Source organism: Schistocerca piceifrons, chromosome 5, assembly GCF_021461385.2.
Source record: "Schistocerca piceifrons isolate TAMUIC-IGC-003096 chromosome 5, iqSchPice1.1, whole genome shotgun sequence".
NCBI classification, from domain to species: domain Eukaryota; kingdom Metazoa; phylum Arthropoda; class Insecta; order Orthoptera; family Acrididae; genus Schistocerca; species Schistocerca piceifrons.
Genome location: NC_060142.1, coordinates 466,445,446 through 466,517,534, shown reverse-complemented (window position 1 = coordinate 466,517,534; position 72,089 = coordinate 466,445,446). Strand labels below are relative to the sequence as shown.

Sequence of the window (72,089 nt, the reverse complement as noted above, 5' to 3'; positions counted from 1 at the left end):
TGAACCAGTAAATAAATAACGAAGGTCTAATGAAGTTGAAAGATAACTTTAATATTGATATAGTAATGAAGTTTAATTATTTTGAGACTGATATAAAGGTATTTAAATGAGCAGTAAATAAGATGAAAAGAGTAGTAACTTACATACTGGAAATCTTGAACGCATAATAAATTCAGTAATCAATTTTTTAATACAGTGATCATAACAGTTTCAGGGTCCCCCCCTTTTTTATTCATTTGAATTCTGAAGTGTTCCACATTAGTTCGACCAGCAAAAGTTAAAGTCAATATATAAGTCAAAATTTATCAGTGTTTTATCTTTGTCAAAATTGACATTTTGTGTGTGGCACGAAAGTGATATTTCTAGGGTAACCTATGTCCGATTTTAATCAGATTGATAGATAGTATAAAGTTTTGTAGTATACATTATAGTGTAGTGTTATGTATTCATGGTTTTTGCATATCAGTACAGAACGTGAAACTATCAGATCAATAGATTTTCTGGTTCTAAAATTCTACTATATTATGCAGTGTTACTACTTGTTGTTTTGCATGAATATACACCAACTTGTACAGTGAAGAAACTCAGGCTGGCGACCGTATTATTATCAAATTGGTAACATCTTCAGTGTTGCTTTTGGTCTATCCTGACATGTCATTGCATTTCGAACTTGCTTGATGGATCATTGTTGTTACAGAGTGGGTGTAAGTCTGATTTGCCACCATTCAGGTACACGCGGTCGATATCTATACAAAAATCCTTTCTCATAAGGTGAACCCCGCTCACTTACCATAGTACAGGCTTTAACGAATATTGTGTGCCCCACGCGTGCTTTACAAGTGGCGACCGTGACAGGACATCCAGTTGTTGTCGGTCACAAATTAACGTGAATACCGAACAGTGAATGTTCAGTGGCACGAATTGCAATAATATTCAGTAAAGTAAATAGCAGTGAACGTCAAGTACGGTAGTGAGGTGTAATTTGCGTTCGGTATGGACAAGAACGTAAACACAGTAGATGGGCTGAGCGTAATGGAAGGTGCGGCTGGCAATGACAGGAGTTTACGCGGCCAGATAACAGATGGCGTTAGTGGTAGACAATTGGTGTACATACAATACCACGAACATGTTAACGAACAGATTGAAATGTCGAGATCGCCTCGAATACAGCAAGGAATAAAACAGGAAGTAGAGGATGACTTTGTAGATGATAGTGGGTACGTGAACAAATCCACTGACATGTTTGATTCACCACAGATAAAGAAAGAACCGACAGAAAATTTTGATGTAGGATCGGAATACACCGATTCAGTAAAACAAAACAGTGTGAAAATTTTAAGCATGAATGACTTATTTGAACGATTAACCAAACAAATTGCAGGACAGAATGAGCAGCTTAAAACACACGTTGACAAGCAGCTTAAAACACAAGTTGGTCAGCATAAAGCACAGGTCGAAGAACAAGGAATTAAAATTAGTAAACAAATCGAACAGGTAGAAGAAAAAGTGGGTAATTTAAGTTCTGCAATAAATACTATGAAATATGAAATTGACACAATTAATAAAAATATGAATACTATGCAGGGGGAAATTGACGACATTAACAGTAGGTTTGATGTTGAAATTCTCAACATCCAAGAGAAAGTAGAGCCTCTAGTAGAAACAAAAGTAGACGAAAAAGTTTTCGGTCTTAAAACAGAGATCGTAAACGAATGCCAACATGGAATATCACAGTTGAGAAAGGCAGTTTCATATACTGAAAGAGATTTAGGCGAAAAAGTTACTGAATGTGTACAAAAGTGTGAACAAAATACATCGAAAATTCAAGGCAAAATTTTCGATCTCGAGAGTAAAATCAAAGATAGGCCTGGTGTTGTCTGTAATGGCAAGCCACTTACGAAGCTGTTTTAAGGTGAGGAGCGCTTCGATCCCGCCAAGAAACATAACGGATGGCATCCGTCGGATTTCATCAAAAATTGCGAGAGGATGTTTCCTGAACGCTTGTCTGGTCAGGAGAAGATAAACGTAGTAATTAGCGCCTTATCAGGTGACGCTAAGCGCTGGGGAATTAACTTGAATACCGAACTAATGACGATCGAAGAGTTTAAACAAAAATTTACGGAAGAATACTGGTCCGAACAAAAACAGGATCATTTGTGGTGCGAATTTATCATGGCCAAACTTCATGATAACAGGGGCAGGAATTCTTTGAGAGATTTCTGCGAATATTGGTACCGAAAGTTGACACACTTAAGAAGGAGAAGATCCGATTCTGAAATCGTATGGGAGCTACATAAAAAGCTTCCAGAAGTTTCGAAGAGATATGTGGGAAGCAATCATCGCAGCTTCCAAGCATTTCTCGAAAGGGTCGTAGACGAAGACCACTGGCCCAAAAGCCGTGCCAATTATCAGAATTATAGTAACAGGAGTAACCGCAATAATGACGAGAGGAACGACGGCGATGGGTTTCGCGTCAACATGATACAGAGAGGTAGAGGCAGAGGAAGAGGAAGAGGGGGTTATCCAGGTCGTGGTAGAGGATACACCACGCAAAATAATAACGATGCGGGAAACTGATTTCTGCAGACATTGTGGGCCAAACGGAAGCGGACAGAACATACCGGCCCCGATTTAAGAAACATCACCGGACTGACACTAAAGTTATGAGACAGCTTAGAGACAGGCGTGGAACGACGCAGTGTGTTGTTGCGAAACAAGCATCAGGTGCGTGCGCAAATGATTCATCTTCACCGCGCAGTGCGCTACATCTTAACAGGCGAGTGGAGCAACAGAGTGCAACGGCCCAGCCTAGCAGATCAGCTGTTCAGAGAGAAGCCACTAGCAAGGCGGCAGAATTAGGTACGAACATTGCCATAAGAGCTGGCGAATACATTACGAGTGGTAATTCCATGGCGAAGGAAATAGTAGATGGAACAGTGGATACACAGAGAGGTGCGGTTGGCAGTGTTAACAATGAAGTAAATGGCAAGAATAAATTAACAGAAGTAACTGATTGGCGTGTGCAGATCGACGATCTGTACAAGGGCCTCAATCAATGTGAGTGGGAGGATTTTAAGAAGGAATATGAGCCAAGGAGGTTAATTAGTGAAAATGGAAATAGTAGGGACATCGATAAGGTGACGTGGCCCGAATTTGAAGAGGAGAGAGTAAATAGCGCCGCGCAAAGTACGCGTGCTTCCGATAGGACGATGGTTAAAGATAGGAAGGAATTGGAGGATGAAATCCTAAACATTGACGAGGAAGGAACTTCTGCTAACGATCCGCCAACTGTACTAGCTGTTACAGAAAGGCACCGTGGGGAAGGGGCAGGTAATTACCTAAGAGTAATTGAAGTCCACGAGGATTACACTAAATATGAAGTAACAGTGGATGTGAGTAAAGCTGATAATGAGGCCGTTTTGCCAAAAGAGGATATTGAGTTAAAATCAAAACCTGACGAAAATGCAGAGGAAGAGCTTAGTGCCTGTCTCAGAAAAGCTTTTAAGTTAGAACCTGAAAACGATCCAGAATGGTCGGATTCTGATGATAGTTCAGATGACGAGTATATCGGTACTAGTGAAAATAATGGGAATACAGCTACATGCGATATTGTACCTACTGATGACGAAGTTTAAAAACAAAACCCAGATATTGAGTCTGAACACAGAAAGAAAGAGCCATCTGACGACTCAGTGTCTATTTTGCAAAGAGTTCAAGTAAGAAAAGACTTTGAACTCCAGAAACCGAAAAAGCCACCAGATATAAATGGTTCACAGGTCAGGAACGTATCTTGGGACGATGTCATAGTCGACCAAGGTGCGTTGTGGAAAAAACAGGAAGGGGCATGATTTAGAGTCTGGGGCAGATTTATATTGGACTTTGAGAATGTCATGAACACCTTACATCATGAAACTGCTGGGTTCTCACCGGAAGAAATTTTGTTAGGCAGCAGAAGTAAAAGTGTAATTGAGGAAAAACTAGAGTTTCCACCTTGTACAAGCTTGGGGTTGAGTCAAAAGGAAGAATTAGTCAGAAAAAGGGCAAAGCAAAAAGCTGAATCTAGATCTAAAAGACATGATAAAAACCTGAAAGTTTCAAAATTTAAAATTGGGAATTATGTTCTCTTAAAAACCCACGAAAAGTTTAGTGAACTGATCCATGAAATTTTCAAATTCAAATATATTTATAATGGACCATATATAAAACAGAACATTCCACACAATAATGCTTACTACATGATCTACCCAAAATCGAAGAGACCTTTAGGTATAAGAAACGTTGTGGGCCTGAAACTGTATGTTCCTAGGAGTGAGTACACTCAGAAAGCAATCTGCAGTAAATGTGCTGTATCTTACGATGAAACTATTTTATTCTAAATGTAACATATCTTTGAAAATATATGTATACTAATGTCAGTGTGCAAATGTACTTATGTAAGTTTCAGATTACCAAATGTACTATAAATATAAAGGTGTATGGAAAACAGGGCTGAAAAGAAAAAGCAAATGCTGCAAGCCAGATAAAAGATGGGACTGCCAAACACCAAAGAGGGCAAATAAATAGTCAGAGGAGAATTGTAAGGTGGTACAGGTGATGTGATAAAATGATGCGAAATGGACTGCCCAAATCTGAATAATAGGCAGGAAATATATATAGTGATTTTCCTAAATAGTATTTTGTGTTTATTAGTAAATAAGAAAATGGACTGCCATTCAATGCAAACAGCAACAAATTGTTTTATAGTGTATATAGGTATTTGTATATGCTTTGTAGTTAAGTGTTTGTGTTCCTAATTTTGATTTTTATTTATCTGAGAAATTTAATAATAATGGGTAATTTGCTACTTAAATCATGTTGTGATAGTAGGTTGGACTGTGCCAAAGCCACTTAATTAAATGATAAGTAAATGTTCTCGGTATATTAAAAAGTATAGACCTATACAATATGAATGAAAGGAAGTTTAGTGATACAAAATTTTATGATGGTACATTCACGCAAAGATTCAGAACCCCTGTATAAATAGTGTTCCCATCAAATTTGCACTTAGTGAAATTTACTGGAAACAGGGGCATGTGTAACAACAACAACAACACTGTACTATTGTATATATAAGTAAATTTTTTTCCATCTGATTTTTCGATAAACTAGTGTAATTGATGTTCTGATTTCATTTCTTTTTTGTTTCATGTCACTGTGTTAAGAAAACTGTAAACAAGTTTCAATGTGAATATTAATGTTTATGTCAAATGTCAAGCAATATTGTAATAGAATTGAAATGTAATAAAGATAGAGACTGTTGTAAGATGTTAAAAATTGTAACTGTGCTTCTGTTCCATACGTAGGCAATGTGTTAGGATATGTAGAACGCAAAACCTCGGATGAATACCCTGTCTGTAAGGGAGCGGTAAAAGGTGGATGGCAGGCGAGCGCGGGAAAATGCGCACGGGCACTGCACGGCACAACGGGCTCAGCAGCAGTTAGTTGGAGTTTGGCATTGGTCTGAGCAACACCTTCTGGAGCGAGGAGGCTCTCCTGGAAGACGTAGTTTCACTGAACCTCGGGTATGCTGTTCCAGCGCCCATACAGCATGGCAAAAGTCCAGAGGCACTAATTGGAAAAGTATTGCGACGCAAAGAAGAATTAAAGTGCCGATACGTCAAGAGCCATAGCTGTGGTTGTATGTGTGCTCTGTGCCTCGCCATCTCGCCGCCCTCCAACCACCGCATCGATACAAGAAGGTTGAAACTTTTAGTACTGTATTCGTATGGACCATAGAGTGAACTGTTCAATAATAACCTAAATTTTACCAGAACTTTCGCATCATTTAATTACCCTCACGACTAACCTAGACAGGGTCCTTTCCAAATGTTGTGCAATCCGAGTGTCCCGAAATGAAAAATTAAATTTTGTGTTAACAATAATTACTTGCAGACCTAGCTATGTTAGAATGGTGTTTAAAGAACTGTTTTGTTAATGAACCAGTAAATGAATAACGAAGGTCTAACGAAGTTGAAAGATAACTTTAATATTGATATAGTAATGAAGTTTAATTATTTTGAGACTGATATAAAGGTATTTAAATGAGCAGTAAATAAGATGAAAAGAGTAGTAACTAATATACTGGAAATTTTGAACGCATAATAAATTCAGTAATCAATTTTTTTAATACAGTGATCATAACAGTTTCAGGGTCCCCCCCCCCTTTTTTATTCATTTGAATTCTGTAGTGTTCCACATTGGTTTGACCAGCAAAAGTTAAAGTCAATATATAAGTCAAAATTTATCAGTGTTTTATCTTTATCAAAATTGACATTTTGTGTGTGGCACGAAAGTGATATTTCTAGGGTAACCTATGCCCGATTTTAATCAGATTGATAGACTGTATAAAGATTTGTAGTATACATTATAGTGTAGTGTTATGTATTCATGGTTTTTGCATATCAGTACAGAATGTGAAACTATCAGATCAATAGATTTTCTGGTTCTAAAATTCTACTATATTATGCAGTGTTACTACTTGTTGTTTTGCATGAATATACACCAACTTGTACAGGGAAGAAACTCAGGCTGACGACCGTATTATTATCAAATTGGTAGCATCTTCCGTGTTGCTTTTGGTCCATCCTGACATGTCATTGCATTTCGAACTTGCTTGACGGATCATTGTTATTACAGAGTGGGTGTAAGTCTGATTTGCCACCATTCAGGTACACGCGGTCGATATCTATACAAAAATCCTTTCTCATAAGGTACACCCCGCTCACTTACCATAGTACAGGCTTTAACGAGTATTGTGTGCCCCACGCGCGCGTTACAGACTCACAAAAAAATTAATTATTTCAGCGGAAATTAAAATGGATTCTTCTCTTTCAACTGCTTGTCCGTACCAAGAAATTGCGTCATGGTCTGTAATTTCACTGTCTCATGAGATATGTGACGTAATAATAATTATACAACATGAACTACGCAAATTGCCGCATCGCATGTGAGATAGCACAGCTTTATGAAGCAGTTCCCTCAATTCCTATTGCTGATGAGCTCGCCGTTGAGCGCCCATAAGTGCCAACTATCAATTCCTATTATGTTATCATGAGAGTTCGTGTGAGAATCGAAAATGTATATTCGATTCACCGACACATATTCACACGTTCATCAAACGTGTTTATTGCGTTGATTGTGAAATCTATTAACAAAAATTTTTCCTTATTTTTATTTCTTTATGAATTTATTTGGTGAGACTAGGTTAGGGCCTTCAAAGCCTCTCCTACACATAACCACCGATCCTGAGAGCGTTTACAATGCTATCTACATGATCAGTATATACAACAATAATGATAATGTCTTTATTATAGAAGGACGCACCTAACGGAACGATATTCTGAACGTACACGCCAATAACATGTGTACCCACCATGTTCAAGTTGCTGGGAGCTATTATAGCGTACATAATTCAAGACTTATTGGGAGAAAACGACATTGCACCAGTAAAACAAAAAAGTGATAAAGTGAAGGAACGGTGGCATAATAGACCATCCCGTGATCGACTAAATAAGGTTGGAGAACTGCAAAAGCCAGAAATAAATCTACACCAGACCTACACTGAATACAAAAATACCCTTCGACTCATTCTAACATACTTTGCTCATATACCATCTGCAAGACATAGGGGTAAAAAAAAAAAGGTAAAACATGAGGAAATTCACAGGCCGGCCGTCGTGGCCGAGCGGTTCTATTCGCTTAAGTCTGGAGCCGCACTGCTGCTAAGGTCGCATGTTCGAATCCTGCCTCGGGCATGGATGTGTGTGATCTCCTTAGGTTAGTTAGGTTTAAATAGTTCTACGTCTAGGGGACTGATGACCCCAGTCCCATAGTGCTTAGAGCCACTTGAACCACGTGAAATTCACAGAGAATGTGATGGTGGACTTGATAACAGAACTACTTGTCAGAAATGAGAGTCCAAGGGGAGTCGTGGTCCCTGCTGCCGTTCATAATTACCCTGATCGCACTATCAACCATGTTACAGGAAACAAACCTGGGGGTTGCGAGTACTTTTCCATCCTGGACATGGATGATCTGAAACACTGTAGTTAATCAAACTGAAATCCAGTCTCTAAAGAATACAATCCGAATCTTCAACAATGGCATAAGCAAGGGATTCAGTTTAGACCAGGGTTCCACACTGGCACTAAAAAAGGGCAAAATTTCGAAAAGTGAAGGGATCGAAATGTCAAATAGACAAGCCATCAAGTGACGTAAGTAGAAAAGTTTGGTACTTTGCTCTCACCGTCCTAACAGGCCTCGAAAGGGCCAACGGGACAGACCGACCGCCGTGTCATCCTCACTGCAGCGCATCACTGGATACTGAAATGGAGGGGTATGTGGTCAGCACACCACTTTCCCAGTCATTGTCAGTTTTCTTGACTGGAGCCGCCACTTATTAATCAAGAAGCTCCTCAATTGGCCTCCCAACGCCTGGATGTAACCCACTTGCCAACAGTGCTCTACAGATGCAGACGGTCACACGTCCAACTGCTAGCATAGCACGACAGTGCTTAACTTTGCTGATCTTACGAGAACCGGTGGTACCACTGCGGCAAAGCCATTGCCGTAGGGTACATCAAAGGGTTACAAGATTTTTTAAAAGGCAGCCTCTATGAAACTTCCTGGCAGATTAAAACTGTGTGCCGGACCGAGACTCGAACTCGGGACCTTTGCCATTCGCAGGCAAGTGCTCTACCAACTGAGCTACCCAAGCACGACTCACGCCCCGTCCTCACAGCTTTACTGATGCCAGTATCTTGTCTCCTACCTTCCAAACTTTACAGAAGCTCTCCTGCACATTACTAGATATGTCAGACTCATTGGTGGCAGCAGTAGATATGGTACCCAATGAGAACTCAGTCAATTACATGTTAAGTGCTGCCTAGTACAGTCGTGAGTGCAATGAATGGTGCCATTACAGCTCTCTCATTTGTAGTGTATTATCTTCGACGTCAGTAACCTTGCTTATATTTAAATTGTTGCAGACAAGTAAAAAATTGTATGTTTCACAACCATCTCAGTAGATAAGGTAGGGAAGGACAATAGCATTTATTGAGAATGGGATTTAAAGAGGCATTAAATGCTTTTAAGAAAGCAAATATCACAGTAGTGGATATTCATAAAAAATCTTAACGTCATGCAGGTAAAACTCCATTATTTATGCAATGCCATCAATGTATAAATGAGAAATTATGTTCCCAGTTCATTACCTAACAATATGGTGCACAGGGTATGTTTTACACTCATAGTTAATCTATTACAGTCGTAATCTAGTGATAAATAAATTTACTGGTAGTGACTGTCCGCAGAACAGTAGTGGTTACATATAGAATGACAGTGACTGTGCCAGTAAGTAGACTGGAAAACTTAATGTATACAGGTAATAATTCTAGAGAATAGTACATGAAGATTGACAGTAATAAACGACAAATATGTAGTTCATAATAATCAGTCTATACTCTGTCAGAGCTCATAAGAAAGATCAGTGTAGTAGAATTTCTCTATGGTACATCAGTTTGAAGAAGATACTTGTTGCAGATATTTACTACATATAAGGATTATATCTCATAGAGAGAAGTGAAAATAAAATAATACTGGCAGGTGTAAGGAATGTGCAAAACTACTGGGATAAGTGGGAATAAGGCAAAGGAAAATGCACTTTCGCAGCAAAAGAAAATCATTATCGTCCATACTCGTCAAATTGGTCAGTCAAAATAAAGCAAGATTAAAATGTGTGATCACAAGACTATTCTAAGCTTAGATATGAAACTGTTAAAGAAATGACTTAACGACTAGAAGCATATAGTATAAGCATAGACTGCAAAGCACACAGAAGAAAAAAAAGGGTGATGAGAAATAACTCTTTTGAACCTTTAAAGCAAGAGGAAATTATTATGCTGGAATTGTTAATGACATAGATAATGTGAGCAAAAGTAATATCAGCAGGTGTTTAATGTTAGTGTACATACCATATAAAACAATCATTGTTTCAGAAAAATGCAGTATATCAACTAGAACATGCGTGCCTACTCTACCATTCAAAAGCATCAACATCTACATCTACATGATTACTCTGCAATTCACATTTAAGTGCTTGGCAGAGGGTTCATCGAACCACAATCATACTATCTCTCTACCATTCCACTCCCGAACAGCGCGCGGGAAAAATGAACACCTAAACCTTTCCGTTCGAGCTCTGATTTCTCTTATTTTATTTTGATGATCATTCCTACCTATGTAGGTTGGGCTCAACAAAATATTTTCGCATTCGAAAGAGAAAGTTGGTGACTTTAATTTCGTAAATAGATCTCGCCGTGACGAAAAACGTCTTTGCTTTAATGACTTCCATCCCAACTCGCGTATCGTATCTGCCACACTCTCTCCCCTATTATGTGATAATACAAAACGAGCTGCCCTTTTTTGCACCCTTTCGATGTCCTCCGTCAATCCTACCTGGTAAGGATCCCACAACGCGCAGCAATATTCTAACAGGGGACGAACGAGTGTAGTGTAAGCTGTCTCTTTAGTGGACTTGTTGCATCTTTTGAGTGTACTGCCAATGAAACGCAACCTTTGGCTCGTCTTCCCCACAAAATTATCTATGTAGTCTTTCCAACTGAAGTTGTTCGTAATTTTAACACCCAGGTACTTAGTTGAATTGACAGCCTTGAGAATTGTACTATTTATCTAGTAATCGAATTCTAACGGATTTCTTTTGGAACTCATGTGGATCACCTCACACTTTTCGTTATTTAGCGTTAACTGCCACCTGCCACACCACACAGCAATCTTTTCTAAATCGCTTTGCAAATGATACTGGTCTTCGGATGACCTTACTAGACGGTAAATTACATCATCTGCGAACAACCTAAGAGAACTGCTCAGATTGTCACCCATGTCATTTATATAGATCAGGAACAGCAGAGGTCCCAGGACGCTTCCCTGGGGAACACCTGATATCACTTCAGTTTTACTCGTTGATTTGCCGTCTGTTACTATGTTTTGTTTGTAATAAGAGGAATAACATATGGGTGTATCAAGTAATGTCATGTTCTACAAAGTTAATAAATACCTCCAACAATCCATTGTTGTGTTTTCATTAACTTCAAATGATCAGAAAACATTTCTCATTGTAACAGTGTGACATCTGTGTCATCACTTGTCTTTACCTTATCATTCACACATAATCAATATTATCATTAGTAGAACATCATTGTGTCTTCCTATTTATCACTTCATAAAATATTATCATAATCAAATTGAAACTTATATCCAGCACACACAGAAAAATCGTTAGCACTTATCATTCTTGGTACTGCTACAATACACATGTAGCACACTGAAAAAGGATTGATTAGTTTGTAGTATACAGATGTTAGCGTTAAGTCTATACTTCGTTGTTTCCTGCAAAACCTGCAAGAGAAAAAATTTGTTGGTATATGATGAAGGATGATCTATGTTGCACTTGCTACGTTCATTTTCCTTTAACGTGTTGCATACCCTTGATGCTTCAAAAAGTATATACGTTCACTTCTTTTTATTTTACCTTACATAGCAACAACTTGTTCTGAAACAGTATATGAGCCTGATGAGTAAATAGTACTGACAATATAGAGTAAACATGTGAAATCTAATCTCTGCCTAAAAGGTGGCTATCTATAAAAATATAGCAGTGCATAAAATCGTACTAAGTTACTAGACACATAACAAATGCATAGTACATAGTGGAAATAAAAGTTCTAAAATTAGAGAAAAATCAAAAAGGAATTATTATGTCATGCTGTGACAGTGTAATATCAAATATTGTCTCAAACAGAGAAAAAAATGTTTTCATTCAATAAAACGTTTAACGTTACTGATATGATGGTTCCCTCATGACTTCTTCGTACACAAAGTTTCTACATGAACAGCATTTGGATGCGGAATACGTCTTACTCTTTACGGACTACTCCACAGCAACTTGAACTTGTTGCACCTATTTTTGGCTCTGTCGTAAAGATGGTGACTACATACTAATACTTTTTGACCGATTTTAAATTCACGGAGATGACTTACCTGTTTCTGTTGTATCTTTCTTCGTTCAGCTGCACGCTTAATATTGTTGGCTGCAATGTCGATGATTTCATGGTGACGTAGTCGTCGTGAAGCAGGAAATGCAACTAATTCCGTAATTTTGTTCCGCAATTCAACGTTCTTCAATACCATGTATGTAGACAAAAATGTATTCATTTGGAATGGAGTTAATAATTTCTTAAAATGTGTAGATATATTTATCCCAATCGGTGTATTTCTTACGACAGTATGGACGACACAGCTTACGAATCTCTTTGATAATGCGTTCAGATGGATTTGATGAAGCATGGTAACTGGATATGTATACAGACGTAATCTTCCTTGCTTTCATAGTACGCGTCCATATAGCTGATCTGAATTGTGGTCCATTATCAAAAATAATTTTTTGTAAATGACCAACAATCGGTAGGAGATGTTTTGTAAAAGCTGCTGAAAAAGTTTTGGCTGTAGCATTATGTAAGGGTGTGAATGTTACTTATTTATAAGTTAGTTCTACTGCTACGAAAATGTAAGAAAATCCTCTTTTGCTTCTGGGAATTGGCCCATAGATATCCACGGTGACCATGTGACGTAATTTGATTGGTATAATTGGATGTAATGGAGTGAGATGAGAAGCTGTCGATGATATCGCTTGCTGACAAAGTTTGCATGATGCTAGTACATGTCGTATGGATCGCCAGGTTAGCCGTGCGGTCTAACGCACTGCTTTCCGGGCGAGAAGGCGTGCCGGTCCCCGCAACGAATCCGTACGGGGCATTAGCGTCGAGACCCATCGCGCCGGCCGGTCTATGGATGGTTTTTAAGGCGTTTTTACATCTGCCTCGGCGAATGCGGTCTGTTTCCCCTTATTCCGCCTCAGGTACACTATGTCGGCGATTGCTGCGCAAACACTTTCTCCACGTACGCATGCACCATAATTATTCTACCACGCAAAGACTGAGGTTACACTCGTCTGGTGTGACACGTTGCCGGGGCGTCCCTGGGTTCGGTGTGTGGCGACGGTGTGGTGAGTGGACTGCTGTAGCCTGTTGTGGGGTTGTGTACCACTGCGGGCTACGGCGGGGACGAAGCCTCTCCGTCGTTTCTAGGTCACCAGTTCCATACAATACAATACATGTCGTATACGTTTTTCCATATTTGCAATGTAACAAATCTGTCTGAGAATGAGGAAACACTCGTGAACCAGAATGTGCATAGCTTAAGTGTGTGTACCAAATTAATTTCTTGACTGAATCTTCAGGTATACACAAGTTGTCGCTGTGTGGTGTGTACATCGAAAGAGAATACTATTATGTACTAAGTAGTGATGTCTGATTGTCGAATTGCTCTTCTCATGCCAAAGCTGCTTGATATTTTTTCCAGATACTGTCCTTATCCTGTTCTTTGGAAATGTCCCTAAGAGATGAAGAAATAAAGTGTTAAACTGCTACTTGCTGTAAGTACAAAATACTGTTATTAGTTTGGCAAAAATATGTGGTAATGTCTTGTTGCCTGGTAGTAAGAGAATGGGATAAACCATCGGCTACAACGTTTCGAGTACCAGGAATATGAATTACAGTACATACTTCCATCGTCCAAGGCAGTCGTGAGAAAATTTTTCGGAAAGCAGACATTGAATAGCACGGCGGTCAGTACAAACAGTGGTATGTCTTCCATACAGAATGCGTCTAAATTCAGTAAACGCTCAAATGACAGATAAGGTTTCCAACTCTGTAATCGAATAGTTGCGTTCTGCAGCAGACAGAATACATTTTGCAAAGGCAGTGCTTTTATTAACAATGATGCCATCTTCTTCTATATCTGGGAAAATGTATATGCCGATGGCTGTTTTGTAACTGTCAGCGGTGATCGAAAAGTTTTTAGTGGGGTGAGGGTGAGATAGTATTGGGGCATTCAAGAGCGCATGCTTGAGGTTCGAGAATTCGGTAAGAGCTTGTTCATCCCATGTCCAGATAGTATTTTTTCCCGTTAATTGGTATAATCTCGTGGTATCCAGCATATAATAATGAATGAGTTGACGAAAAATGTTGACCAGTCCTAGGAATCTACGAAGTTGCTCTTTTGAATTAGGAATCGTAATATCTCGAATTGCTTGAAGTTTTTCAAGATCGGGCACTATGCCAATGGCAGAAATGACATGACCTAGAAATTTAATAGGGGCTACACCAAATGGGATTTACTCAGATTAATTGTGAGGTCTTGCCGAAGAAATGTCTGAAGTAAAACTTGAAGATTATTGTTCTGGTCAGACCAAGAGGGTTCTGCAATTAAAATGTCATCAACATATGTGGTTATTCTGTCATTCAGTTCAGCCAGTATTACTGTGTTTATACCTCTTGTGAATGCAGCAGAAGTTATTGTCAAAGCAAATGGTAGTTTACAGAACTGATAGCAATTGCCAAAACAGAAAAATGTCGTGTATTTTCTACAGTTGGGATGTAGTTCAATCTGCCAAAATCCCAATTTTAGACGTAGTGTTGAATAAACAGATGTACCATGAAATCTCTGCAAAAATTCGTCTATAGTGTGTATTCCACCATTTTCCATTACTATAATGTCGTTCATCTAGCGTGAATCGAGAACAAGGCATAATCATCCGTTCTTTTTAATAACAATGTGTAGCGGACTTACGTACTAACAGCTGGTTATGTAATTCTTTGGTCGAGCATGACTTGAAGTTCCTGTTTGCCCCGTTATCTATAAATAATTGAAGTGGAATAATGTTTGGATTTGAAAGAATCGTGAGATATGATCTGAAATTAATATAAAAAACCTGCCATAGTACCTGGAATGTTATCAAAGACTCGTGAATACTGTAGCTAAATGTCATGAAACTGTCGCCGCTCGTCATCAGTTGTTGCTTAGCTCTCACTTACCGTGTTGATAATTGTTTGTTGAACGTCATATTCCATACCGTCTCATACATTATTGGATTGAAAATATGAGTCAGTGTATGTATGGAAATGCGTATTTTCGGTAACAGAAATAAAGTCAATTCTATTGTCGTTTTGTTCCTCAGATGGTAAAATTTGGTGAAATTCCAAAGCAACCACGTTGTCGTTTTCTTTTACTATGAGCTACGAGTTTCTGAAGTCCTAAACAGCTTTATATTCGATTAGAAAGTCCACACCTAACATTATGTTGAGGCGAGTAAGGAAACAATCCAAAAATTAGAATAAAATTCGAGACCAGGTATACAGAAAGGTAAATGTGTTTGAAGTTTTATGTCGACTCCTTTGCTGGAAACTGCGCCACGTGCTTGTGTTTTGCTCAGTGGAAAAGTCGGACAGGACTTATCGTGGTTACACTTATTAAATATAGAATCACAGTAACAGGGAAACCTGAATCTTTCACAGCAGTAAATTTATGTTTACGTATTTGTATTTAAATGATGGGGTGTGACGCTGTCAAATGTCGTTGAAAGTGATTACATTTTCAGTTACTGTTTTGTGTGGTTCTAACTGCTGATCGTCGTTGCAGGTTAAAGCTACGAGGTTGTCCTCTAATAATCTAGTATTCGGAATTTGGTTACTTGTCGAAGTTTGTTGTGGCATCTCAGTAATTTGTACAGTTCCGCTATTGTTGTCATTAGGGTCTTGAGGTGGATGTAAATGTATGTTCATTCAAATAAGTGGAGGTTGTTGTTTAAACTGACCTTGATTTGTCCTTGCTGAGAATATTGTTGTCCAGAAATTCCACCTTGCTGGTTTTGTTGGTGAAATTGTTGTTGAAAATTCTAGTTGTTGCTACCAAACTGTTGGTACTGTTGTTGGTTTTGTGAATACTGATTATTAAAATTTTGTTATTTCTGAAAACTATTCGGAAAATTGTTGCCATTCCTAAACCTCTTATTACGTCTGACATTAAAATTTCCTGATTCGTTTTGAAATCCAAATATACGTGTTATTAATGTTGCTGTTTTGGGAGACATTTTTATTGACAAAGGATAGTCTGAATGTTATACTTCCAAAAGTTGCAAAAGATCACGAAACGCAGGAATGCTTTCTGTTTGTAATGAATGTGGGAATTTAAAGAAGCGAAGCTGTATTAACGCTGATTGACTATAGGCTCGGTAAGGTGCTCACATTGTTGAACCATGTGTTCAAAAAAATTGTATAATCGCTGGGAAGCTTGAATTTTCAAATGACGGTAAACAGATTAACTGATCCTTAATTCTTCATTGTGTAGTTTCCGACCAATAAGCTGACAAAAACGCAGGTTGAAATTCTTCTTATCAGTAGCATTGTCTTGCGATGGGGCGCATCCTGGTGACGGGCCCCCCCTCCAAAAAGCTGCAAACGAATTCCAATTTATGGGTAATAGGCCAGCTTGGTGGTAATGAGAATGAAAACTGTTGTACCCAATCCAAGGGATGGAGATCTGTTTTGTTATTGCATGATACTTTGAACTTACGTACTGACAAAAAATTCTTGTAATCGAAACCATAGTGCCGAAAATTTTGTGTAGGGTCATTACTGTTAAAAATCTGTTTTGTGGACCTCGTTCTGCGTCTAATTTTCTCACACGTCGTACTTTACCAAGATTGTGCTCTAGCGGTGCAGGGTCAAATTGTTGTGCCTGATTATATTGGAGGTAACTGTGTAATTGACTGCCCGATGTTTGATCTTTTAACGTGGAAGTTTCACGGTGCAAACTGTTAACGTTACGACTCAGTGCATTGCTATGTGAGCTCAGCTCATTAATTGCACGGTTCATAAAGTGAAACTGTTCAGACTGAATGAAAGGAGAAGGCACTGGGTCTTCAGATTAAATATCAATATTACTTTCTAAAATTTTTACTCTGTTCGAAAGGTCATCAAGTTTTTCTGTAAGTGATGGAATTTGAACAGTATTGCTGGTGTCATTTTCGTTGATCTGTTTCTGCAGTTTCTATGTACATTTGTTAAGTTTGTGTGTGTCGGATTTTACTACGGCAGAATCAGTATCAAGTCCTAATTGTTCATGTCTACTGGTGACAGTTTGTATGTCTTCTTGACGTTTTTCGTGTTGTTGACTCAAACGAGTTTTTACTTGTGTTTTGTGCTCTGTAAAATCATTTTGAAACAGTGTGTTCGTATCTTGTACGGTATTATGATCACCGAGAACTTTACTGTAGCAATTGTCTACGTATTTTTCTAGGTGAGCTACTACGACAGTTTGTGTGTCTTCTGATGTTTTTCGTGTTGCTGACTCAAACGAGTTTTTACTTGTGTTTTATGCTCTGTAAAATCGCTTTGAAGTAGCGTGTTCGTGTCTTGTACTGTTTTAAGATCACCGAAAACTTTACTGTAGCAATTTACTATTTTTCTACGTGAGCTACTACATTTTTGCTGATTTCATGTTGCACGTCAACGAGAGTTTCGCGTATCTGTTCGATCTTTTTGTTTCGTTGGTCAATGGTTCATTTTGCGCTTGGACTGCAAGGCTAGCTTGCTCTTGAAATTGATTACCTGCCTCTATGTTCTGACTGAAGCGTTCATTAAGTCGCGTTTCTTATTGTTCAAAACATTCGTCAAATTTCTTGTTGTATACTGTGTGTCAGTTCCTCTTGTTTTGTGGGATTTCATTAACTTGGCCACTGGGTTTTTGTGTCTGCTGGTTCGTCGCGCCACTAATTTGAGTGAAACATTTGTCTTTTTTCTGCTGTGACTCATTATTGCCGTCCATGATTCGTTAAAACGTCATCATAATACCTTTATTCGATAATTCACCTCAGTGTTTAAAGTGCTTTGCGTAAACTGTTCAATTGTATCAGCATTTGACATGTGTGTTGATGTTCGGATATTGTCAGTTTGATTGGATTCTAAAGGAAAATGATCAGAGTGCATATTCTGTACATGGGAATTACGTGTGTGAGCGATTTCCATATTTCTAGAATGTGTCGTCTGATTTGCGACATCGGTAGGTAAAGCAAAATTCAAGTTAGTTTGACTGTTTCGCTTTGAAGATGCACTTTCATTGACTGCCATGTGATGCACTGTCGTCAATGCAGTACTGTCAGAATTAGCGCTCACTGAAACAGAGTTATTTGGCAAATAAGTATTTTCGGCATTGTCCTTGACTGAGTTACGCGTAGTACTATTAATCGTTCTACGCTGCATGGTGCACAAATACAATCAAAGAACAAGCAAATAGACAATAAATAGATATCAATTTACCCTTGATCTGTTAGGAATAATGGACACAATGTAGTGTATCTCCTGGAGTGGTCATGAATTTGAAATTTATAAATTCCATGTAGTGATAATTATTGTATGAATAACTGGCGATTATGTTAACGATTAAACAAATGCATTGTGTTGCAATATATTCCATGGACATCCGAGATTCTGTGACTGAACTTTTTTTTTTTGTGTTCTTCTGTTCTTGGACCGGAAGAGGAAAGAACGATTGTCTGAGGTTTATCTTGTTGTAGCAGTCTACGTAAGTTGTAAATGAAACTAAAATATAGTTGTTCATGACTTTAACTTTGTGTACAGTACGCATTGATTTGTAAACCTAAACCTTGCTAGTCCTGAGTAGACGCAGCCTTAACGACACATTGAGCATTGTTAGGCGCCGTACTAGAAAATAATTAGTAATTTTCTTTCAGCTCATCTTACACACGTGCCGCCGGTTAGGACAGTAAACTTTGTTTCAGATTTCACGAACTGAGTTATGCAGCCGCTATGAATAATTTAATATATTTCACTTTCAGATTTTTTAAAGGTTGTGAGATAACATCCCAGGCAGAAAGGCCTGGTCACAGGATTCTAGTTCTAGTATAAGATTTCATCAGCCAAATATTATGATTGTTATCTTAAATTGGTATTCGAGACGAAATCACGATCTGAAGTTACGCGTTTTTTTACTTCACAATGAACCGACCTACGAAATATTATCTGATGCTATAAGCATATGTGTTTTTTAACAATACTTTTGATATATATTGAAGAATATCTGTGATGATTCAAGAGAGAGACAATTAATTATTTATAATCCCGTAACCACACTGAGTACTAAGCTAGTCTGCTGATTGCTGACCTGCGTCAGGCTAAATAAAATTTCATTACACTGTTCATAGTATTATCAGAGTAATTTCTTTTTTGTTTTGACGTCACTTTATTAAAAGCTATCAAAGCACATATAAATTAAATTACATTACAACAGTTTAGTAAATGCGCACGAAAAAATGATAACTACACTTACTACTTAACAAAGCGTAGAGCGTATGCCTGGCTGTATTATTTCAAAAGATTACAAAAAGAATTTCCACCTGCAGAATGTTGTTGCCAAGTGAAACATGTAAGTTTGAAAAATGATTGTAATTACGTAACTGACAGTAATCTGAACACAACCGTTAGAATGGGAATGGCAGGCGAACGTGTATTTTATCTCGTCGCTTATGCGCTCTGCTCTGTACTGAACTTCTCTGACTGCGAGAATGGAATTTTAATTTAGCTAAGAGAATGTAAACTGTCATAAAATAAACCAATACCACATGAATTTACGTAACACAAAAACTGAATGTAGTGCAACACTATTGATTTGACGTTGGCCCTGGCAATAAAACAAAATTTTATCAGTTTGAAAATAATGGTGCCTGTGCTTAACGAATGTTTTCCCTGAAATAATAAAAAATTCTCACCTCTATCTGCGCAAAGGTAACGCTCTTCGCACTGCTCTCTGTTAGCACTTCAAATTGTACACTGGCAAATAGCTATTGTGTACGGATGTTGCTTAGCATACATTTTAGTTAAATTGGATATGACTCAGACAATAACTTCTTGTGAAAAATAGTAAATCAAAAATGACACGGATCTGGGAACTAATATTGATTTGGGGTAAGTAACAATACAGCACTAACTCTTAATCTTGTATTCTGACTCTTTGAAAATTAATAATGCTCACAGTTAACACACTCAGTAAACTGATTACACATTAACAATTAGCACTACAAAATCATTGGATGTGAGTGCTGTACATTGGCTCAATAATCTCTTATGAACACGCAAATTGCATTAATAATAAAACATCTTTCTTCATCTTCATTATTTCCAACGTCTGTTGAAACTTTCTTTACAGTTAGCAAACATCATAATATCTTGCAAATAAAAAAATTATTATTGTCTGTAGCGAGTAAGTATGTGTCCAGCACACACCAGATACATCACATCTTTACACTTGAGAGTCCTCCATACATCACTCGCTCTAAAATTACTCCAACACATTACCCCTAACACCTTCAATGAGCAATCGCTGTTGAGCAGCGACGCTACGATTTGATCAGCTGTGGTTCAATACCATATTTTCTTACAAACTTTTATTAATGTGCCCTATGTATACCTTTCAATATAGTACAAACAACTGTTCGTTATTTTACCAGGGGCACATGTTGCTGATCCTCTTACTCGATAAACGTACTTGGCGAAATTCAATAACCAGACACTTATTTGACTTAATTAATGTTAAAATATTTTTCAGCCTTTCATTTACTGCTAGCGGGCTTAATCATTTATGTGTATGTTAAGTGCATTTTGGATTCTATATCTATCATGTAGTTTTTTAAGATTCTCATTCCTTTGTTATGCACATATCGCATATACTACCACATACATTAGTGTATAGTTTCGTTGTAGGATTCACCACGTGGCCTAAATGCATTTGATTACAAGCTAATCAAATACGTAGTCTTATCTTCATGTCATTTAACTAATGATTTATTTTTCTTGTAGCTGTTACTAACTTTGTTCATTTGTTGCATCATGCTGGAAATTTTATTTCATAGATGTTATTTTATTAACTACTTAGCCTCACATACATTATTTCCCACGCTGCAAAACGTCCTCTAAAAATATCTAATATCATTCAAGTCAATATTTATGTACCAATCACTACAGACATACTTTTCTAGTGCAGCACGTGTTTCTGGATCAGTAACGTATAAATAAACTTCACTGAGATCTCTGTTCTTCCCTCCCCCCCCCCCTCAATCTCTCTCTCTCTCTCTCTCTCTCTCTCACACACACACACACACACACACACACACACACACACACACACACACACTGAAACACACTCACATACACATATACGACAATAATGATTTAGATTTGAGTCTGGGACAATACGACATTGTCCCAAGAATACGATGGGCGTTCAACAAGTAATGCAGAGCCTTTTTTTAATGAAAGCTGACTGGTTTCATGCCGCATTCCGATACGCCATATTATTCGCCATTCTTTTGGCTATAAAACCCTATTTTGGAACATCATCTCCGGTCAATGCGACGGCCTTACGCTATCTTACTGGGAGGGCCTGTACGACAGCATGGTACAATTACAGTGGTCGACGCCAGAGCCAACGTTTTGCTGCAGCAGTAACATTCCCATAAACCACGCAAGGCTACCCACTGCGTTTATCCTTCATTGGACCAAATAGACGAAAGTGGGAAGCTGCTGTAGGATGGATGAGGAAAAACAGTCCAATGAAGTTTTGTGATCTCCCTTTGGATGCATAAACAGCGCTGAAGTCACGAATTTCTGGACATGTATTCAATCTTGAAAAATTATCAGTTAAAAGACCTGCTCACTGTACTAAGCTTTCGACAGTCATAGTAATGCGATCATTTTGCAGTAATGGCTAGTGGTTCGCATCAGTGATCAGGAGACAAAAACAATGTGATGAAACACTGATGACACTGTTCTCAGGTGTTGATTCCCAGATCGCCGATACTATTCAGTTCTGGACAGAGGTTTGTTCTTAAGAAGTGAACACGTTACAACCTACACAATATACGATCGCCGTCAATGTTTCTCTGTTACGCCCTATGTATAAACTCCGTAAATTTGTTAACACAAGTATGCCTTTGCCAAGCTATATGACTAAAAGTGGAATTACACGAAAATAATAGTTACTTTTGTCAACATATATGTTGTGGGGTACATCTGGAAAACACGGAAGGAAATGAGATATATACAATGTAAGATGTATAACTGATTATCTGTTTATTCAAATCACTATGTACAAAAATATATATGTATTTACATCACTCTCACACAGGTATTTCTTCAGATATATAAAAAAGTATTAGACATTACTCACAGAGATACATACTGTAACATATACAATAGATGTACCTGTTCATAGAACATTAGATTCGTCACGGTTGTACAGTGTAAAAATATCCTCAGTAGTGGTATCCCCCATTTCCAGCTCTAGTTCCAGCTCCATCGCGCCCCCTGCCATAGCCGTATCCGCCAGCAGAGTAGGCGGTGAGTCCAGTGTCCTCGTACTCTATGGTGGGCCTGTAGCCGCCGTCGTCGGCCTGGTAGGAGACGATCTGCTTCCGGCCGTCAGGCAGCAGCACGCGGTACTGGCCCTGGGCGCTCTCCCCCTGCCTGGACTCCTCTTGTCCAAAGTCACTCAGCGTCTCGCCGTCCTGCACCGAGTAGCTGAACTCGTAGTTGGCCGGCTCCTGGAACAGACATGTATAAATATCCTAACTGTTGATTGGAACATTTTAATGAAACTGAAATTATGCATAAATATCTGAATCTGTCAAAGAAACTATGCTAAAACAGCATTTTGTATGTGCAGTCAGTTTTGAAACATTAATTGCCTATTTAAAAGTGAATCATAAGCTATGTACAACAAATTAAGGTCAATCAAAACTTAGAACTACATGTGGAAACACGGTGCTCAGTTGGATCAATTCGAATCAGATCTGGATAATATCATGCTATTCAGTACCGATTCGATTTGAGCTAACTGATCATTCAGTTCTATACCTGGAATCACACTCCAGTGTTATCACATAATCCTCTAATATTATAATTATGAGTCACCATAAACTATTTCCTTAATGTGAAAATTCTCATTTACCCCTATTCTATTTGTATTATTTACATGCATCACTCTTCAGTTAATTGTTAAAAAATATAAAACTAATCTGTAAAATTAATTTTATGGTTCTCTTTATTAAGCACATGTAACGAACGTTGAGAGTTCTTTATTCAGATTTCCTAACAGGTATGTGATGTGCACAGTACTCCTACATATCTAAGGATTCAAAATAGTGAGCACTGAGTCTATCTCAACAAATGCCGTTGATTAGAAATAACAGCTTTCACAGGTAATTGACATTGTGCAACACAATTACGCTCAAAGGCCTTAAAAAGAAATGTTATATCTGACACACTTCTTATGCATTGGGTCAAAGCACTATACCCTCAGAGAGAGGAATGGCCAAAACGATCACTGCCAATAAACACCTTAGAACCAAGAGCAGGGGTACTATAATAACACTATATAATGGTGGAGAGCGAGAGAAATGCTTTGTAAGGAATGCCGCTTACCACATTAGCATCTTGTAGAGCATGTGTGTCTGTTTTACATCTTATGAAAACGAAATTCATTCGATTTTGATATTATTGACTTTGAAAAAAGTAATTTCACTAAAGTAATAGTAATTATGCCGAAAATACTTAGTGACAAATGAAAAACAGACAGGACTACTCTTTAAGCTACTAGCACATACCCAGTTTTGAGGCCAGATTGAGAGCACCACAATATACATTTTAAGCGAATGAAAAATATTTTTAGCACATGCAGGGCAACGTGGTATCATAAAAATATCTAAAAAGTAAGGGAAGTTAATCCAAAGTCTTACGGCAAGTGGATCCTCCTGGGCTCCAGCGCGACCGTAGCCATATCTGGGCACTCCATACACAGGAGAAAGGCCACCAGCGTTACCAGAGGGCGCACCGTACTGAGTGGAGAGCGCGTCACCAGAGTAGGACGGGGCGCCGTACTGTGTGGACAGACCGAGTCCGCCAAAGCCAGTGGCGCGACCAGCTGCTGAAGGGGCGCCATATCGAGTGGAGAGTCCACCGCCGATTCCCCTACCAGCTCCAAACCTCCTGGAGGAGGCCCTTCCAAAGCTGGAGGAGACACGAACCGCTGGACCCTGGCTGGAAGCGCCTGAGAGGCCAAAAGCAGCGCCTGTCAGCGCAGGAGCTCCGTACTGAGTGCTGACGCTATTGCCTGCTGGGGCGCCGTACTGAGAGCTGAGGGAGGAGGCGGAGGGAGGTCCGTACTCAGAGCTGGGAGGCAGGTACGAGCGGTCGATCGGCGCTTCAGCGACGACCGACAATACAAACGTACTCAGGAGGACATAAACCTGTTGATAGAGAAATACATGAATGAGTTCAGAAATCTTTTTTCGAAGGAGTCTGAAACATTAACACAGAAATCTACTAAGAACACTGGATCTGGCCTCCTATACTACACAGGTAGAAATGGTAGTGTCGTATGGCACTACAATAAGCTTATGTGTTGATATTGTGATCTTCAATCCAAAGACTGACTTGATGAAGCGCTCTGCGCTAGTCTCTGTTAATAAACTTCTTGATCTCCTAGTAACTAATGCAGACTATAACCATTTCACCATGCTTACTGCATTCTCCCCATGCAGTGATTATCCCTCACAACCTTCATCCCCTACCAAACGGAATATTCCATAGGATGTGTTGCATCAACCAAATTCTCCTTTTAGTCAGACTGCGTCATAAATTTCTTCTTGCCACAATTCGGGTTTGTATCATCTCCTCTAATCCACAATATTCTTATATAGCATCACATTTCAAAAGCTTCTATTCTCTTCTAGTCTGAACGTCTTATTGTCCACATTGCACTTCCATAGAAGATTCCTTTTTTTAGATTCAATTCCATTGCGCCAAAGCCTCCAATATAATGAGAACGTGGACCTCCTCGGAAGGGACGCAATTCACAGTGGGCAGTCACCGATCATTGATTCCATTGCATCTGATCACACCCCTAATTTTAAAATCTGTTCCTGCATCACACGGTAAGAATCCTTGGGAAAAAAATGCTATGGAAGACCACTAGTGCTATAATGTACAATCTGCGCTCCCCCCTTACACCCTGGAGACATTCGTGTAGAGATTGCAGATGACTCAGGCGCAGCTAACAAGAAAGCTAAGGATGTGTTTCCAACGTGGAAGCTCCCACAATCATCTCCATAGAACGGATGTTACAGACTTTAAAAGGCTATAATCTACATATCAATTATCAGTTACAATGCACTCTCTGCATGTTGTTGATGTTGTGGTCTTCAGTCCTGAGACTGGTTTGATGCAGCTCTCCATGCTAATCTATCCTGTGCAAGCTCCTTCATCTCCCAGTACCTACTGCAACCTACATTCTTCTGAATCTGCTTAGTGTATTCATCTCTTGGTCTTCCTCTACGATTTTTACCTTCTACGCTGCCCTCCAATGCTAAATTGGTGATCCCTTGATGCCTCAGGACATGTCCTACCAACCGATCCCTTCTTCTAGTCAAGTTGTGCCACAAACTTCTCTTCTCCCCAATCCTATTCAATACCTCCTCATTAGTTACGTAATCTACCCACCTAATCTTCAACATTCTTCTGTAGCACCACATTTCGAAAGCTTCTATTCTCTTCTTGTCCAAACTATTTATTGTCCATGTTTCACTTCCATACATGGCTACACTCCATACAAATACTTTCAGGAACGACTTCCTGACATTTAAATCTATACTCGATGTTAACAAATTTCTCTTCTTCAGAAACGCTTTCCTTGCCATTGCCAGTCTACATTTTATATCCTCTCTACTTCGACCATCATCAGTTATTTTGCTCCCCAAATAGCAAAACTCCTTTACTACTTTAAGTGTCTCATTTCCTAATCTAATTCCCTCAGCATCACCCGACTTAATTCGACTACATTCCATTATCCTCGTTTTGCTTTTGGTGATATTCATCTTATACCCTCCTTTCAAGACACTGTCCATTCCGTTCAACTGCTCTTCCAAGTCCTTTGCTGTCTCTGACAGAATTACAATGTCATCGGCGAACCTCAAAGTATTTATTTCTTCTCCCTGGATTTTTATACCTACTCCAAATTTTTCTTTTGTTTACTTTACTGCTTGTTCAATATACAGATTGAATAACATCGGGGAGAGGCTACGCCCCTGTCTCACTCCCTTCCCAACCACTGCTTCCCTTTCATGCCCCTCGACTCTTATAACTGCCATCTGGTTTATGTACAAATTGTAAATAGCCTTTCGCTCCCTGTATTTTACCCCTGCCACCTTTAGAATTCGAAAGAGAGTATTCCAGTCAACATTGTCAAAAGCTTTCTTTAAGTCTACAAATGCTAGAAACGTAGGTTTGCCTTTCCTTGATCTTTCTTCTAAGATAAGTCGTAAGGTCCGTATTGCCTCACGTGTTCCAACATTTCTACGGAATCCAAACTGATCTTCCCCGAGGTCGGCTTCTACCAGTTTTTCCATTCGTCTGTAAGTAATTCGCGTTAGTATTTTGCAGCTGTGACTTATTAAACTGATAGTTCGGTAATTTTCACATCTGTTAACACCTGCTTTCTTTGGGTTTGGAATTATTATATTCTTCTTGAAGTCTGAGGGTATTTCGCCTGTCTCGTACATCTTGCTCACCAGATGGTAGAGTTTTGTCAGGACTGGCTCTCCCAAGGCCGTCAGTAGTTGTAATGGAATGTTGTCTACACCCGGGGCCTTGTTTCGACTCAGGTCTTTCAGTGCTCTGTCAAACTCTTCACGGAGTATCGTATCTCCCATTTCATCTTCACCTACATCCTCTTCCATTTCCATAATATTTTCCTCAAGTACATCGTCCTTGTATAGACCCTCTATATACTCCTTCCACCTTTCTGCTTTCCCCTCTTTGCTTAGAACTGGGTTTCCATCTGAGCCCTTAATATTCATACAAGTGGCTCTCTTTTCTCCAAAGGTCTCTTTAATTTTCCTGTAGGCTGTATCCATCTTACCCCTAGTGAGATAAGCCTCTACATCCTTACATTTGTCCTCTAGCCATGCCTGCTTAGCCATTTTGCACTTCCTGTCGATCTCAATTTTGAGACGTTTGTATTCCTTTTTGCCTGCTTTATTTACTTCATTTTTATATTTTCTCCTTTCATCAATTAAATTCAATATTTCTTCTGTTACCCAAGGATTTCTACTAGCCCTCCTCTTTTTACCTACTTGATCCTCTGATGCCTTCACTACTTCATTCCTCAGAGCTACCCATTCTTCTTCTACTGTATTTCTTTCCTCCATTCCTGTCAATTGTTCCCTTATGCTCTCCTTGAAATTCTGTACAACCTCTGGTTCTTTCAGTTTATCCAGGTCGCATCTCCTTAAATTCCCACTGTTTTGCAATTTCTTCAGTTTTAATCTATAGTTCATAACCAATAGATTGTGGTCAGAGTCCACATCTGCCCCTGGAAATGTCTTACAATTTAAAACCTGGTTCCTAAATCTCTGTCTTACCATTATATAATCTATCTGATACCTTTTAGTATCTCCAGGATTCTTCCATGTATACAACCTTCTTTTATGATTCTTGAACCAAGTGTTAGCTATGATTAAGTTATGCTCTGTGCAAAATTCTAACAGACGGCTTCCTCTTTCATTTCTTAGCCCCAATCCATATTCAACTACTATGTTTCCTTCTCTCCCTTTTCCTACTGTCGAACTCCAGTCACCCATGACTATTAAATTTTCGTCTCCATTTACTGCCTGAATAATTTCTTTTATCTCATCATACATTTCTTCAATTTTTTCGTCATCTGCAGAGCTAGTTGGCATATGAACTTGTACTACTGTAGTAAGCATGGGCTTCGTGTCTTGTACTACTGTAGTAGGCATGGGCTTCGTGTCTATCTTGGCCACTATAATACGTTCACTATGCTGTTTGTAGTAGCTTACCCGCACTCCTATTTTTTTATTCATTATTAAACCTACTCCGGCATTACCCCTATTTGATTTTGTATTTTTAACCCTGTATTCACCTGACCAAAAGTCTTGTTCCTCCAGCCACCGAACTTCACTAATTCCCACTATATCTAACTTTAACCTATCCATTTCCCTTTTTAAATTTTGTAACCTACCTGCCCGATTAAGGGATCTGACATTCCACGCTGCGATCCGTAGAATGCCAGTTTTCTTTCTCTGATAATGACGTCCTCTTGAGTAGTCCCCGCCCGGAGATCCGAATGGGGGACTATTTTACCTCCGGAATATTTTACCCAAGAAGACGTCATCATCATTTGACCATACAGTAAAGCTGCATGCCCTCGGGAAAAATTACGGCTGTAGTTTCCCCTTGCTTTCAGCCGTTCGCAGTACCACAGCAGCAAAGCCGTTTTGGTTAGCGTTACAAGGCCAGATCAGTCAATCATCCAGACTGTTGCCCCTGCAACTACTGAAAAGGCTGCTGCCCGTCTTCATCTTCTCTGCATACTCACAGAAATTCGTTGTAGTCATTAGATGTAGCATGTAACAAGTTGCTGACTCCATGGCATAAACATCAAAGATTGAATGCAGTACAGTCCAGTGAGATATAGAAGATAATTGGATTCCACTGAACGAAAAGAATAAGTAATTTAAAACTTACGTAAATGTGTTCCAAAGTTTACTCAAAGCAAATTTTTTAACTGATGAAATATTAAATACATTATTACAGCGTACACATTTCCACCTGATCACCGGATCACCCACTTCCAGTCGGAAGTGGCCTGCTTAATATCTACTAGGGGCACCAAAAATTTATTTTCGTATTTCACGCAATTATTGACGGAATTTAAAAATTTAAAATGCTGTCATAATCTACTCATTAACAAATATTACTATGTCCGAACTTCCTCTGAAGGCCTAACGGTACCGATCCTCAGCCGAAGATGTCTCTGGATGTGGATGTGGAAGAACATGCGGTCGTTGTCATTTTTCGTGACCGAAGCCTATACTTCTCATTCAAATAGCTTCTCAATTGGCCTTACAAGGGCTAAGTGCCGCCAGCTTGCCAACAGTTCTCCGCATACCTGAAAGGTCACCCATCCAAGTGCTAGCCAAGTCGGACAAAGCACAACTGAGGTGATCTGACGGTAACCAATGTTACCACTGTTGTTTAACACAAGAACTCAAACATTGAAGTTAGAATATGTGTATAGCTCTTGAAGAAGCTGTGTAACTCAGAGCACGGAAACTACCCTGTGTTTATGTAGTATCCGAAGATACGAGCGCTTAGTGACTTCCAACAAACTTTACATACAATTTCAAGTCTTTTCGAAACATTTTCTGGCTGACACCACCACAAGATAGTAAGTGTGGAAAAGTTTACAGCTTACGACACTTTCGCTGTTCAAACGGTAAAATTTCAGCATCGGGCATGACGTTTTAATTTATTACTTCCTTACTGCTAACTGTGTTAGCAACACATTTTTCCGGCGATTTACCATTGAATATATCTACAAAATTATAACATCACAAGATACATAATTCAGAAGATACGGCGGCTGGCGTGGCATAGCGGTTCTAGGCGCTACAGTCTGGAACCGCGCCACCGGTTCGAATCCTGCTTCGGGCATGGATGTGTGTGATGTTGTTAGGTTAGTTAGGTTTAAGTAGTTCTAACTTCTAGGAGACTGATGATCTCAGAAGTTAAGTCCCATAGTGCTCAGAGACATTCTTTTTTCAGAAGATACGGCATCATAAACATTGAGATGCCTGAAAAATTAGCGTAATATAAAACACGTTAACTCATTTGCTGAGTAATCGGTCATTTGATGCTGTTTTATACATGGGAAATTGATTCTTTAAGGAATCAGGGGTGGGCAGTTTGTGGTTGCGTTCTATTACATGCACGAATAGCTTTAGCATGATTCAAGATTATGAAGTTACCACACAAACATCGGGCTTGGGCTATAAGCAATTAGAGAAAGCAGTTTCATTAATGCCCTAGGTTACTAAATGAATTGAATAACAATGACGTATAAAGTTAAACACGCTACGTTTACAATGTATCATTTTTATCACTATTATTACTGATATGTTTGTTTATTAGTTCGTCAGGCGCCATGTACACGGATCTAACAAGAGGAGGCCGCCAATTGTGAAATTCAGATGCGATTCATACTGCGCATAATAAAAGCTCATGGCCAGAGGTGTAATGTGGCAAAGCACCAAGATGCACTTCTCAGCCGTTGTCGAGAAAATCAACAGTTAAAAGAAACCGTTGCGGTGAAATACTCTCTACGATTTATAATTTCCTACAGCGTCGTGGCGCAGCGGTAAGCGCTCGGGTTCGTAATCCAAAGGTCCCCGGATCGAATCTCGCATCATGCAACTTTTTTTTAGTGTTTATTTTTTGTAATTCAAATATATATATATATATATATATATATATATATATATTTGAATTACAATATATATATATATATATATATATATATATATATATATATATATAAAATTCCCGGCCATCGGTTGCAACAATTATACATATAATGAGTTGTTGAAAGTCGTCTGTCGTGGAAAAACTGGCGACTTCGAACATGATTATGTTTTCCGCAAACAAAGTTGTATTTCACAAATGTTATTAATTATCTTCATAATGTTTACACGTGTAGTTAACGGAAGACGTAGAAACGATATTCCGAAACGAATACGTATAGTGTAAGTCAAACGTTCGAATTAGAGACCCCACGATATATATATATATATATATATATATATATATATATATATATATATTAATTACAAAAAACAAATACTAAAAAATAAAGGTTGCATGGCGCGAGATTCGATCCGGTGACCTTCGGATTACGAACCCGAGAGCTTACCGCTGCGCCACGACGCTGCAGGAAATTGTAAGCCGTAGAGAGTATTTCACGGCAACGGTTTCTTTTAACTGTCGATTTTCTCGACAACGGCTGAGAAGTGCATCTTGGTGCTTTGTCACATTACACCTCTGGCCATGAGCTTCTATTATGCGCAGTATGAATCGAATCTGAATTTCACAATTGGCGGCCTCCCCTTGTAAGTGTAGCAGCGTGTTAGGCACACCAGTTTCCTCTGCCGCGGCCTCCCTCGGTGGCTGCCTTACCTTCATGTTGTGCAGGTGTTGGACGGCTGAAGCAGAGTGAGTCTACCGAACCAGCTGTCCAGTATATATACCGGAGCTGCACTCCTGGGCGGGTCGCCGCTGCGCGAGATTCGGCCCGGCCGCTCCAGTTAGCGGACTGATGGGGAGGCAGGCAGTTACGTCACCGTGGGAGGCCTTGGTGGCGCCTCGGAAGACCCTTCACGGCCGCACCCTCCCGGCTGCCTTGCCGTCTTTCCGAGGCAGCCAGTCATCTTGCTCCCCACGGCACTCTTCTCATAATAGCCTGCAATCTCCTGCCTCTTTCATTCATCGTAAAGGCATCGCTGCAGTTCCCAAGGACTTGTCCCGCTAGAGGCGCTTGTTCTTTTGATAAGATGAAATTAGACAACATACATTGGTATTCCCAAAGACCCAGATAATGAAGATTGTTGCAGACAACGGTAATACGACCGTTTTTCGCAATGCGGGTTTCTTATGAACCACTTGAGTAACTTGGATCGGTCTGAAGTTTCACTGACACGTGAACTAGTCCTCATGAAAACGTAAGTATAGTATTTCACCCATACTCAGCAACCTTTAGTTGCGTATATCGAAATAATCAGCAACCAGTTGCATAAATAAGTTTAATTTCTTCACTCATTTCGGGCACTTAGTGCACTTCTTCACAAGGCTATATTCATCACACTGACACTCGCAAATAATGCTATAGGTGTAGTGTCGGTAGCTGGACCGACACCGTGATGTTGATTGCTGAAAAGGAATGCTAAACTAACGCTGTGGCCGATAGTGCACGCACGGCAATAAGCATACGGGCGTGAAGTCTGGAACATAAAAACTTATGAATGAATAAGAAGAAAAGTATGTAGATGCTTTTTACTTAACTTTTATTGATTCCTCGGAATACATCTCTCTGGAATACTCGTAAGCTATAGGCACTGAGGCAAATGGCTCCTTGTTAGTTCGTAGCCATTAACTTCTGATGGCTATTATGTCTCTCGGCTAATGAGAGAGAAAGGCTTCGTACAACTGGGCGATAGCTAGGTTCGCGTACAACTGGGCGGTAGCTTGGTTCTCGTACAACTGGGGTCGAGTCCACTCTCGTATCACGAGACCTGCCTTGGTGGTGGCGCTAGGTCTGCGATCACAGAGGCGACACGCGGGTCCGACATGTACTACATGGACCGCGGCCGATTTAAACTACCACCTAGCAAGTGTGGTGTCTGGCGGTGACACCACATTCCTCCCCCGCAAATCGGCGAACGGTCGTGTAATAAGGCTTCCGCCCGCCGTGGGGAGGACCACATGTTGACGTATGCGATGAGGTGGGGAGCCTAACAACAGGCGAGGCTGTGCCACCCGCACCCGGCCATCCGGTCCGAGGGGAGCTAGGAAACGCCTGCAAAACTAGTCCAGGGTGCACGTCAACATGCGGTGTATGCGCCCGTAAAGAGACAGGAGGTACTGAAGGGTCGACGTCCATGGCGTCGGGGTAGCCGACGCGCGATGACGTCATGTGGTCCGGAGCGGGCGGGCGTTCCATGGCGGAGGACAGCTGGTCACGGGAAGCGATCGGCGGCGCGTGACCCTGGGAGGCGCTTGGCGGCTGCAACGAAGCGTCTAACGCGGGCGGCGCCGGCGGGAGAACAAGCGGCGGCGGCGGCGGCTGCTGCTGCTGCTGCTGCGGCGGCGGCGGCGCGTCGCCATGGGGCAAAATGGAAGGCATCGTCGGTAACACCTGGGGATGAGGCGAGCCAGTAGATGGGTCCCCAGGGCGCTGACCGGACGGCACCGTCGCTGAAAGCAGACGGGGAGCGGCAGAACCCGAGCGACGACAGAGGCGCAGCTGATTGAGATGCCGACGCACCTCACCAGAGGCCCCCAAAACCAAATACATCGCGCGGCCGAGGCAGCGAAGAATGCGCCCTGCGAGCCAACGCCGTGAACCTCGATAGTGGCGATAAAATACAACGTCGCCTGGAGCAAAAGCAGGAGTCTGCCGCTGCACAGAAACCTGATGCGGCGGATGCAGCAAAGACATCAAGGTGCGATGAGGACGACCGTGGAGCAACTCAGCCGGCGAGCGACCATCTCGGGGCTGAGAGCGATACGAAGACAAAAAGAGCAACAATGCGTTCTCCCGAGAATGCGACTCTTTCAATTTCAACATCTGTGACTTGAAAGTCCGGACCAATCGTTCAGCGGCACCGTTGGACTGAGGCGAAAACGGCGCGGATGTCAGATGTTGAATACCATTGGCCTGGCAGAATGACTGAAATTCGGCGGACATGAATTGTGGGCCATTGTCGGAAACAATAGTCTGCGGAAGACCTTCAAAAGATAGCAGACAACGCTTGGATGGTGGCGGATGACGTCGTGGACGACATCCGGACAACAAAAGGAAAATTACTGAAGGCGTCGACCAGAACCAACCATCGAGCATTCCAGAATGGACCAGCAAAATCAATGTGCAAGCGTTGCCAAGGGGAAGTGGCTTTTGGCCACGCAAAGACTTTCCGCGGCGGTGCGGACTGTTGTTCGGCACACGCCGGGCACGAAGAACACATATTCGTAATCGCAGCATCGATTCCGAACCAAGTACAGTGCTGACGAGCAAGTTGTTTCGTTCGCACTATACCCCAATGTCCTTGGTGAAGAAGCCGTAAAACAGAGGACTGTAACGAACGTGGGACCACGACTCTGGACTGATCATTATCAGAACGCAACAACAAAACACCACGTCGAACAAAAAGTCTCTCCTTGTGAGCAAAAAATCGGCGAACCAACGGATCCTCGATCCGAGACTTTGACAAAGGCCATTGCGTAGCAACGAAACGTAAAACAGTAGCAAGGACAGGGTCAGCAGCTGTGGCTGTAGCGACACGACGAAAATCAATCGGAAACGATTCGACCACTTCATCGGTTTCCGAATCAATGAACATGCAAGCAAGTTCGGAAGAATCGAATGCTTTATCCTCAGCAACAGGCAAACGGGACAACGCATCGGCGTTTCCGTGCTTAGCAGTGGACCGATACAAGATATCGTAGCGGTACTGCGAGAGGAAAATAGACCAGCGAATGAATTTCTGCGCTGTACGTGGAGGTACAGGCTTGGTCGGATGAAAAAGCGATGTCAAAGGTTTGTGGTCTGTGATGATGGTAAAGTGACGACCATACAAGAAATCATGGAACTTAGTAACACCAAACACGAGAGCCAAAGCTTCTTTCTCTATCTGTGAATAATTTCTTTGCGCAGACGAGAGCAATTTGGACGCAAAGGCAATAGGGCGATCATGTGAGCCAACTTTGTGCGCAAGCACAGCACCGATCCCGAAATCCGATGCGTCTACCATCAACAAAAGGGGTTTCTGGGGATCGAATGGCGTAAGGCAAGTATTAGAAAGCAACGCCGATTTCAACTGGCGAAAGGCGCGTTCGCATTCCGTCGTCCAGAGAAACGGAACACCTGCACGGCGTACGCGATGAAGCGGAGCTGAAAGAGAAGAGGCATTGCGCACATTCACCCACACCTTGTGATTCGACATTGTTCAATGTTCTTGCGACGTCAGGACGCAATGCGTGAGGAACAGTGTGCGCTCTGAAAAATTTCGGTTGCGCGTTGACCTTCAGTTCCAATTGTGCTGCACAGTTGTTAGCGCAACCTAAGCCCGGTGCAAAAATGTCTGCAAATTCGTCACACAGCCGGGAAACACTGTCTGTAGGCACCGTCTGATTCACTGAGAGGACCTGATTTACAATAGACATGTTAAACAACTTAAATAAATCTAGACCAAATAAGTTCACTGCAGAAGAAGAACGAAGAACGTAAAATGACACAAGTTTTGTTTGTCCCTTGTATGTTGCAAGAAGGCTGCACTGTCCTAACACAGGAATTTTCTGTCCGGAATATGTAGTTAGCTTAACATTTGCGGCACGCAACGGAGGTGCGCCCAGTTGTTTGTACGTGTCGTGATTGAGCAATGAAACTGCAGCTCCGGTATCGAGCTGGAATGGTATCACTTGGCCGTCAAAGTCTAAGTCCACAAAAAGTTTATTGTCCTGCTGACGACAAGAGCGACTGTTTTGTGCAATTGGAACAGACACTGGTACAGAATCACTGGCTAATTGACGTGATTTCCGGCGACGTCGACGCACAGTTTTTGTGGGACGATCACAGTCACTGTTAGAGAAAGTGTCACTGGACGAAGCGGAATTAACGACATGAATGTCCATAGGCGAAGGTCCACGAGCCTGAGTGTCCTTGGTTCGATTCCGGCGCGAAGCAAAGGGCCTGGAAGGATTGTGATTGTCTGATCTGAGCTTTTTCTGGCAAACACTTTGAACATGTCCTTTCTTATTGCAGAAAAAGCAAATAGCTTGGCGTGACGGGCAATGTTCACGCGAATGTCTAGTAGCACACCGCGGGCATGATTTCACTGCATTTGTGGGCCGGCGCGGCACACCTGGCTTAGCACGCGGCGGTCGCTGTGTGTCCGTGCGCGAGGCCCGGTTACCGGGCCGCGCAGCGCGTCCAGCGGGCCGGTTAATGGTACACACGGCTGGCGAAGTTTCAAAAGATTCCTGAGCACAGTCAAGTGTGTCCTGTCGATCCAATATGTCTATCACTTGTTGAAGGGAGGGATTAACTAGTTTCAAAATTTGCTCCCGTATGCGAACATCAGAAACGTTCTGTGCAATTGCATCACGCACCATTGTATCTGAATAAGAAAGACCACAGTCACATTCAAAGGCACAGTCCCTAGTAAGTCCTTGCAATGTTGCTACCCACTCCCTATTAGTTTGACCGGCCGTACGTTTTGTACGAAAAAACGTATACCGTTTTGCAACCACATTAACTGTTTCTTTGAAATAGGCATCTAATGCAGACAAAATTTCCTCGTATGACAAAGTTGCTACGTCGCATCGGGGAAACAATTTCACTATCACACGGTATGTGGACACACCGACACAAGAAAGCAAAAACGGCTGCCGCTCATTACCTTGAATTCTGTAGGCAGCCATGTGAAAGGCGAACTGACGAGACCACTCTTGCCAGGTCTCATCGGCTGCCACGTATGGTCGAAAGGGAGGTGCAACAGCGTTCAGTGGCAGCGGTAGCGAAGAAGCGGCGGCGGCCGCATCGGTGTGCAGCGCACGTTGACCCTGGACGAGCTGTCCAAGGGCATCCAGTAACGCCTGCGTCTGCTGATTCTGCAAGCGATAAAATTCGGACAGTACATCTGGAGAATGTGGCGAAGCCATGACACAATTAAATGTAAGCAATCAGAACACTTGAAATCGGCCAATGGTGCAAATGAATTAATACAAACTCTTTATCTCGTCGCCAATAATTGTAGTGTCGGTAGCTGGACCGACACCGTGATGTTGATTGCTGAAAAGGAATGCTAAACTAACGCTGTGGCCGATAGTGCACGCACGGCAATAAGCATACGGGCGTGAAGTCTGGAACATAAAAACTTATGAATGAATAAGAAGAAAAGTATGTAGATGCTTTTTACTTAACTTTTATTGATTCCTCGGAATACATCTCTCTGGAATACTCGTAAGCTATAGGCACTGAGGCAAATGGCTCCTTGTTAGTTCGTAGCCATTAACTTCTGATGGCTATTATGTCTCTCGGCTAATGAGAGAGAAAGGCTTCGTACAACTGGGCGATAGCTAGGTTCGCGTACAACTGGGCGGTAGCTTGGTTCTCGTACAACTGGGGTCGAGTCCACTCTCGTATCACGAGACCTGCCTTGGTGGTGGCGCTAGGTCTGCGATCACAGAGGCGACACGCGGGTCCGACATGTACTACATGGACCGCGGCCGATTTAAACTACCACCTAGCAAGTGTGGTGTCTGGCGGTGACACCACAATAGGTATAACGTTCTGAAGATGGGCACTAAATTTCTTTTATTCAACTGGTTGCTGATTATTTCGATGTAGAAAACCTAAATAAGCAGATAGGAAAATACGCAGTTTTCGAGCATGGTTATGTTTTCGACATTTGTGATCGTTGTTTATTCTGTAAGTCTATGGATCTTCCTCAGGTTTTTCAGCCATTGTGCTGCCAATGAATAACGTAAAAGAAAAACATAGCGCAATGTGCTTTTTTTCTATTTTCATTTGTCATTTGCTGTCCAAAGACGCTATCACATATAACTGGCGAAATTCAAAATAGCTGTTATCAAAACCGTCGCCGGTAAAACTACGTCAAAAATAAGTGCTGACGTAAGGCTAAGAGCAAATTGAGGCGCGTATAGCACATGTGACGTGATACGACAGTACAGTGCGACGCGCACTTTGCGCACATGTCGCACGGGTCCTGCGATAATTGAGACGCGTACACATACTTCGCACGCGCTGATTGGCGACAATCTGCGCTAACAGAATCGAGGAGCGCACACCCTGTAACATTTCTCAAACGATTTCAGAGGAACTATTCAGTAAAAATATTAGATTCTTGCCTGACTTGTAGCTTTACGTGTCAGCTTAGTGGCGAAGTGCTCATCATCTAGCTGAATGTTATACTTATTTTGATATACATATTTTAGTAAGACACAAAGTTTGCAATGAAAAATAGATGTTGCTATGATTTTGTGTTTGATGTGTATTACACTATATGTTGCTGCACATGAAATTTAGCTAACATATTGAATTTTTCTTTAGACTTGGAAGGAGTCTCTGTCTGCCTCCGATATCGAGAAAATAGATACTGTGTAGAGCTTTCGCTCCCGATCTCACGCCGGCGAGAATGAAATATTAACAACATCCCTCATATCTCCTAAACCGCTCGAGACATTGAAACGAGATTTTGGCGAGTGGTGGCACTCAAGGAAGAGAGTATTTTGCCGCTTCATAAGCACACTGAACTGTCTTACCTGTGGCGATATATTAGAAGCTGTACATTCTATTTTATTTTATTTTTTACTCCAGTGACTGCAATTTTTTGATTTATCCACAGATAGTGAAACAATAGTTTCATAGTACGAAAATAAACATGAAATTTCTTCTTTTATGCTACCTCAAACTGACACAATGTGGTTTTTGTAATCTATTATGTTCTCTGGTCGCCAATTGCTTGAATAGGATACACTGTTTCAGAATTTTGTCACATAGCTGCTGTAAAAATGAGTGTGTGCAGATAATACCGTGTTTTGGCCAAAGATGTATAGTTAAACCCGTTAACAAGAGAAATGTGGGCGTTACTCATAAATGATGATGCTTCCTCGAATGAGAAAAGGCTAACAATTTACACAAAAATAAATCGCCAGTTCTGTTGGAAGTTGGAATTGTGGTTGAATCCCCATAACCCCTCGTATTTTTAACACTGAAAGACTGGAATGGAAACTTACCAAACGATATTTCTTTTCTTCATTTCAGCTGTATTAAAATAATGACAAGCGTACCCTTCAGGTGTAATGACACACACATACCAGATGCTGGTTACTCACCTACGGATTGCCAAACTGACAAAATGTGTGATTCGCGAATAAAATAGTTGTTATTGCGAAAAGTAAAATACTGATACGTCGCACAGCACAATGGCTGGTGTATCGTCAGCAGCCCAGAATAATCCGCGCGAGAGAAATGCTGAAGTGTGCTTTGTGAGAGGCAGAGTTCACATAGCTCGTAAAACATTGTCGTGAAAGTAGCAAATACACTTCAACAAATTAAATATATCACATCATCATACTCTTTCAGGATAATGATACATTCGGAATAATACCGACCAGTAATTCATTGTGTACCCTGTTGTATAATTAGTTTATTAACACTGATAGTGTGTATACAACCAGTGAAATGTTTTTTCACGTCTCGACGAGCCGACTAAAACATTTTTATTCGTGAGGGCTTCTCGATTGTTTGTAGCTTGCAGTGAAAATGTGATGTCCACATGTACGTAGTATAATATGTCTTATTACATCCATATCCAAGTAATGATAGTAAAACGTAAGTACTTCATATCTTGGTCGCTTTTTGCCAGGAGCACAAAGGGATCACACCTGTGGAAATTAGGCCTGTTTTACTTCTTGTAACAGATCGTAGAGATACGTCAGCATAACAGGCAGCAAGCCGATAACCTTATTTTACTTTCCTGCCTTACTTCTAGATCACCTGATTTTATAATATTCCTTACTTTCTTATTCAGTACCCTACCACGAATCATCTGTCCTTTCTTACGACCTGAAAACATTGTGGAAGCAGAAGATATATTCCCAGCGGCTAATGGCTCACCAGTTACTGAATTGTGCATTGTTCTTGACAAAAGAATGAACAAACAAAAAAGTATACATATATATGTAACTGAAAACTATTTTGTACTAACGAAAAAGAGATGGAGCGCTTAAACGGCGAAAAACGAAACACTTACTCAGTGACAATAAAATTCAGCATACTGCAAGGCGGTATTTTACGGAGGGGCGATATTTTCACTGCCCTTATGCGCCATGCCGAAGTGAGCATATGGCAGGACTGCCTTCCCGCTCCTCGCCTCACTCCTACCACAGTGTTCGCGTGGCGCGCGGCGCGAGAAACTCTTCCACAACCACAATGCAGGCCCGTGTCGCGTCCCAGTCGCGTCCCAGTCGCGTCGATGCGCTGGGCCGCGGCACACGCGCTATACGCGTCTCAGTTTGCGCCTAGCATAACATGGCTCTCACACATTGCCTCTCTACTTGTCCTTGACACTTATCGCCATTTTCTGTCCCACTCTCCCGCTTTTCTGTTCAGGCAGGAGCTTTTTTAAAAAAGTGGATCGCTATTACACTGTCAGACGATCTATACCTCGCAATGACGACATTACTGTAAATTCAGTTCGTATTTTATGTATTGTCAGATAAGGATGAACGCCAATTTTCTGTATAATTCAGACTATCGTTACAAAAATGGTGAGCTGTCATTGTTGCATGCAACAATCGATAATTGATGTGGATGATGAATCTACAGTCAAATTTTGTGTAGAAAACATGACAAGAAACTAATTAATGATTCCTGATTGATATTTTACAGTATCCACATTAATTAAAATATCGTCTTGTGTGAGACAGTTGCTGTCTGACTCGAGGTATTTCGACTTCATGGTTCGATGCTAGTTAGCTCAATTGCTTGATTATGCAGTTTGTGAAAATTGTATAAATGTATGTGATTAGATTTTGTCATATCGGGCTTGGTGTGATTAACTCAAAAAAATAGTCCCCAAACAATGTAGTACCTCAGTGTGAAGGAAAGGTGGTTCTAACTTTCAGGGACTGTTTTCAACGTTAGGGACAGTTTATTAACAGGAAACGAAAAGTAAACATATGAACAGAGAAAAGAAATTTAAGCAGTTTCATGCTATAATTGAAAGTCCATTTTGTTACATTAGATTCAGCTTTTAATATGGGAAAATTTAGTTTGAAGAAATAAAGAAATCTCCTAGGAAGTAGCTGATACACTGATCGAGTAGCTGGTGTCGAATTTTGAATGCTAGAACAGCAGATCCATGAAAATTATGTGCCTGATTTAACAGTCGATTTTTCGGACATTTCGTTATTCGATCAGTAATCAGTAATTTTGTTTAACTGTGGAAACTGAAACACATTCTTTCTAAATGTATCTATGTTTAGAAGTTCATGGTCAAAATGAAGCTTGGGAAAGATCGCTAGTGAAATACTATGGACAACACATTAATTCGAATTCATTTACTTTATTTTTGGAAGAGAATGGAAACACAGAACTAAACAGAATCAAGCACGTTGGTTTTCTGTAAAACATGACTGCAAATCATTTTACTTTTTTGCTGAATTTAATGTTATTATATTCTTTCGGTGTATAGCTACTTGCACACTCTGTTCTACAAAGACAGTATTCCACCTGAGATACAAAAGAATTTCAAAGTTGCGTACTCAATTCTGTGGTGTTTGTAGGCCGATGTCGGTCTTCGGCTTTTAATGTGAGTTTTCATTAGGCTTGTCTGCTTTGTACCGCACAAATATCTCAAATACAGTCATGAATCCATATGAAGTTATGAAACAAACAAGTAGCTTGCACTATCACATCGATTTTATTCAAATCACAATTCAGCGAAGTATCCAACACCCTGATCGTCGACACTGAGTAGTGTCGGCTCCCCTTCCTTTTACAAATTGCCCGTCTCGTCCGCATGAGTTCGCCGCCGCGGTATAGAGTGCGCTGCTCATCTATGGTGGTGGTGGTGGTGACGCGATCGGGGGAAGCGAGGCGTTGCCACCGAGAGCAGGGAAATGGGACCCATGATGTTTGGACGGCGACTTCCCCCTATCTTTGTGTCCAGGGGGTCGAATTTGTGCCGAGGGAGGCTAACCTTGGCCATTGGAAAGTTTGTGTGTGTACAACGGCTTTCTTAGTGTAGAGCTCATTCGAGTCTTCTGGAACAGCTTAATTTGTTGTATGGTAATATAGTTGCTCATGGTAGCTGATTCTTGGCAGCGCTATTAATCCCCCTGGTCGCTTGGTCGCCTAGTGGTAATTTAGGCCCCGAGAAACCCACATCTTGTCTGAAGGGTAGATCGAACTTTTACAAGTAAGCGTGATTCTTCTGGGCAGGTAAGAGTCTCACTGTCCTGCCTGTCTTACTACCGCTGCCTATGTAAACTGGGGATGAACTGAGTTAAATTGCAAATTTCTGGAAGTTTAGGTTTCTTAGTCCATGCTCGATGGTACTTCTCGAATTATTTTTCTATTCTACCATTTTTTATGATACCCACAGTTCGAATGTACTATAAAGTTCTCAGATTTAGCCTTCTCGCTGAGCGCTATAGCTGCAACATTGTTGAACGTTAATGGTGACCCACACTTAGACGTGCCTTTAGTCTGTTTCAGCGTCAAAGTCAGTGTGGTAGGCCGCTTTGGACATTAATACCTTTGCGGCTGTGCTACACTCCACACCATACTGAATCTCCTGTAGGAGATTACTGCTCACAATGTTATGTAATTCTAGTCTGTTAGCTGTTTCATTTAACTGTTGTTTTTCTCATTCTAAAGCCCTAAGCGGTCAGTGTAGGTAATTGCAATCTATTAATTCTTTTATGTAACTGCTTCTTTTCCCATTCTGATTACCTAAGCGAACAGTTATTCTATTACAGTTTAGCATCCCTTGTTTTAACAATGTAACATGTTTTTAAATCGGCCAAGTCTCTTTTAATGACTACGGGAAACTATTCTTGTTGTAAACTGTGTAACGCACCTACAACAAATTATGCCTATGCTCGTTTGTGAAAATGGACTCGATAAGCAACGTGAGCTACCAGTGAACGGAATCTATCCCGCATAACACAGTGTGCATCTTGTATGTGTGTCAGTTTCACTGTCATAAGCCCTTAACATATCGTTACATAAAAAAAGCACTCCCCCCTCAGGCCACGAGTGGCCTACCGGGACCATCCGACCGCCGTGTCATCCTCGGTGGAGGATGCGGATAGGAGAGGCGTGAAGTCAGCACATCGCTCTCCCTGTCGTAAGATGGTATTCGTGACCGAAGCCGCTACTATTCGCTCGAGTAGCTCGTTAGTTGGCATCACGAGGCTGAGTGCACCCCGAAAAATGGCAACAGCGCATGGCGGCCTGGATGGTCACCCATCCCAGGGCGGACCACGCCCGACAGCGCTTAACTTCGGTGATCTCATGGGAACCAGTGTATCCACTGCGTCAAGGCTGTTGCATGAAAAGCTTAAAGCTAACATCTGGGTAAGCTATCTCACTGTGTATTTAAATATGAGAAACTACAGGAACTAATGAAGCTGTAACAATGAATATCTAAGGTATCTGGCTGCGTTTTTGAACAAGAATTTACAAGTGATACAGAATCTGACTTGTGCAACGGAATTCACTAGATTGGAGAACATGACGTGCTGTGGTGTGCTAGTGACTCTGTTTCGCCCATAAGTTTTTCCATGTGGTTTACAGCAGCATGCAGCAGCAGCAGCTAAAACTTATTGTTACTAATTATGAATGTAACACAAAGGAGTTTGCTTGGGTCATGTTAATTACTAAATAACTTGTGAAAAGGGATTTCATAAATTAAGTCTATTTAAAACTTCAAAATTATCATGATCAAGTATTAATAATGGCTAAATGCCTTCAATGACCGTATAAGTATCAATAATGGCTGAGTGCGAGATCGACAAATTATTTCAATTTCAAAGTTAGATTAGCATCTAATAACCACAACATCTATTTATTAGTTATATGTGGAGAATAATTATCATTATTTGGAGGATAAAGAGGCATCTTTAACTGACAAGCAAAACATGGGATTATTGTAAACTCGAAATAACAATCACAAGCCTAACCCTGCAATTGCTTTTGGGCTATGCTTGTGAATTTTACCTTGAATTCTATCTTAAAGCGTAGTTAAGCCATCTAAATCTCTCCTGGCTACATAAATGAAATCAGGCCTTGAGTGTGGTAAGATCTGCCATCAGCGATGTGATGGCAGCGTGACACGTCTTCTGTCCCCGAGCTATCGACCGACACTGCTACTTCCACTGTCGCAGACAGACCTCGTCTCACGACAATGCTTAGAATCGCGCTCCCACGTTTCGCCCTCAGATTGTTACCATCGATATCTGAGTGCTTACACAATGCAAAGAATAGCGTTAAGTTGGCTATATTGTTTTCAATGTAATGGAGGGTTCTGACACAATTCTTGCAACTGCTCGTTCTGTTGGTTTAGTAGTTTATTTAATGTGGTTGCCCCTCCCCCTTTTTTAATGTCTGGTGCTGTAATGGCACTGGGTTTGGAGATCTCGTCCTAGTTTCGGCCGCTGTCGACTGTATTTCGTAGGTGTGGTGCCTAGTTGCAAACATATTCTTTTTAGTTATTCTTATTTTGTCAGCTCATCGCCCTTTTGGGTACTACTTATTATTGTGTTCGGTTTTACCAGTCACATCTTGCGAGAGGAAAGGCATAATATTTGCATTCCATGGATTAAACCTCATGCTTTAGGAATCTATCGCTACTGAATGTTCTGGCTGCTCGTTGATAACTGTGGGAAAAGAAAAGGCTGCAGCGCCAAGTATAAAATTTGTTACTTCTCTCATTGAATTCTAGTACTAGCTACAGCGCCTATGCCTCACATTTCATATTTGTTATTTTTATTTTATTCTAAAATTTAGGCCGTGGCTCCTTAGTTTCATGGTTGTTTAACTGTTGAGTCAGCCCACTGGGGCAAGTTTGTAATTATCTTGTCAGAAGTATTTAACTTATTCGTGCTCATTACTATTATCTCAAGCTGTGCCCTGTGTTAAAGTATGAGTATATACCATCTGTGTCTTAGATGGTAATAACGTTTAGTCATAATTTGACGTTAAAGGTTTGCAATTTATGGGGTTGTCTGTAAAGAAGTACAATATAATAAAAAGCCATCTTTCAATTTATAACTCTTGTAGTATTTAAATTGTTGTTCTCTTTTAACTGCTGTTTAATTCTTAACTACTGTAGTGAAATGCTCATACACTAATACTCTAGTGGGGTCTCGGAGTACCCCAATAAGAGAAACGAAACTGTAATTTAAGGAAATTTTATTTTGAATTGCACTTTAATCACTGAATATTATAAACATTTTTAAATATTTGAGATATGGTTACAAACAATTTTGGTACACTGAAAAACTGTGGTTGGGGCAAACATGTTTTGAGCATTTTTCACACACTATTTTGGTTTTCTTGTCCACATTTCTTGCGCACACGTAGCATCTTGATTTCCTCATGGGTTCTGGCTCTGAAGATGTTGAGGTAAGCGGAGTACCACCAAGTTTAACAACAACGTCTCTCAGTTCACGAGAAAGGGGTCAGACATCTCGACGTTGTATATGGGGCTTTACTAAATCCATTCCAAGCTTTTGTAGCAATTCTCTTCTTTTTAAATCATTTGTTTCATCAAGTTGTTTGGTGCACTGAAGCAAGACAGCAGCATTGGCTCCTACTATATTTAGAATGGCCATCTGCGTGTTCGCCGTGATAATGAATAGTTGGCGGACATTTGGTCCAGTGCGTCCACTCCACCTTTTGTGGCACTGTAATCAATGATCATTGATGTTTGAGTACTAATTTTCTGATTGTGATGCATAGATGAAAGCAACACAACAGCTCGACCTTTCCGAGGAACATAAGGACAAAGTTGTTTCTCCTAGTATACTTAAATCCCTGGCGCAGTAATATCATGTGTTTGATTTTGGTTAATCCACATCCTTCAAAGAAAATAGATTCAATGGTAGCAGAACGTGTTTCCCTGAATCAAGATAGAAAACTTTCCCTATTGCACCATTCACCAGTTCCTAGTTTATTATTTTTAATCATTACTGTTTTTATTGTATTTGTTATTGCAATTCACTGTTGCAGTTATTTCTCCCATATTCGCTGAAGTATTATCAAGTATTCAAATTTTAAACATTTTGATTGGTTGTGTACCAGCAACCATACACTATATAATTACAGGACGTACATAAAGCGACTTCGCTTGCACAAAATTTTTGTCAGTTTACCATGGTTTCGATTGCGCTACGGCAATGCTCATCAGAATAAAAACTTACATGGAAAACATGTAATCACACTATGGTTAAAAACGTCTGAGCAAAAGTGCTCTCGTCAAACAGAAGTGTCATAGGAATAAAAACTAGAATATAAAAGTATAGCATGATTGTCGACTATCCTTTTTTATTTTGTTGACAATCACGTCATTGATATCCTTTGACCTTGAATTTTAATTCCACTCCTGAACCTTTCTTTTATTTCCGTCTTTGCTTCCTCGATGTACAGATTGAACAATAGGAGCGAGAGACTACATACCTGTCTTACACTCTTTTTAATCCTAGCACTTCTTTCTTGGTCGTCCACTCTTATTATTCCCTCTTAGCTCTCGTACATGTTGTATATTGCCCGTCTTTCCCTATATCTTACTCCTACTTTTCTCAGGATTTAGAACATCTTGCACCGTTTTACAGTGTCGAACGCTTTTTCCAGGTCGACAAATCCTATGAACGTGTGTTGATTTTTCTTTAGTCTTGACTCCATTCTCATCTGCAATCTCAGAATTCCCTCCCTCGTGCCTTCTTTACCTTTACTAAAGCCAAAGTGATCGTCGTCTAATACATCCTCAGTTTTCTTTTCCATTCTTCCCGATATTATTCTTCTCATCAACTTAGATGCATGAACTGTTAAGTTGACTGTGAGATAATTCTCACACTGGTCAGCTTTTGCAGTCTTCGGAATTATGTGGATGATATTTTTCCGAAGGTCAGATGGTATGTCGCCAGAATCATACGTTCTACACACCAACGTTAATATTCGTTTTGTTGCCACTCCTGCAAATGATTTTAGAAATTCTGATAGAATGTCATCCATCCCTTCTGCCTTATTTGATCTTAAGTCCACCAAAGCTCTCTTAAATTCTGATTGTAATACTGGATCCCCTATCTCTCATAAATCGATTACTGTTTCTCCTATCACATCAGACAAATCTGTCCACTCATAGAGGCTTTCAATGTACTCTTTCCACCTATCTGCTCTCTCCTCTGCATTTTACAGTGGAATTCCCGTTGCGCGCTTAATGTTACCACCCTTGCTTTTAATGCCACGGAAGGATGTTTTGACTTTCCTGTGTGTGGAGTCAGTCCTTCGACAATCATTTATTTTTCGATTTCTTCACATTTTCGTACATCCATTTAGTCTTAGCTTCTCTGCATTCCGATTTATCTCATTCCTCAGCGACTTGTATTTCTGTATTCCTGAATTTCCCTGACAGTTGTGTACTTCCTTCTCCCACCGTCCATCTGAAGGATTTCTTCACACGGTTTCTTTACATTTACCTTCTTTGTACGTATGTCTTTCTTTCGAACTTCTGTGATTTTCCTTTTTTGAAATGTCCATTTGTACAAATGTTTTTAACTTCTGTGATTTTTCCTTTTTTGAAATGTTCATTCCTCTTCAACTGTACTGCCTACTGAGCAACTCATTATTGCTGTTTATATAGCCTTAGAGAACTTCAAGTGTATCTCGTGATCCCTTAGAGCTCCCGTGTCCCACTTCTTTGCGTATTGATTCTTGTCTACTAATCTTTTAAACTTCAGCCTAATCTTCATTACCTTGTGACCTCAGTGTATATCTGCCTCTGGGTAAGCCTTATAACCCAGTATCTGATTTCGGAATATCTGCCTGACTATGATGTATGATCCGACCTTTTCCAAGTATATCTCATCCTCTTCTGAATCTTGAACAGAGTATTCGCTATTATTCGCTATTACTAGCTGAAATTTATTACAGGATTCAATTAGTCTTTCTCCTTTGCAATTCCTTGTCCTAAGCCTATATTCTCCAGTAACCTTTTCTTCTACTCTTTCCCCTCTATCTGCATTCCAGTCCTCCATATCTGTTAAATTTTCATCTTTCTTTACGTACTGTATTATCCTTTAAATCTCCTCGTATACTTTCTCTATCTCTTCATATTCGGCTTGTGACGTGGGCATGTATACCTAAACTATCGTTGTCTGATAAGAACAGCACTGTCACTGAACGATTCACAGTAACACACTCTTTGCCCTACATTCCTATTCATAATGAATCCTACTCCCGTTATACCACTTTCTGTTGCTGTTGATATTACCCTATACTCATTTGATCATAAATCCTTGTCTTCTTTCCATTTCACTTCACTGACCCTGACAATATCTAGAATGAGCCTTTGCATTTCCCTTTTCAGATTTCCTAGCTTCCCTGCGATGTTCAAGCTCCTGACATTCCACGTCCCGACTTGTAGGATGTTACGCTTTCGTTGATTATTGAACTTTTTTTTCATGGTCACCTCCCCCTTGGCAGTCCCCTCCTGGAGAACCGGATGGGGGACTATTCCGGAATCTTTTGCCGATGGAGAGATTATCATGACACTTATTCAATTACAGGCCACATCTCCTGTGGATACACATTATGTGACATTAATGCAGTGGTTTCCATTGCCATTGCCATGGCCTTTGGGGCCAGTTCCACATCCCTAGGACAAGAGTGCCCTAAACCTCTCTTCACTCCTCCGCCCTCTCTGACAAGGCTGTTGGCAGAATGATGGTGAATTCTTATGCTAGAAATCTTTTATTACTTATCAAAGATTGTAGACCTAGGCCAAGGGCGCTTCTTGACTACCAGGGGTATTTGGAATACAAGGCTATCCCTAAATTACTTTGACATGCCCTTCCTCTCAGAGTTATCGCGCTGTGAATGTGGAGGTGCTGTCTCTGGTTGGGGAACTGCTAAACAAGGGAAGCATTTGCATCTTTTGAAGGCCGATCGATTTATAAGTGGTGAAGAACTTTGTCAATTTAATTTTTCGGTGCCTATTTTACACAGAATGCTGGGTTAACATTGGGTTTTCGGGAGAGGGTTGTTTATTTCAAGTTCCTCTTGTTGAGAGGTTTGCCTTGTGTTCCGGTCATAGTTCTTTGGAAGTTTGCAGTGTATTGTGCCCCTTTGGGAAATGTGAGGTCAACCGCTTGAGTCTAGACGAGACCCATTAATTGTTGCAGGGTTTTAGTCATTTCTCAGATGTCCTAGATGATAAGCTGGGCATAATGAATATGATTCAGTAGATCGCCCTTACTAATGAAGTGCCAGTTACACAGGCTCCGTATAGCCTATCCCATCCGAAATTGAAGAGCTTACGATCATTGATTATGTCATGGAGTGATCAGACCCTCTACATCGCCTTATGCATTGTCCATATCTCTAGTACCTAGAGCCAAGAGTGGGGAGTTCCGTCCGGTGGTTGACGACAAATTAGTGAACCAAAGTGTTGTTGGAGATTCTGTACTTTTGTCTCATTTAAACATTTTCTTTGTGTGGTTCGCTGGGGCCAAGTCCTCTACGGTTCTTGATCTTAATCAGTCATATTATGAAATTAATTTATCTGAGGATTATAAACATATTAGCGCCTTCTATACAGACTACAATTTATATGACTTCAACAGTGTTCCTTTTCGCTTGCAGACTGCTGCGGCTATTTTGTCACACCTTTTAGACTGTGTCTTGGGTGATCTGAAGTTTAAATGTGTACATAACTCCCCCTACGATTTTATGGTTTATAGTGCCACCTTCACTGATCGTTTGAAACACCTGGAGGCGTTTCTGGGGCGTCTTAGGGAGGCAGGGTTCACCATCCAGAGTTACGTGGGCATGTCCGCAGATATCGGTTTTAGGCCATATAGTTTTCACGGGGGGTTTCAGGATCAATCAGGAGCGCACTTGGTATTTGGATAGATTCCCTGCACCCAGAAATAAGAAGGCTGTAGCTAGGTTTATTGGTATGGCAAGTTTTATCGTAAGTTTGTTCCAAATTTTACTTTGTCATCTCGGCCCCTTAATGACCACTGTAAGAACAGAGTTGATTTCCACTGGGACGAGAGTCACAGGTATCCTTGTATACAGTTAAAGAGGCCCTTAGTAATCCCCCAGTTTTGGCTACTCCCGTTTCCAGCTCCTGTTTGTTGTCCAAATGGATACTTCCACATGTTTGATAGTGACCGTTCTTCTCCAAGAACAAAACGTGGAGCGGTATCCAAAGTTTACACGTGTTATCTCCTGAAATTTAATGTTCCGTTTACGAATGGGAGGAAATGCTTGTTCTCTTTGCCCTTGAGAAATTTGCGTTTTATCTTCAGCACAGGGAATTTCTTCTAGAAACTGGTAGCTGGGCCCTGATTTACGTTCTGACATGTCCCCTGGAGACTGGGCGAATAGTACGCTGGGCAGATTTCCACCTTTCGTTTGAACGTCAGGCATATTAAGGGCCCAGATAATCATGTGGCGGATGCCTTACGCCTTATGTCACCAGCAGCAGGGAGGCGGAGGAGGAGGGGCGGGTTCTTCTGTGGACTGGACAACAGGGTTGTTGACACAGGTCCCTGAAATCTTTACTAATCTGAAAGGGAAGCGGCATCTTGATCCTAGAAGTGCCGGGGTTAAATAGAGGTTATTACAAGCGGAACAGGTCTCTGTATATAGTCTGCACACAGACCTATTTTGTTATAGTCAACATGACGAGCGTGAGCCTATAATTTGTGTGCCCATAGAACTTGTTGATCCAGTATTCTGTTGCTTTCACGACACCGTGGTACAGGGCCACTTGGGTTTACACATAACAATTGTTAAGGTAAATGAACTTGTTACTTGGCCCACCATTCACAAGAATTTTCCGATATGTGTGGGCGAGTGTGAAAGCTGCAAGAGGACTAAGCCCAATTCTAACTCACGAAAGAGGCTTTTGCAGTCAACCAGGGAGGATTTTCCTTCGGAGAAACTTTTTATTGATTATACCTCTTGGTGGTTTTGGACGCCACTTCCCATTTTTGCTGGTTGATTCCCAGCAGCGGGGTTACAGCTCTTTCGACCATTCGCCATCTTCTAAATATTTGCTCTACATTCGCCGCACCTACGACTCCTGCTTTCACTTCCAAACTGTTTAATTTTTTTTTTGGGGGGGGGGTATTATTTCAACCATATCACCCCCAGTCCGTACTATCCGCTACCATCCTTTGCGAAGTGAGTAAATCATATCTGAAGGCAGCACTGATCTCAAAGGAAGTCTGATTTTTCGATTTCCCGGCTCAATTTCACGTGCGAAACGCCTCACCATGAGTCTCTTAAAGCTTTCCAAGACTCGTATTTGCTTATCAGGTTAATTCCCATTTAGTTAACATATATTAATGATCTTCTTCCAGAGCAGGTTAGTCCAGAAATTATTCGTCGCAATTGGAGGAGGGCGAGAAGCAGTATAAATCACGTCCATCATGAGTTCGAAAGGTCATAAGGACCTTAAAGGTAAAGTAAGCTGCTGAAGTTTTGTGGGCAGCCCCAGCGTTGCCTTAAAAGGGAGGGGGAGGCACAGGCTACACTAGTAAATTGGCTCTGCGGCTCTTTGGTCCCTGTGAGATCAAGCAGAAAATTAATTCTGTTAAGCTTCTTTTGCATAATAGCTGCACAAGTAAATTGTTATGAGTTTACGCCAAGTCAAGGTAATCAGTTGTATCAAAAAAATAAAAAAAGGGGGGTTGCAGGCAGGGGGCGGACCGCTCATTTTCTAGTTTGGTAGGGTAGGCTGAGCCATTTAGGCTCCGTTTCCTTTTCCAAACTGCCCATTCCGTTCGCATTAGCCGCGATATGGAACACACTTTATGTTGGGGGTGAAGTGGTGGTCTCGCTGTCGAGGAACTTGCTGAGGGTACTACGTTTCCCCGATTAAGACCTGCCTGCGTCTCATGGTGCCGCCACCGCCTGGCAACACAACGACTATTGTATCTTTCACCCGAAATATATGAATCTACGTAATTGCCATTACTATCAATTACTATAAGACGTCCACTTGGCTCCATGAACCTGTCGCCCTGCTAATCGACAGTCAACAACATCGCAACCAGTAACTGGGTACCTTATCTCACCCTCCATCGTGACGAACTGCAACAGTGTCTTCATATTGTGTACAGATGGTGACTAGTAAACTCGTTTAATTGTTAGTTTCACGCAGATACCTGGCTTCTTATTTCTTAAACCACAAAGGTTCTTTACACTGATTAATATTCAATTTATTTTCATTCATATTACTGGTACTACATTTTTACACGCCAATTCTTTTCCTCTGTACATTACTGCCCATAAATAAGTACTGGAATATTCTCTTTCTTTACAATATGCCTTCATTTGTTTCAGGATAATTGTCACGCAAAAATTATAGAAAATATAAGAGTGACAGAATATGAGGAGCACTAAAAATAACCTTCACAGTGATATTTTCAGATTAAAAACTACTTTCATAACCCAGTGACTCTTCCTTTTTAGAAAATGGACATCCTGTGCTTCATAAAATTACGGATAGGTGGAGGAACGCGGAAATACAGACTCATATTGCACACTGTGGTTTGGAATATGCGTTCAATTGATTTGATTAAAAGGAGTTATATCTTACTTTCCACAAAGAAGAAAACCACTTGACAGCTGCTGCAAGAAGTCTATAAAAACATAGATGTTCTAATAAATTTTGCAATCAGCAACACAATCCCGAAATTAAGCCTCTGGCTGACGTAAAACTCTGTAGTATTGTTGACGTTACATAAATACTTTCAATTTTCGTTCGTTTTTACTGATTCTGATGAATTGTTTTTCATTTTTAGATCATACTGCACAAAGCAGCTTACTAAAATGTCCTGTATTTGTTCAAGCCATTCATTTCAAATCACCAGGTAGGGGCCTGTGTACAAAGGAATTTATATGATCGTCACTTTCAGTTTATTAAATCATCATTATTACGCTTCGCGTTTTTTCTTAACTTCAGCATTGTTGTTAGCACTACCTTGGCTGTTGTTTCTGTTCAGAATACTCAGAGTTTTATTAACATCTGTTCTCATTGCAACACAGAACTAGTTGTAAATATACACTGATCAGCTGTCGATATAAACCTGTCCAGAAAATAGCAGCGTCATCTGGCGAGGAATGACTGCTAGTCAGACACGAACGATTTATGTAGTTTCAATGAGCGTGCTGTTCGTGTATAGAATGGGAAAATTGGGCGGTCTACCTGAGCTTGACTGAGGGCAGATCGAAATTTGGAACTTTGTGGTTAGGTCTTATGGGACCAAACTGCTGAGGTCATAGGTCGCTAAGCTTACACACTACTAAATCTAACTTAAACTATCTAACGCTATGGACACACCCATGCCCGAGGGAGAACTCGAACCTCCGACGAGGGAAACCGCGCGGACCGTGACGGCCCAGCTTGACTTGTCGGGTGTTCGAGGAATGCTATTGTGTGTGTCTTCAACACGTGGCGAAACCAAGGTCAAACCACGTCTAGACGTCGTGGGGTTAGGTGGCCACACGTCATTACAGTTATCGGTCGTTGTAGGCTGATTAGACTGTTAAAGCAGGACACCCGGCGAACTGTGGAGGAACTAACATCAGACGTTAATGCTGGGCGAAGTGCAAGTGTGTGGGAACACTCACTGCACAGAATACTCTTAGTGATGGGCCTCCGCAGCCAACGACGCATGAAGGAGCCAATGTTAACACCACGACATCGACAACTACGACTGAAATGCGGGCGTGCCTGTCGGCACTAAAAGTAGGCGCAGTGGTGGAACGTTGCATGACCTGAATAATCCCGATACCTTCAACATCATGACGATGGGAAGTCGCGAATCCATCGTCATCCAGGGAAACAGCTTCTTGACACCTGTGTTCCTAGGCGGAGACAAGGTTGCGTGGCTCCATCATCCTCTGGGAGACATTCACGTGGGTATCCAATGGCTCCAGTGGAGCTTGTGCAGTGCACCTTAACACTGAGGGGGTATCGTATACAGGTTGGAGACCTCGGCGACCGTAGCGGTCGCGCGGTTCCAGACTGTTGCGCGTAGAACCGCTCGGCCACTTCGGCCGGCTATGACGATCATGTTTCCGGTCGGTAGTGGCATTTTTCAGCAATATATGTAAGATGTCACATGACCAGGAGTGTGATTGAGTGGTTTGAGGAACACAGGGGCGAGTTTCAATTGAAGTGCTGGTCCACCGTCCCGCCAGAAGTGAAAACGATCGAACACAACTGGGATGTGACTGAGTGTGGCGTCAGACTCATCGCCCCCTCCCAATAATTTACGGGAATTTTCAGTAATTAAGTGACTTGTGTATGCATTTGTGGTGCCAGATCCCACCTTCAGCCTACCAAGACCTCATTGCTCCCATGCTACGGTGCGTCGACCCTGTTATCCGTAGTAAAGGTGGAAATATACTACCGGCCATTAAAATACTACACCACGAAGAAGTGCAGATGATAAACGGGTATTCATTGAACTAGAACTGACATGTGATTACATTTTCACGCAATTTGGGTGCATAGATCCTGAGAAATCAGTACCCAGAACAACCACCTCTAGCCGCAATAACAGCCTTGATACGCCTGGGCATTGAGTCAAACAGAGCTTGGATGGCGTGTGCAGGTACAGCTGCCCATGCAGCTTCAACATGATACCACGGTTCATCAAGAGTAGTGACTGGCGTATTGTGACGAGCTATTTGCTCGGCTACCATTGACCAGACAATTGATGAGAGATCTGGAGAATGTTCTGGCTAGGGTAGCAATCGAACATCTTCTGTATCCAGAAAGGCCCGCATAGGACATGCAACATGCGGTTGTGCATTATCCTGCTGAATGTGGGGTTACGCAGGGATCGAATGAAGGGTAGAGCCATGGGTCGTAGCACATCTGAAATGTAACGCCCACTATTCAAAGTGCCGTCAGTGGGAACAAGAGGTGACCGAGACGTGTAACCAATGGCACCCCATACCATAACGCCGGGTGATACGCCAGTATGACGATGACGAATACACGCTCCCAATGTGCGTTCACCGCGATGTTGCCAAACACGGATGCGACGAACATGATGCTATAAACAGAACCTGGATTGATCCGAAAAAATGACGTTTTGCCATTCGTGCACCCAGGTTCGTCATTGAGTACCCCATCGCAGGCGCTCCTGTCTGATGCAGCGTCCTTAAGGGTAGCCGCAGCCATGGTCTCCGAGCTGACAGTCCATGCTGCTGCAAACGTCGTCGAACTGTTCGTGCAGATGGTTGTTGTCTTGCAAACGTCCCCATCTGTTGACTAAGGGATCGAGACGTTGCTGCACGATCCGTTACAGCCATGCGGATAAGATGCCTGTCACTCGACTGCTAGTAATAAGAGGCCGTTGGGCTCCAGCTCGGCGTTCCGTATTACCCTTCTGAACCCACCGATTCCATATTCTGCTAATAGTCATTGTATCTCGACCAACGCGATCAGCAATGTCGCGATACGATAAACCGCAATCGCGATAAGATAGAATACGACCTTTATGAAAGTCGGAACCGTGATGGTACATATTTCTCCTCCTTACACGAGGCATCACAACAATGTTTCACCAGGCAACGCCGGTCAACTGCTGTTTGTGTATGAGAAATCGGTTGGAAACTTTCCACATGTCAGCACGTTGTAGGTGTCACCACCGGCGCCAACCTTGTGTGAATGCTCTGAAAAGCTAATCATTTGCATATGACAGCATCTTCTTCCTGTCGGTTAAATTTCGAGTCTGCAGCACGTCATCTTCGTGGTGTAGCAATTTTTGTGGCCAGTAGTCTACTAGCTATTAGGTAGGTCGTCGTAATATTCTACCTGATAGTTCTACCTGATAGCTGTGTTCCTTTGGTTTCTTAGTTTCAGGAGTATGAAAGCGAATTGAATATTAAAAACCGGAAATAAAACCAAAATCATTCAAAAATGCACCATTTCCTTAGCAAAATTGCACTCCATTCAATAAAATAGTGCAAATGTGCATAATATATCGTCATAACCCTACATTTGGTAAATAAATATTGGCTCACTGAGGACCCTACTCTGGAAGAAAAAGTTCTTTCAAATTTTACGAAGCATCATGGTAATTTCAACGATTGTTTTCGCAGCTCCAAATGTTAGACATTGTTTCTGAACAACTCAGGAATATCGCAGACTGTACCATCTTGTATTCAAACAGTTTGATGTACTGAATTAAAGGCGAAATGTTACACTCAACCAGCTCTACTTCATCAACATACGTGGCGTGATTATAGAAAAATGTTTATTTTCGCTTTCTCACGACTCCAGTCATTTTACAGACATTTGTGACCTCAGATACTCATTAAAGGAATCAATTCATAGCCAGTTGCAAAACTTGTCTAACAAAGAACTGTTATTGACAATGTACACTTGCAAGTATGCTGTTTAGGTTTTTATGTTTGTAATGCCACGTAGCACTCTGTATGAAAATCACTGACTATGCTGTATGCAGTGTGTGGCTGGTTGGTCTCATTGTTGGAATATTCGCTTGTGCATTGTTGGGTAGTTGGATGTGAACAGCACCTAGCGTTGGGCAGTTGGAGGTGAGAAGCCAGCAGTTCTGGATGTGGGGAGAGAGATGGCAGAATTTTGAGAGCGGACGATCTGGACGTGTGTCCATCAGAAAGGGTAAATTTGTAATACTGGATATCACAAACTGATATATATATATATATATATATATATATATATATATATATATATATATATATATATATATATATGTTGACTTTTGAACATTATTAAGGTAAATACATTGTTGGTTCTCTATCAAAATCTTTCATTTGCTGACTATGCCTATCAGTAGTTAGTGCCTTTCGTAGTTAGAATCTTTTATTTAGCTGGCAGTATTGGCGCTCGATGTACTGCAGTAGTTCGAGTAAGGTTGATTTTTGTGAGGTAAGCGATTCATGAAAGGCAAATGTTATTGTTAGTCAGGGACATTCTTTTGTAGGGATTATTGAAACTCAGATTGCATTGCGCTGAAATATTGTGTGTCACTTTAGTGACGATCAGAATAAGTAAAGAGAAAACTGTCTGAGTACGTTGAGTTTTGCTCCGCTGTTTGTAAATCAAATAATGTAGGAGGCTTACCAGCACAATAATTCATAATTTTTCCAAGGGGACGTTCCACGCTGTATTTTGACGTCGTGAGTTTGTGCAATACTTACAGCAAGAACTGAAAAATTGTGGAAGCGATCATTACGCTAGCCATCTTCAACAGAAATCAGCACCAACTGATTGTAAAGGAAAGTGCATTGAACTTAGAAAATAGATGATGTCATTTCATTTATGTTATTATATGAGATAAAAACATTTCTAACATACTGTCATCTGCATGGCTGTATTGTATCAAATCCTCATTCTTGGATTTCCATAATAGTTACAAATATTTCCCATGAAATTTTCCAGAATTTTTTTTCAGTGAAGACCAACCGACGTCCAAAATCTTTAGTACACATGCATAAAGCCTTCATATCTAAGGGAGTATATCAAAGGGCAAATGAAAACTTTCTGCATGAACTGGTTTTCATTTTTGTGCTGTTACTTTTTGCTATAAAATATATATTCTGTGAATGTAAGTGCAGATATTAAAAGCATATGATGGTGTACAAGGTGCAGAGAAAACTGAGATCAGAATAAGTGGCTTTTAGAACAATTTATTCATTTTCATACACAAAATAGAAAACGTACTGAGCTCTAATGGAAAGACACACATCAAACATCCATTCTGTGATTTCAAATTTAACATTCATCCTTTATAAATAGTAATCAGTTTTGTGCATTGTACATTAGGTGGCAGCATCGTTTAGTTTCATCATTCTGAACAGTTCAGTAGTTGGTCAGTAGTGGTATCCACCGTTTCCAGCTCCAGCTCCGGCGCGCCCTCTGGCGTAGCCATATCCGCCGGCGGAGTAGGCGGTGAGTCCGGTGTCCTGGTACTCTACGGTGGGCCTGTAGCCGCCCTCATCCGCCTGGTAGGAGACGATCTGCTTGCGGCCGTCAGGCAGCAGCACACGGTACTGGCCCTGGGCGCTCTCCCCCTGCTTGGACTCCTCTTGTCCAAAGTCACTCAGCGTCTCGCCGTCCTGCACCGAGTAGCTGAACTCGTAGTTGGCAGGCTCCTGGTGGGAAAAAATAGTTTTGCTTTAGTGCTTTTCCACTTTAACAGCTGATTAACAGGTATTTTTTTTAATTCATTGAATTGTTTAACGTTTGAAATCAAGTATTCTGACATGGCTACAATAATTAATAACGATTCAAACGGCTTTTCAATAAATTTAAAGTAATCATCATTTCTGCAGCATTTCCTACAGACGACAGTAACCTAAAATAAATTTTCGTTGAATGGAAGAGCAAATCGATTACTAACTCCGACAAAGGGAGGTATAAAAAATGGCTCTTAGCTCTATGGGACTCAACTTCAGAGGTCATTAGTCCCCTAGAACTTAGAACTAGTTAAACCTAACGAACCTAAGGACATCACATACACCCGTGCCCGAGGCACCGTAGCGGTCTTGCGGTTCCTGACTGCAGCGCCTAGAACAGCACGACCACTTCGGCCGGCAAAGGGAGGTATACATGAACATAAATCAACAAATATTTATTCTAAGTATGTATGGTGCTGAATATATGTTTCCGCCACTCTAGGTGTCGATCTTAGTACACCATCTTTAATTTTTTAACTTCTACATTGATGCACCTGAACATAACCCAGTTTTGTTCTGTTTATTGTGTAGATGGAAATTTGAAAGACAAGTGAAATATCTTTTTTAAAAAATAGTCAAAAAGTCGTTTAAAATACATGATATGTGGTTAGGATTTCTATTCACAAAGGTGCACTATACATTGCGTATTCCACTGACTGCAAAATCTTCCCTTTTTAAGTATTGGCTTCATTAGAAAGTGAATATTTTTACTGAATGAGAATCTGAAGAAGTGAATGTTTAGGAAGAGAATATTTAGAAAATTAACATTTCATTGAAGATCAATGAGGAGATATTTATGAATGTGAAAGATAGCAAAGCTAATGGTTTCATACTGAAATGTTTAGGAAGTCTGTGTTTCATTGAAGATCAGTGAGATTATATTTGTGAATGTGAAACAAAGCGATATAAATCGTTCCATACTGAAATATTAACAAGAAATCCCTCAGCCAACAAGTTTTATGATTTTACTCTCCAATAACACATCGAGAGGTTTTGTAAATAGTTATTATGTGAGATAGAGCACCTGCTTTGAAGAGACTTGGAGGTGACCACAACAATTTCCTATCACTCATATGCTGATAGAAGTTTTATGCTAAACAGGAAGAAAGTTACGAAGAAATTTTAAATTTACCTAACTACAATATCAATAAGTAGCTAGTAATGTAATACATAACATTAATTTTTATCATTAACTGATTAAATAACTGTTTTATCAGTTGATGACAAAAATGAATGTCATGTATTACTTTACTAGCTACTTATTGACATTGTAGCTACGTAAATTTAAAATTTCATCATAACTTTCTTCCTGTTCAGCATATAACTTCTATCAATATATGGGACATAGGACCATTTACAAATTGCAGACTATATGGCAAATAGAGGAGAATCTTACGGCAAGTGGATCTTCCTGGGCTCCAGCGCGACCGTAGCCATATCCGGGCACTCCATACACTGGAGAAAGGCCACCAGCGTTACCAGAGGGCGCACCGTACTGAGTGGAGAGCGCGTCACCAGAGTAAGAAGGGGCGCCGTACTGTGTGGACAGGCCGAGTCCGCCGAAGCCAGCGGCACGGCCAGCCGCCGAAGGAGCGCCATAGCGAGTGGAGAGACCACCGCCGATCCTCCTGCCTGTTCCAAACCTCCTGGAGGAGGCGCTTCCAAAGCTGGAGGAGACGCGAGCTGCTGGACCCTGGCTGGAAGCGCCTGAGCGACCGAAAGCGGCGCCTGTCAGCGCAGGAGCTCCGTACTGAGTGCTGAGATCGTTGGCTGCTGGGGCGCCGTACTGAGAGCTGAGAGAGGAGGCCGAGGGAGGTCCGTACTCAGAGCTGGGAGGCAGGTACGACCGGTCGACTGGCGGCTCGGCGACGACGCACAGAGCGAGCGCTGACAGGACGACGTACACCTGTCAAAAGACAAAGTTGGTTTGTATGTCATATGTCGTTACAACCGTCTACTGCAACTGTAATGTTAGAATTTTATGCAAAAAGTGAAGCGCAGGAAACATGTTCTGTTAAAGGGAGCCTGTGTATTAATAGTGATTTACATGGTATGTGTTCATGTCTACATCTACATCCATATTTATACTGCACAAGCCACCCAACGGTGTGTGGCGGAGGGCACTTTACGTTCCACTGTCATTACTTCCATTTCCTATTCCAGTCGCGTATGGTTCGCGGGAAGAACGACTTCCATATTCAGGGATGCTGCAACGGCCTTACGATCACTGATTCCCTGTTCTGCGCTTACAGAGTCGAAATGTTCGGGTCTGTCTGTTATCAGTAGGTCTAAGATGTTATCTCCTTGAGTCGGTTCCCTGTGTAATTGCTCGAGGTAATTTTCGGATAATGCACTCAGTATAATGTCACTTGATGCTCTGTCCCTCCCACCTGTCCTAAACTTCTGAGTGTCCCAGTCTTTGTTCTGCCAATAATGCTACTGAGTCGGGAGGTCAGTAAAAGGACCCATTCTGTACTTGCCCGAGGCCATAACGTAATAAACCACCCAGTCCACGCCACACAACCCCTGCTACCCTGTAGCCGCCTGCTGTGTGTAATGGACTCCTCACCTATCCAGCGGAACGCGAAACCCCACCACCCTATGGCGCAAGTCGAGGAATCCGCAGCCCACACGGTCGTAGAACCGTCTCAGCCTCTGATTCAGACCCTCCACTCGGCTCTGTACCAAAGATCCGCAGTCAGTCCTGTCGACAATTATCATTTTAGTATTAATACAGGGGTGGCAATCCTTAAAATATAACCGGTTTTCGTTAAGCCAGAATCTTCTCATGAAATTTCTATCACCAACTTTCTCCCCAGAGTATGAATATATTTTGTTGGTCCTCACCTACACAGAAAGACATGATCATCACGATAATATAAGCTCGCACGGTAAAATTGCTGTTTGTTTTTCCAGCACGCTCTTTGGGATAGAACAGTAGAGAACTAGCTTGAAGGTCGTTCAGTGAACCTTCTGTCTGGCACTAAATTGTGAATTGCAGAGTAATAATGTAAGTGTATATGTCCAAAGTAGAGAACTTATTTGCCTAGGAACCAATAAACTAAAATCATTCTATTAACAGGTACATCATTAGTTCCCAGTGCATTACCTGCGTTGTGTTGTTTGAGAACCGCATGACAACGTTTCCCGTTGATAAGGTCCTTGCAGTCTGAAATTAATACGTTCCCTAGAGTTAAGAAGACAAATATTTTCTAGCCTTAGTCTTTTTAACCAGCAGTATAATGTTCAATCTAATGAGAGGGACGCATGGATCAAAGAAAATTCGAAAAATGAGCTTCACTTAAGTGACTATCAAAATTAGGAAGGGCATATGTTAGTAAAGTAATAGCAATCGTTGGCGGATCATTTTCACTTCAAACTGAGTGTTGTGTTTATAAAATCTTGAATTTACTTCCTTTAAAAGTCAATTACTCATTTTGTGACCACTGAGGTTTTAACTTCTGGTAAATTACAGAACGACAACGAGAAAAAATTTTCTGAAGTTTCGTCTGTAAAGAAACAGAGTCTTACTGCAGTTGTCTGTGATCGACTTGAAACTAGCATGAGAAAATAAAGAGGAAATGCCGATATAGAGTGGAAGAATGTTATATTATTACAAACCCATATTGTAAGAGGGTATTTAATGTCTTTCTTCCTTTCTCTACTAGGCTATTAAAACACCATCAGTACTCTTTCCATCGTTATCAGTATTCAAGTAAGTCATAAAATATGTTGCAGTTCTAAACTTCTCGGTGTTTCTATTAACATCTTATTGCATGGATAAACTTGAGAAAAGTCTCCGTCCATGTAGCTCTATTAATTGAATTATTGTAGATAAAAGGTGTTAACCAAACGTTGATTTACATAAAAAGTACGTTATAGCGTAACGGCAGACTATCGTTTAAGGTATAACACAACTGAATGGTGCTTCCTACAATTTGTACATGATAATAAAATAGAAAAATTGAGGACTTAAGATTAATGTTTCATTAAAAATCCAACGACACAAATTGGAATGTACTCAGTTTCACGGAAAATCTGTAGCAGCACTAAATACATCTCTCTGTGCTTTACGGTAAAGGTAACTTTATACAGACTAATAGACTCAATCAAGTACGAAATCTCTGATAGTATATCAAATAATAACAGAGATTCTAACTTCGCAGTTGACTGAGTCTGTCAGTCCGTATAAAGCTAAAACTCCACATATGCAGTGCTATGGGATTTGCGTTAGCTTTGATTTTAGACTTCCGTGCAGAATCTTCTACGGACCACTATTCACTGTCTTCCAAAATAACTACACACTTACTAGTATATATAGGATGTCCCAAAAAAGAACTTTAGGTACATGTCCCTAACATCAAAACGAGAAACAAGGCTAGTAAACAAGGGCTCTAGAGTCCATACTTTAAGAGATATGAGCATTTGTTCATCTTCGATACTATAAAATACATCTCTTCTACTGTAGGCTCTTTGGTTTTGCATATTTTGGGAGGAGGTAAGGTAGTCTCGACTAAAACAAGGAAAAAAGCCCAGTAAACAAGGACTCCAAAATGCATACCTTAAAAGGTGTGATCACTTGTTCAGTAGAAGGCATGTGTTTCTCTGTAGCCTAGATGAACAAAAGTTCATAGCTCCTAAGGTATGTATATTAGAGCTTAGGTTTACTAGATATTTTTCGCTTATTTCTATACAAAGACCTGTCCCTCAAGTTTGTCGGTGTTTCTTTTTTTTTTTTTTTTTTTTTACACTCTGTAGATGGGCTAGGCGGGAATACACACACTCACACACATTTTCAGATACAGAGAGAGAAGGAGAGGGAGTGTTAACTGAATTACAGAAAGACTGGAGCTGTAATTATGATCAAAGCCATAATCTATTGATGAATCGATTGGGCAACCCATTCTGGAGTGTCGGTGAAGTGCCTGAAGGCTTGACACAGCCACGATGAAAGATGTCATAAGCCATCACAAGTTTTGTCCGTAGAATCTGCAAAATCCGTCTATTCGACCATATCACACCTACACATCCTCCGTTAGCATGTTTGCGGGCAGACAAGGTAAACCAATATCGCACCATAATTACGAAAGAATTTCTCACTTATCTAGTATCGTAGTTCCACCTGGAAGAAGCTGTCGTGCCATGGATGTCAAATTCAGTGGCCCATTCTATTTAAGAATTTGCTGAAGCACTTTCTTCCGTCAGGCACTTAACTTTTACGTAAAAAATAGCAGTTACTGTATTAATGTGTATCAAACTGCAAAGCAAATCCGTCTCCTGCCAGTTCTAATTCTTTCTCTTTTGAGTTCTCCGTGACGTCACTTTCTTTCGTCCTTCTCTTCATTATTTCATTTTATCTCCATATTCCGCACCTTCTCTGACCTCTATTGCTGTCGGTGACCTCAGTTTAAATCTTCCTGGCTGTAATCTGTCTTTGTTACTATGGTGAACTAATATAAATACTGCTTTTATATGTTATCTTTTTCCCACGATTCACGTTAAACAGGGAGGAGAAAACAGTGTTAAAAGCTTGTAATGGTAATGCGGGGAAATAATTGTTCAGAAAAAATTTCAATACATTCCGCAAATTCAAGTAGACTGCCTGAGACAGTGTGGTAAATGCGGAAATGTGAACTATGGCATCGAGCACCCTCTCTACAGACCTGATCTCTGCCAATGTGATTATCAAACCTTTGATCCCTTAAAAAAAGGCCTTCGAGGGGCGATGATTTCTGTCGGCTGAGGATGCGCGTCAAGCAGTTACAGACTTCTTCACGCAGCAGGACAGGTATACCTAACGGGTATCTTCGACCTTGTCTCAGAGTTCACGGCGTTGTTGCGTGATTGGCATACCGATTCTGGACCGCACGGCTCCCGAACGGAAGCTTTTTGATCGCCGCTTATACTTATTTCTAAGTGTTGCAGCCCTTAGCAACATAATGAATAAGTCAATTGGACTACAAATTACACAGAATTCGGAAGAATATGAAGTTCCCTAGTATTTTTAGACTCTCGGTTAAGAATTAATGCTGTATGTGGCCTTCAGAATATGAAAACGTAAACCGTGTGTGATTCGTATTAAAATTTCTGTCATGTGCTCTACGAAACCTCCCCAGGTACTGACAGTGGGAGAAGCGTATAACGATCAGTGCCTTGGCGACGGACTCTCTCCGCGGCTGTCTTACCTTCATGTTGCGTAGGAGACAGACGCTGCACTGCGAGTGAGCCCTCCAGTTCGCCGTCCGGTATTTATACGCAAGCTCCATGGACGCGCCGGCCTTCTCCAGGGGCTGGGTCCAGCTGCTCCAGTTTGAGAGGAGTGTCGGAGTCTACGCCGTTACGTCAGCGCCCTGCCCGACCTTGTTAGCTAATCTGAAGCGCCCCTATGAGTCTGTCTCATTCCAAAAGCAACGTAAGACAGCATATTGCTTCTGATTGGGCAACTCGTAATTTCCACATCTCTCTTCCCCCCTGTCGTGTTTCGAATGTCCATCAGATCTAATTTGACGTTTTATGCAGCAATCTCCGAATACCTTGTCTACATGACGTAAAAAGGAAGACCAGTAAATGCTATCATCGGCCACATTTGCACAATAGTTCTCTGTAAACGCGAAGAACTCGGCTTGTGATAGGAAAATGTAGAGGACGCTTCGCGTTGTGTGATGTAGAATTGAGTGCGCGGATAATGATGTGATTAAAAGTCTCGGAGATGAATGGGTTCCAAAGGAATTCCACTGTTAAGCGCAGAGAAGAGAGTATAAGGGGAACGAGCCGTATGGACCCGATAGAAGAAAAAATGTGTGTCGGTGTGGAAGCAAAAGGGATCCAACATTACAGTCAGAGTTTCAAAAAAATGGTTGAAATGACTCTGAACACTATGGGACAACGTCTGAGGTCATCAGTCCGCTAGAACTTAGAACTACTTAAATCTAACTAACCTAAGGACATCACAGACATCCATGCCCGAGGCAGGATTCGAACCTGCGACCGTAGTGGTTGTGCGGTTCCAGACTGAAGCGCTTAGAACCGCTCGGCCACTTGTAGTGTAACGACGTAAGTTTTGTATAAATGATTTTCTTTTGACATATGACCATGTGCAGACTTCGTCACCTACGTCAGTTACAACACACTTCAAAATTATTTAAATTCTTTTTTTTTAATTGTCTCTGAATGGTTCTTGAACTAAACTGTAATTAAAACATCATCATTTGAGTCGTATATGCGAAATTGAAGCGTCACCCATTCACCAGTGTCAGCCCAGTTTGCAGGTGAATACAAGTTTAATTTAGATTTTTGTTTATGTATTTTTGTAATATTTGTAATGACTGTGAATTGTCTAAAGTTTTGTATTTATTTTTTATGTTTCATGTACGGAGAGGGCGGCGCAACGAACGGAGACAGCTTCTTCGCTGCCGGGACCAGAGGGAAGATTGCTGGCCACTATTCATCGCGGGTCGACAGCCAAAGAGCAACAGGAGATCCTGAAACCGAGTTGTTGCGTCGTGCTTCTAAACATTGAAATTTAAGAATTTGTAATGTTTCTACAACAATGACGTCATAGAAAGTTTAATCATGTTGTAAATGTTCAGTTCTATCTTGTCAAGGCTCAGGTTCACGTCTATATGTAGGAAGATAATAAACTAGTGGATGCTACAAAAGTTTAAATACGTATTCCGTGAGTTTATTTATGAAGAATTTATTTACAAGATTATTAATTTTTGACAGCGTTCATCGCGAGTTTGATTCTTGAAAGTTTATTCAATGTGGTTCTAATATTTATTAAATCAGATCACTTGAATTAATATAATTTCTGAGGAGAAACAAACGACATCTAAATTGAAAAAGTTTGCGCAAACCAATTGGACTGAGTGACGTAATTCTGCGCATACGACTCAAATGATGATGTTTTAATTACAGTTTCGTTCAAGAACCATTCAGAGACAATTTAAAAAAAAGAATTTAAACAATTTTGAAGTGTGTTGTAACTGACGTAGGTGACGAAGTCTGCACATGGTCATATGTCAAAAGAAAATCATTTATACAAAACTTACGTCGTTACACGACACACTCCGGCCGGCCAGAGTTTCAAAATTACACTCAGAGTTTGACCGACTTTAGAAAATAAGATTTAAAGGGAGACAACATTCCCTCGAAATTATTAGAAACCAAGACAGGGAGTTTGGCAGCGTCGCAACATCATCTCTCTTTTTCGCTGACCTAGAAATCAATTTAAAGTGCAGCTATCATCACTGCACTGACAATGCAATGCAGTGCAATAAAAAATGCATTCATTTTGTCCTGGATTACATCATGGTCGTGGGGCACAATCATTCCCATGGAAATGAACATGATGAATTATCAAAATTGTTAGGGTAAGTGGCAAGTAAACGACTATTCAATCGGCGTGACATACCGTCAAATTTTCAGGAAAACACATCCATAAAAAAAACTGAGACCTGGCAGACCAAGAACAAAGCACTCGCGTTGAAAACGTTTCCAGACAGAGAAACCTTTCAATCTGTACACGGAAGAAGCACTCACAGGAGTACAAGAAAGATTCAGGAGTGGGATTAAAAGTCAGTGCTAGTTTACTAGTATCGAACATGGACCTTAATTTGCCGAAAACATTTCTTAAAGCTTGCATGCGAAGCAAAGGATAGTGTCAAAGTAATTCATGGCCCGATTATTGCCACTGACCTCTCGATTATATGCCATTAATTTTCTATGGGATTCATGTCGGGTGATCTGGGAGGCCAAATCATTCCCTCGAATTGCCTAGAATGTTCGTCAAACAAGTCGCGAACAACTGTCGCCATGTGACATTGCGCATCTTAGTCCATAAAAATTCCATCGTTGTTTGGGAACACGAATTTCATGGATGGCTGCAAATAGTCTCCAGGTAACCGAAAATGACCAGTTCCACTCAACTGTCGGTTCAATTTGACCGGAGGAGCCAGACCATTCCATGTAAACACAGCGAATACCATCAAGGAGCTTGCACAGCGCCATGTTGACAACTTCAGACCACGGCTCCATGGGTTCTGCATCACACTCGAACCCTCCTATCAGCTTTTACCAACTGTGATTTGGACTCATCTGACCGGGTACCAGGTTTAAAGTGTTCTAGGGTCCCACCTGTACGCTCACGATCCCAGGACAGGCGCTGCAGGCGATGTCGTGCTCTAAGGAAAGGCACTCGCATTAATCGTCTGCTGTCATAGCCCATAACGTCAAATTTCACCATACTGTCCTAACAGATACATTTGTCGTACATCCCACATTGATTTCTATGGTTCTTCACGCACTGTTGCTTGTCTGCTAGCACTGACAACTCTACGCAAACGCCGCTACTCTGGCTCGTTAAGTAAAGGTCGTCAGCCAAGGCATTGTTCTTGATGAGGTAATGCATGAAATTTGGTACTCTCGACCGTCTTTGACACTGTGGATTATGGAATATTGAATTCCCTAACGATTTCCGAAGTGAAATGCCCTACTCGTCTAGCTCCAACTAGTATTCGCGTTCAAAGTCTGTTAATTCCCGTCGTACGGTCATAATCACGTCCGAAGCCTTTCCACGTGATCCACGTGAATGACAGCTCCGTTTTTTTTTTTCTTCTCTGTTGTTATTTCGGTTTCAGACAACGGGAATGGGTTGGCAGCAGACAAAACCGCTCTTCAGCCAAAAGTTGCAAAAAGTGTATTTAAGAAAGGTTGAAACGTGTATAGATGATTTTCTAAAACATACATAGGTGAACGATACTGATGATTTTTACACAAAAAAGTGACAATAAATGAGGATCAGTAAAATACACGTAGATGAAAATACCAGATGTACCGGTATGAAATGAGCATTTTTTTGTAAAAATGAAACACTAATTTTGAATTGAAAAGTAAAAACATTATATTCAAAGTACTGACCATTGCTTTATATACATTTTGACCACCTTTCTGGCAATTTGTGGACAGCACGCCAATAGAAATGTTCGTCTTTTGAAGCAAACCAATCAGACAACCAATTTTCGACTTCTTGGTAGGAATCGAAGTGTTCCTCAGCCAATGCGTGTCCCATTGATGAAAACAAGTGGTAGTCGGTAGGAGCCAAGTCTGGTGAACACGGCGAGTGGAGTAGCAGCTCCCAGCCAAGTGTGTTGATTGTATCCTGAATCAGTTTTGCTTTGTGTGCAGGTGCATTGTCGTGTAAAAATATTACTTTGCCATGTCTTCTGACCCATTCTGGTCTTTTTTCGATCAATGCATAGTTCAAATAGATCATTTGTTGTCTGTAGCGATTAGTATTCACAGTATCACCGGGTTTTAGAAGCTCATGATACACCACACATTTCTGATCCCACCAAATATAGAGCATTGTCTTCGTGCCGAATCGATCTGGTTTTGCAGTCGATGTTGATGGTTATCCCTGATTAACTTATGATTTTTTCCGTTTAGGTTTCTTTAAATAAATCCATTTTTCATCTCCAGTAACAATTCGATGTAAAATTGATTTTCTTTCAAGTCTTTGAAGCAAAATTTGACAAATCGTTTTTCGGTTTTCCATCTGTCTTTCATTCAATTCAAGTGGCACACATTTTCCACACTTTTGGATCTTTCCCATAGCTTTCAAACGGTCAGAAATTGTTTGTTGTGCAACATTTAGCGTTGATGCCATTTGATTCTGACTCAAATCCAATATTGCTTGCAATTCGGTGTCTTCGAACTTTTTTGGTGGTCTTCCACATTCTTCATTTCTTACATCAAAATCATTGTTTCTGAACCATTGAAACCATCTTTTGCATGTTGCTTCTGATAGAGCATGATCACCATATGCCTCGACAAGCATTCGATGCGACTCTGCAGCACTTTTTTTTAAATGAAAACAAAAAAATAATGCTTTCCGCAAATCATCACCTTCTGGTACAAAATTCGACATTGTTAACACGATGAAAACATATGATGTGGTTAGTTCCATGACTTGATGTATACTAAATATCTTTGACGGATGTCATACCAACCAAACAAAAAAAATTGAGGCTCGTTCACAACAAATGTTCCCTATCAACACATTTGTATCTTAACGCTCATTTCATACCGGTACACCTGGTACTGATGGATATCAAAACTTGTACGAAGATTTTATAAAACAGCTACAGTCTCTCTTGAACGTGAATGATGCCACGTTGTAACGATGATGCGAGGTTACAGTCGAAAAAAACTGTCATTATGAAGCAGCTCCGTAAAGGTACTGCTCTTTTATACCTTAGGTACGCAATACTGCCGCCATTTGTATCTATGCATATTGCTATCCCATTGTTTCCGTCGCTTCAGTGTATATCGAAAGAATACGGTAACATGGAATGGCCGTTGTGTGTTTCGATGTAGAAAAGAAACTCAAAGCCACCTAGTTAGGAGTTCGACCTCATGCAAGAACGTTTGGGCAAGACACAGCTTCAAGGATACTTAAGACCTGGAACTGCGTCCTTCGGGTGGCCACTAACCCACTATATGTAATCGTAAACTTTATGCTGGGCCTTGGATCACTAGTACACTTGTTTCCCATATTAGAGGACTGTTTCATCGTCCAGACCTCGAGAAGGGCTGTTACTATTTTGCAGGTGGTGGACTGATTCGATATTCAGCGAAACAATACAATAACTCTTCTTAGAAAACTACTTAATTTTCAAACCCACTATTGATAAATATACATTACATCTTTGGAGGACGTCGATACGGGAAGTGGTATCAGTGAGCATGACTCAGTTTTAGCAACTATGATTACTGAAGTTCAAAAGACAACTTAAACAAGTAGATATAAGTTTTTAATAGATAAAGTTTACAGCCAACCGGTTGCATAAGTTTATTGGAAAAGTTCGATACCAGCAAGGACGTCATCTTCAGAAGGAATTCACCTTTGATATTTAGACCTATTACTTTTTCCTTTGTTGGTAATGAAGTCCCCCAAGCCCCATGTAGATTAAACATATCATAAAATAAACATCAAAAAGACTTAAAAAGTTGACAGTAGTGAAAAGGAGAACGTGGAATAAGACTGGTACTTACATCAACTACACGACTTTAAAACTGTAAATACACATGAAGAGCTAACACCTGAACTCAAAGAGCAGAAAATATGGAACAAGACCCTCCATGCGAACAGCAGAAACCGATGCCGCACGTGCAGGTTTTAAAGTAGCAGACATTAGACTGACCGTTTGGCGACCAGTTACGATGCCAGGTAAACACGGTGTAGAGCCCTCCACTTACTGGACGCTAGCAGGTCATAAACGCGAAACTGTAAGAGATACGTAACTGTTACAGTAATACTGTGGTATAAAAACAGGGTGTATAGAAGATACGAAAGGAAAAAATATGTATATCGTCACTACGAGAACAAGCAAAAAAAGGGGAAATATGCTTTACATAAACTTCACAAAACAGCATGTGGTATGCAGTGCCTTCTTTTGCACGTACGGTAAGTAGTTATAGTGTTCATGTAGGAATTGGAGAAACGACGGTTTCGAAATGGATGTGAATGGAAAGAAGAATAATTTGCGAGTAATGGCTTAAGTTTGCGTCCTTTCTCTTCTCTGTGTAGAATCGTCATCTCGCGCACTTTTTCTGGTTTGTGTCCCATTATTAATAAATTTTCTGCAAAAGTAAAATTATGAGCGTTAATACCTTTCTTCCCTAGTAAGTGTTCCTTGTGTCGTACTTTAAAGGTCCTACCGATTTGTCCCACATAAAAGACCGAGCAGCCATCGCAAGTTAGTTTGTAATCTCTTGAGGTATGCAAAGCGTCATTTTACGTGTCTAAATTATGTATTATTTTTTTTTTGTAAACTGTTATTATTGGATAAAACAACCTTGCACCCATATTTTTAACTAAAGACACTGAATCCTGTATGATATTTAACCTAAGTAAGGTAGCGAAATACGTTTTCCTTTATCAGTATCCTCATTCGTAACGTTACCTAGAGTATTGATGCTCTTATTTATTTTTGGTTGAAAATTTTTTGCACTGATGAGGGTTCATTACCATTATCAAAGGCCACAGTTTTTTAATTAAATTAATTTATTTCATCAGTTTAAACGATGATGGTGGTGTGACTACAGCATGATGAATAGCTGAATGAGAGAAAGCTTTCTTATGGGACTGAAGATGCGTTGAATCTGAAGGCACGATCTGATCAGCATTTACTTTGTCATCTACAGAACGAAATTTATGTATTTCAGTTCTCGTTTTTCATTTCGTAACTCTCAAGTGAAAGTAATTTTCCCATGAAGATAATTAAATATATCAAAGAGTTTGTTAACCCCTTCATTACTTCCATTGTTCGTAATAAAAATATAATCTACATACCAAATGTACGATTGAATGCCTAGTCTTGTAGCAGCAAATTTTTCTTCTACTGAATTTGTAAAACTGTCTGCTAGCAAGTCCGCCAACCAAATATCAATTGCAAGCACATCTGGTTGCTGAAATAGTTCAGTAAGTGTACAAGATCCGTAATTTATTCCTTTGTTATATCTTTCTTTAGACACACATGTCTTGCTTCACGATTTCTGCAGTTGTTTGAACTGGTACATTAGTGTACAGATTAATAATATCGAACAATATTAATTTTGTCTCTTGGTTACTTTTCTAACTTTTTATTTTTTTTATATCAAGTGTCAAATAAGACACAAATAAAATTTACAAAAGAGAAGAATACCAGGTTTAAGAAAATATATGTAATGCCTAGTACTACAGATCCAAATTTAGTAGTAAACCTCAATGTAGATCTTAAGATTGCTCTCTATAGCACAAAAGTAAAACAATTCACAGCAGATTAGAATAGCCTATGATATCTCTAACATTTTCAGTAGAAATGACTCTAACGGTCAGTCTCCACAAAATGAAGATCTAAGAATAATTAAAAATATTGGTTCTAAACGAAAGCAAAATGAAACCTTTGAAATAAAATCTTACAAAGGTAATCTATAATTATTACCAATAAAAAGGAATATGTTTCTAAAACTGTAGAACATTCTGAGGAAAATAATTTTTCCGAACTGGAAGAGTATCCCACTTCCACCGTACAAATGGAAGTTACGTGTGCTGTAGGTGACGCCAAATATCTGTTAAGACCTTTCCTTAAGAAACACTTGAGTAACATGAACCCACAAGTTCCTACGCTATGTTCCTAGTTCAAGGCCCATGAAAGTTATCACGCAATTGGTCCGACTGTCAACAAGGTTAGCAGTAATTACTATGAATAAGCTAGGATTCTTCAAAGAAAGATTAAAAAAATCAAACGTCTTCCAAAATAATTATTTAGCAGAAAATAGTCATATCTTGTTGAATAAAACTAAAAACTTGAAATCTGACCGAGAGACAAAATTAATATCGTTCGTTATTACTGATTTGTACATTAATGTACCAGTTGTAACAA

The 72,089-nt window shown here is 40.7% G+C and overlaps 1 protein-coding gene across 3 annotated transcripts; it reads right to left on the bottom strand.

The window, feature by feature from the left end:
• Window positions 1-22,076: 22,076 nt before the first annotated feature.
• Window positions 22,077-63,883, bottom strand: LOC124797976 (pro-resilin-like). 3 transcript variants are annotated; one of them, XM_047261148.1, is made up of 3 exons: window positions 63,849-63,883; window positions 59,060-59,569; window positions 22,077-22,570 (listed from the first exon to the last, which is right to left on the bottom strand). In XM_047261148.1, the coding sequence occupies exons 1-3, from the start codon at window positions 63,852-63,854 to the stop codon at window positions 22,283-22,285; spliced, it is 804 nt and encodes a 267-aa protein (XP_047117104.1). In that variant the 5' UTR covers window positions 63,855-63,883; the 3' UTR covers window positions 22,077-22,282. The 3 variants fall into 3 exon arrangements, with proteins under 3 accessions (XP_047117104.1, XP_047117103.1, XP_047117105.1); XM_047261147.1 differs by lacking the exons at window positions 59,060-59,569; window positions 63,849-63,883 and adding exons at window positions 23,765-24,274; window positions 31,059-31,154; XM_047261149.1 differs by lacking the exon at window positions 22,077-22,570 and adding an exon at window positions 57,095-57,579.
• Between the last annotated feature and the right edge of the window lie 8,206 nt (window positions 63,884-72,089).

Excerpts from the sequence above, each read along its gene's own strand:
- LOC124797976 (XM_047261148.1), bottom strand. Across the intron at positions 22,571-59,059 it reads CCCAGGAAGATCCACTTGCC|GAGCCGGCCAACTACGAGTT; the intron begins GTAAGATTCTCC and ends TGTCTGTTCCAG.